Below are 72089 nucleotides of genomic sequence, written 5' to 3' on the forward strand. Positions count from 1 at the left end.
CATATAAGCATATATATCACAAAATCTCCACAAAGTATTTATCTGGGGTATACACTTATAGAAAAGAGTGGAAAGAAAAAAAACAAGCAAAAGGAAAGAACTATGTACAAGTAGGGAGTGATCTTTTTTTATAACAGATTCATTGATTTGTGAGAATAAAATCAGGCCTATGAGGCATTATGTAGTGAAACTATTTTTCCCAGTATGAATCAAATTGTTCTAGCCAATGATTAACAGATGCTGTTATCTTCTCCATTCTGTAAATGTTCATTGTAATTTCCATCCATGCATTTAAAGTTGGGCTCTCCTGTGATAACCATTTCCTAGTAAGAGTCTTTTTACCAGCCACCAACAGTATATTCATTAAATATTTATCTCTTTTCAACCATTCTTGAGGTATATATCCAAAATATATGGTCTTACTCTCCAAGGGTATTTCACATTTAAAGTTGTCTTGTAGGGCATTGTGTATCCCCCTCCAATAGTATTTGATAACAGGGCAGTCCCAAAAAATATGATAATGATTTGCATTTTGATTTCCACAATTTTTAAGCGTCTTATTAACATATTATCGCATCAGTAAATACTGATAAAAATCTTGTTTTTCTAATAAGTGTTCCTCTTTAAGCATTTCAAAACTGAACAGTGTTCCTTCTTTCGTTATGTTGCAAAGAACTGTTATTCCTTTAGCTGTCCAGTTCTTAAATCTAGCATCCAATTTATTTGGTGTAAAATCAGAGTCATATGCACACCATTTAAGAATTGCAATATCTCCCTCTAGATTATATTCTTTTATAGTAGTTTTCCATATTTTAAGAGTCAATTTCACCCATGGGTTATCAATAGTATTTATGTACCTTTGCAGGTTGTTATCAGCCAAAATTGCTTGTATAGGGATGGGAAGTACCCGCTCCTCAATGTTTTTCCATTGAGCGTCATATGATGGGTTGCACCAACATATCACAGCTCTCAACTGTGCTGCAAAATAATAATCTCTAAGAGAAGGCAAGCCCCATCCCCCCCCCTTTTCCTTTGCTAATTGCAAAGTTTTGAGACGAACTCTAGGCCTTTTACCCTGCCAAATATACCTTGATAGCATCTTGTTCCATTCATTGAATTGATTTTGATTAATTTCTATTGGTAGGGTCTGAAAGATATATAACAGTCTGGGCAGTATATTCATTTTAATAGACTCAATCCTTGAACTGAGACTGAAAAAAAGAATCAGGCTCCATCTTGCCACATCTTCCTTAATATTTTTATATAAAGGCTGAAAATTACATTCTGATAATTTTGCCAAATCTTTTGGCATAATGATGTCCAAATATTTGAAAGACTCTGTGTGCCATGCCCAGGAGTATCTACTTTCAATTTCTCTTGGTGGGCTATAGTAATATGAAAGTAATTGGGTTTTATCTACGGTATGTTGATCTTGTATCCTGCTAATTCACCACATTGTTCAAAGGATTGCATTAATTTAGGTAAAGAGTATGTTGGTTGCCCTAGATAGATCAAAATGTCATCTGCATAACAAGCTCTGTCCCTTTAATAGTAATTCCCTGGATATCTTCAATTTGTCTGATGCATTGAGCTAATGGTTCCAGATATAACGCGGAGAGTAGTGGTGACCATGCAGAACCCTGTCTTGTGCCCCTTTCTAGGGTAAGACTATTTGATAAATATCTATTGATTTTAGTCCTAGCAGTAGGATTGTCATATAGTTGTCTGTATAGTTTTAGTAATTGTGTCTTGGAAACCAAATCTATGTAAAACTCTGTAAAGAAAATTCCAATTAACCGAATCAAATGCTTTTTCAGCATCCACGCTTATAACTATTGTTTTGATTTTATTTTTTTGTATATGATCCATAATGTGCAGTGTCCTTCATATATTGTCTTGAGTCTGGCGTTGTCGTATAAAACCTGTCTGATCATTACGTATCAGTATGGGTAGAAACTCCTCTAATCGTTTGGCCATGATGGAGGTAAATAACCTATCATCTACATTAAGAATGGATATTGGTCTAAATGACCCACAGTCCATTTTATCCTTGCCTTCTTTCGGTACAGCTGAGATTATCACTTCCTTCCAACTGGGTGGCATTTGTGCCTTTTTTAGAGCCCAGTTCAGTGTGGAGAGTAAAACAGGAATTAACTCATTTTTAAATTCTTTGTAACACTCTGCCATATACCCATCTGATCCTGGTGACTTGCTTAATTTAAGCCTACTAATTGCAGCTTTTAATTCAACTTCAGTTATGTCAGCAGTCATCCTTCTATTTTGTTCTTCACTTAAAGTGGGTAACTCTAGAGAATTCAAGAAGGTGTCAATTTGGGTTATGCTGCCCCCCTGGAACTTTGGAATATAGCATTTTGTAAAACACTTCAAAAGCTTCTTGCATTTCACTTAGCTTATTTTTTATCATTTTCTTTCTTGGGTCCCTAATTCTATGAATTGTATTTTCTGCCATCTTTTTTTTCAGTTTCCACGCCAGTATTTTCATAGATTTCGATCCACTTTCATAATGTCTCTGTCTCAGAAACATTAAGTTTTTCCTGATTTCTTGCGTAGCCAAATTATTTATTTCATTCCTAATTCTTTTAATTTCCCCTAATGTATCCTGTGCCAAATTCAATTTGTGTTTTTTCTCTAGTTCCTTCAGCCTATTTTGTAATTCCTCTAATGTTTTATTCCTTAATTTTTTCTTATATGAAGATGTCGCTATAATTTTCCCTCTTAAGACCGCCTTCAGAGTATCCCATAAAATGGGAGGTGAAACCTCTCCATTATCATTAAATTCTAAGTAGAGACCAATTTCTTTTTTAATTTGTTCCTTAAAGTACGGATCATTGAGTAGACCTGAATTTAGTTTCCAAATAGTATTCTCTGGTTGTAGGTCAAAATCAACAGATAAATATATAGGTGCATGGTCACTTACATCTATTGTCCCAATTCCACAGGTGTTTATTTTGTCTTTGTCTTTTCCAAATGTTATGAAATAGTCTATTCTTGTATATATAAAATGTGGAGCAGAATAATGAGTGTAATCCCTTCTGTCAGGGAAAAGGTCCCTCCATATATCAATTAAACCAACATCCTCAAAAAGTGTATTAACTTTCTTATGTAAGGATTTTGTTTCATAGGTTTTTCTATTGGAAGAGTCTAAGTTTGGTTGTAATTGTAAATTTAAGTCTCCTCCACATATCAGGAGATCTTCTGTTTCTGTTACCATAATATCAGTAATGTTCTGAAAGAAACCAATATCACTTCCCAGGGGTGCATATATATTCAATAGAGTAACTGAATTGCCATCTATATTCCCCCTTACCAGAATATATCTGCCTTCTTTATCTCCCATTTCAAATATTTTTTCAAAATTTAGCTTACTTGAGATAAGAATAACAACTCCTCTCCTATGTCCTGATTTATATGAGAAAAACAGATTAGTGAAGCCCATTCTCTTTAGTTTTTTATGCTCATTATCACTTAAATGAGTTTCCTATAGATATACTACATGGGCTTGTTCTTTTTTCATTTTGGATAAAATTCCCTTGCGTTTGATTGATTTAATAGCCCATTTACATTAAAAGAAATGAATTTTACCTTGTCCTTAGCCATCTGTATTTACCTGTCAATGTATCATTGAAATTAGAATAAAACTTAATCAATCTACTCCCTGAACAATTAAGAACCAAGAAACTCAAATAATAACAAAAATGGCAACAAACGTGTGATTCCCAGGCTGAGGTCTCTAGTAAATGACCCTGCGTTGAGCTAGAGGAAATGGCTAGCTGTGGGGGATAACCCCTCCTATTTGTGAGTTGAGGGCCCCCATTGCAGTATTCATAAAAGTCAGTGAACAAATCCATAACACAGAAAATATTTCCCTGTGTACTCCTCCTATATATATATACACACACACAATATATATATATATGCATACATACATACACACATATATACACACACATACACACACAAACGCGCATATATATACATATATACACACACACACACACATATATATTCTAATTTTGGTGGGGAAAAAGGAGTAAGTGCACGAATAAAGAATAACAACTAAGTAATATAAAATTCACATTATAATAAGTATTTCTCGAGATAGGTATATCACCATGTACTTTTGTTTCTGTTTAGCTTCTCAACATTTTAAAAGTTAGACAAACCTTATGGCTCTTCTGAAAGGGGTGAAGACTGTCTTTGGGAAACTCCCGGTCTCTTCCTGATATGTTTCTCTCGGCTCCTCCCGTCTCCTGCCTTCTCATTTCTCGCACTATTTCCCAAGCCGAGTGGGACAATTCCTCAGCCAGGCTTTCTTTTGTTTTGGTCATGCTGACGGGCAACCCTCTGGCCTTCATGTCTGTAGTCACCTCTTCCACTATCTGGTACAACTGCGTCCCGTTGTCATAAAACACTCGAAGTTTAGCAGGGTACGGAGTTTGAAATCTAATCTTATTTTGCTTTAATACTTGCTTTACTTCGGAGTATTCTTTGTGTTTCTGGGGGGTAATCTTGGTCAAAATATATTAATTTATCCTCTAAAAGCACTCTCTTCTTACCCCAGGCCTTTCGTAGAATCTCCGCCTTGGTGCTATACTGAAGGAATTTTATTATAATTGAGCGTGGCTTTCTATCCTAGGTAGGTAGACTAACGCGCGGTGCACTCTTTCGACTTCCAGCTTCATAGCCGGGGGAAGATCCAGCGCGTCCCGTAGTAACTTTCCGACAAACTCTGTCATAGACGAGCCCTCCGCTCCTTCGGGAACGTTGTAGATTCTGATATTTTTCCGCCGTGATCTTCCCTCCGGGTCAAGCAGTTTACCTTCTTAGTGATGTATTATTTTTATCGTCTTACTCAGTATCCGTTCCACATTTTGAACGCGATCTTCCACCTTCTCAATTCGAGTCTCTGCCACCACTATTTTTTGATTGACGCTGGCGAGCTCTGACTTAATATCATGGAGTTGCTGCTTTATATTTTTCTGGATCTCCATTATTTCTTTCAGGATTTGGAAGACATTCGCTGCTTCGCCTGAACGTGGCCCAGCAGCCACCTCGCTAGCACGCGGTTGGGTAGGAGAGCCACTCACTGCACTCCTCTCGGACGCAGGCTCCGCAGTGTTGCTTTTTTTATTTCCGTTCTTTTTCCCCATTCTTGCCCCTCTTTTTGGTTCAAATATTTTTTGAAAAATATTATATTTGACGGGTTAATTGGGCTTAATACACATTTTTCTGGAGGAGCTAGTGACTTAAGCTGCCATTCTCGACAATGACATCACCGGAAAAAAAACCCAATATCAATTATTTTAAATTCCCAAAGAACATAACAGTATTTTCTTTGCCATTTCCTCTTCCTTTTTAATTCAAACAAATTAAAGTACAAGCTCCACACAAAATATAAGACAAAAAGTAAAAGAGACTGTCCGTACCAGAGGGTGGTGCATTTGTCAGCTGTCTAGATGGATTATTTCGAGGGGAGTTTGCACTCTACCAACCTTGGAATGTTTACTTCACCAAAGGACTGTACATAGCCCTTGGTGTAATACCAGGGTAGGTGTAACATCTTTTTGTGTAACATCCTACCCTATGTCCATAATCCTGCAAAATTCTTCTTTTTCAAGTCCTTGTGCAGCTGCTCTTTCAGTACGTATGCCTCTACCACTACCCCAGTCATGCATTCCACACCACATTGGAAATCAAATCCTCAAGTCATTTTTGCAAATCACCCTTCTGTTCCATCGTTCTACCAATGGGAACAGGTTCTATCTACACCTGACATACCCTTCAATTTGCTCCTTTCATCCTGCTCTGTTCAGAAGAAAACAATCCTAGCTTTTCCAGTCATTCCACATCAGGAAAAATTCCTTATGTCGCTACACATTCCAGCGCCAACATAGCATGCCCACAGTGCTCAGCAGAACAACAGAGAACACAACAAGCACCAAAATAACAGCAGCAAAACAAGCCCCATTCCTTGCATTCACCCACACATACCAACAGTCCTTCCACTCCTGGGGTGGCCTCTGGGCCTCCTGTCTCCAGTCTTCAGGCTTTGACCATTGAGCGTTGACTTCTGAGCTTCCGATCAACCTTTGGGCTTTGATTTTCAGTATCAACCCTCAGACTAGATGATGTCCTTGGTCCTCAAGCATGGTACAAAAGCCTGACCTCTAACTCTTCCACACCCATGTACCTAAAACCTAGCCTAACTCCTAACTCCCCTATTTGTCCCCAAGAACAATCCCTACAAACTTTAAAAAAGAATGATGTCTTGAAGGAGACTGCAGCTCGACCAAATACTTCCAAACCCCTGGAATTATTTAGGTAAATCTCTCCAGCCTCTCCAAATCCTTCATGTATGCTGCCCACTATGGGACAGCTGTGCATGAACCAGTGTTTAAGAAGCACCAAGTCTTACCTTTCATAAGAAACATTAACAGATCTATCAGTTTTTATGTGAAGCTGACTGCAAGCAGCCACCAGGTTGACTTTCACCGATTGAATTGGGTAGGATCAGTTCCTTTCTCCCTAATTACATTTTCAAGGTTCAAAGTAAATTTCAATGCATTAAAGTATATATATGCACTTGAATGGAAAAGCCTACAAGAAGTAATGGATATAGCCAGTCCATCATGGGTAAAGGCCACCTCACCATTGAGCACATCTACACAGAGTGTTGTTGCAGTAAAGTAGGATCCATCATCAAAGTTCTCCATCATCCAGGCCATGCTCTCTTCTGACTGCTCCCATCAGGAAGGACATATAGGAGCTTCAGGACCCACACTACCAGGTTCAGGAATGGTTATTACCCCCAAGTACCCTGACACCTCATCCTTAACAAAACCACAAAATCTCCCCATCCACTGAAGTCAGACTAACTGCCCTATAGTTTCCTTTCTTCAGTGTCTTTCCCTTCTTGAAGACAAAAGTGACATTTGCAATTTTTCAGTCTTCCAGAACCACACCAGAATCTAGTGATTCTTGAAAGATCATTACTAATGCCTTCACGATCTCTTCAGCAACCTCTTTCAGATCTCTGGGGTATACACTATCTGTTCCAGGTGACTTATCTACCTTCAGACCTTTCAGCTTCCCAAGAATCTTCATTTTAGTTATGGTAACTTCACACACTCCATGACCCCTGACACGTGGAACTACCTGCTAATGTCTTCCACAATGAAGACTGACACAAAATACTTAATTTGTTTCATATACTATTTCCTTGTCCCCCATTACCACCTCTCCAGCATAGTTTTCCAATGGTCTGATATCCACAAGACATAGGAGCAGATTTAGGCCATCTGGCCCATTGAGTCTACTCCGCCATTCAATCATAGCTGATCCTTTTTTAAATTCTTCTCCTCAACCCCAGTTCCTGGCCTTCTCCCCGTAACCTTTGATGTCATGTCCAATCAAGATATCCACTCTGTCCTCTTTTTTATACTTTATATATCTGAAGAAACTTTTGGTATCCTTTTTATTATTACTGGCTGGCTTACTTTTGTATTCCATCTTTACTTTTTTTAAATGGCTTTAAGTTGCCTTCTCTTGGTTTTTAAAAGCTTCCCAATCTACTAACTTCTGACTAATTTTTGCTCTATTATATGCCCTCCCTTTGGCTTTTATGTTGGCATTGACTTCTCTTGTTAGCCATGGCTGTGTCACCTTTCCTTTAGAATACTTCTTCCTCTTTGGGATGTATATATCCTGTGCCTTCTGAATTGCTTCTAGAAATTCCAGTCATCGCTTCTCTGCCATCATCCCTGCCAGAGCTCTTTTCCAATCAATTCTGGCCAACTCCGCTCTCATGCCTCTGTAATTCCCTTTACTCCACTGTAATATTGATGCATCTGACTTTAGCTTCTGCTTCTCAAATTTCAGGGTGAATTTGATCATATTATGATCACTTATCTCCAAGGGTTCTTTTACCTTAAGCTCACTAATCAATTCTGGTTCATTGCACAAAACCCAATCCAGAATAGCTGATCCTCTAGTGAGCTCAACCACAAGCAGCTCTAAAAAGCCATCTCTTAGGCCCTCTAGAAACTTCCCCTCCTGGAATCCAGCACCAACCTGATTTTCTCAATCTACCTGGATATTGAAGTCCGTGACTATTTTAACATTGCCCATTTGGTATGTATTTTCTACCTCACATTGTAATTTGTAGGCCATATCCTTACTACTGTTTGGGGGTCTGTAAACAACTCCCATCAGGGTCTTTTTACCCCTACAGTTCCTTAGCTCTATCGAAGATGATTCAACAGCTTCTTACTCTATGTCACCTCTTTCTAATGATTTGATGTCATTTTTTAACCAACAGAGCCACTCTCCTGCCTGTCCTGTAATCTTCTTTCAGCCATAATTCAGTGATGCTTACATACCTGCCAATCTGCAACTGTGCTGCAAGTTCATCTACCTTAACTTAGAGGTAATGATGCAGCTCCATAAAACTCTGGTTAGGCCACACTTGGAGTACTGTGTCCAATTCTGGTCGCCTCACTATAGGAAGGATGTGGAAGCATTGGAAAGAGTACAGAAGAGATTTACCAGGATGCTGCCTGGTTTAGAGAGTATGCATTATGATCAGAGATTAAGGGTGCTAGGGCTTTACTCCTTGGAGAGAAGGAGGATGAGAGGAGACATGATAGAGGCATACAAGATATTAAGAGGTATAGATAGAGTGGACAGCCAGTGCCTTTTCCCCAGGGCACCACTGCACCACTGAGGACATGGCTTTAAGGTAAGGGGTGGGAAGTTCAATGGGGATATTGGAGGTTTTTTGCTCAGAGAGTGGTCGGTGCGTGGAATGCACTGCCTGAGTCAGTGGTGGAGGCAGATACACTAGTGAAATTTAAGAGACTACTAGACAGGTATATGGAGGAATTTAAGGTGGGGGGTTATATGGGAGGCAGGGTTTAAGGGTCAGCACAACATTGTAGGCCAAAGGGCCTGTACTGTGCTGTACTATTCTATGTTCTATGTTATTCCATATACTGCACGCATTCAAATATAACAGGCCTCCAGTCTGGTAATCACCCATTTCGATTTTGTCTGCCTTTTATGTTGCATTCATCCTGCTGACTGCAATTTTGCAGTATCAACAGCTTCTCCTACTACACGTTGCCTGTATTTGTGTGTACCTACCTACCTCCCCAGCAGGTCAGGAAGCATCCATGCAGAATACACAGTCAATGTTTCTGGCTGAGTCCCTTCGTCAGGACTGGAGAGTAAGGGGGAAGAAGCCAGAATAAGATGGTGGGGGCAGGGAAGGAGTACAACCAGGCAGGTGATAGATGAGAGGAAGGTGAGGAAACTGGGAGGGGAAAGGATGGTAAAGGACTGAAGAAGCAGAAATCTGATAGGAGAGGAGATTGGACTAAGAGAAAGGAGGAGGCATGGCAGAGGGAGGTAATGGCAGGTGAGAAGGGGCGAGATGGTCACCAAAATGGGAAATGTAAAAAGAGGGAGGTGGAAAAATTACAAGTTAGAGGCATGAATCTATTTTCATACCATCAGGAATTATGAGGTATTGCTCCTCCAACCTAAATGTGGCCTCATCATAACAGTAGATGAGATTTCCATAAGATCTAGATATGCCAAGATATTTATAAGCAAATGGTACAAAATTTCATCTCAGTGTAATATTGTTATAAATTTTACTATCTCAGAAGCAGTGCCCCACTGATCAGGAGCACGTAGCAAGGGGAACTGACATGATGTTTCAAAAAAGGATTAAAACATTATTGAGGTTCAGGAGGGATGGAAATAGGAAATGCACTTGGACATTACCCAAGGTTTAATTAATAAGTCTGAATTCTAATTTTAATCTTTACTTAAGCAGAGTAGAAGACTTCCATTATTTGTAATTAGCATTTGGTGCATTGTCAGGTGAACATCTTTATAAGGAAAGAAATCATAACTCATGATGAGCACACCTTTAACACAGGGGAAAAAATCCTATTTCCAAAACAGTCTTCAACAAATTATAAAGATTTTATTCAAAACTTGTCCAACTTTGGAATTACTAACAGAATAACTAAACATATCAAAGAAATGTAGGCTGTGAAAAATTACTGCTATGTTCACAATTATTTACACTTTTAATACAGCACACAAATTTCAGATTGAGGGTATGATTAAAGGGTTGCAAAGTTGTCCATTTGTCACAAGTCAGTCTCTTTTTAAAAAAGGATTTGAAGAAATAGAGAAGAAAATTGAGTATTTGATCATCAGCACAGGAGTGCAGCGTTTTAGTCATCCAAGGAAACCAGTTGACTGGAAAGCAATTTGACAGAGTGGCACAGCCCATAGAACTGCTGCTTCACAGAATTCAGACCCTGGTTCAATCCTGGCTTCAGCTGTTGCCTGTGCAGATACCCTGGTCTCATACATCCCAAGTACTAACTAGCAGGCTAATTGGCCACTGTAAATTTTCCTTGGTGTAATCTAGGGAGAGTCAATAGGAATCAGGGGAGAATTTAAAAAAGAAAAAAAACATGGGATTAATGTAGTTTTGGTATAGAAACCTAGAAAACCTACAGCACAATACAGGCCCTTCAGCCCACAAAGCTGTGCCAAACATATCCCTACCTTAGAAATTACTAGGCTTCCCCATAGCTATTTTTCTAAGCTCCATGTACCTATCCAAAAGTATCTTAAAAGACCCTATTGTATCCGCCTCCACCACCGTTGCCAGCAGCCCATTCCATGCATTCACCATTCTCTGAGTAAAAAACTTACCCCTGGCAACCCCTCTGTACCTGCTCCCCAGCACCTTAAACCTGTGTCCTCTTGTGGCAACCATTTCTGCCCTGGGAAAAAGCCTCTGACTATCCACATGATCAATGCTTCTCATCATATTATGCACAATGTAAAAATGTCTGGTTGATAGTTGCTGGTGAAGTGCTCTATCTCCGTAGGAGGATGAACCCTCTGTACCCAAGTGGCATCTAGTGGTACCAAACATTACTACAACTCTCCATTCAAAACAAGTACTGTACACGAATTTAAGGAAAATACAGGGCCAATTGCAGAGGGAGTAGGGAAAATCAATATCTAAAGATTTTTGTTAACTACAGATTTTTACTTTCTAACCCCTCCCCACACATATAGATTCTTCAAGATGGCGGCGCGACGCAGCACGCAGCGGCCACTCCAGGAATGAATATCTGTTATCTAAGTAGGCACCGTGTACAATCCTGATTTGATGGAGACGGACGTGTGAAGCACGGAGGAACATCTGGTGAAACTTTTCAAATGCCTGTTTCGCTGCCGCTGCTACTGTGCAATTGGAGAAATCTCCGGGAGGAAGGCCCCGAATCCTCGGCTTTGCCTGTTGCTTGGCAGCCGATGCCGGGGTCGAAGAGCTCGGCAGAGATGGTGCTTGGTGCTCGGTATCGGAGGGCTGGTCGGAGGCTCGAAGTTTTCAGACGGACTCAGAGTTGGCTGTGGTCGGAGCTCCCAAAGTGCTGTATCGGCAAGCTGCAGTGCTGGAGGTTCATGGCAGGAAGAGTTTTTCTTTTTTCTACCGTCTGCGTGAGATGATGGGCTGTCGGAACTTTGAGACTTGCTTTTGAACTGTGCATGGACTGCTCTGTATCAGATTACGGTATTGCTTTGCACTGTTGAAACTATGTGTTATAATTATGTGGTCTTTGTCAGTTAGTCTTTTATCAATTCTGGTATTGTCTGCACTGTTGAGACTATATGTTAACTATATGTAACTATGTGGTTTTGTGTATGTCTTGTAGCTTTAGGTTTGTAGTTCCTTTCCGGGGAATGTGCTAAGATGGTAGCACGATATCGATACGCAGCAGCCTCTCCGGACTCTGGATTGGGGATTACCAAACATTATGTGGTTTTTCTTGTGTGGTCTGTTTTGTGCTTTTTCGTGATATCATTCCAGAGAACTTTGTCTCATTTTTTAACTGCATTGTATTTGTGGTTTATAAATGACAATAAACTGAATCTGAATCTGAATGACATTACCCTTCCCCATAACAGTTAGCTTCTGACAGTGGGAACCATCATTGCTCTTTATCTAATGATGTTCCTTGCTACCGATAGCAGACACAAACCTGGTTTTGTTTGTCTCCAAAACAGACAGGAGAGCCATTAAATGATTAAATAAAGAGCTATGTTTCACAAACTACCCATTGAACCCACCCATAATAGTCAGATCAAATGGTAACTGCAAATCAAACTCTGGGTCCATTAGCTGGTATTATTCTTGGCTCTCCTAAAAATAAGATTACATTGCCATCAATTATTTTCTGAAATACAATTTGAGTAAGTAATTAGTTGTCAAAATGGTTTCACAGGAACAGAATCATTAAAATCCCAATTCTAGTACTTCCAAATATTACCCAAATGTAATCGGATAAAGCAAACCCGCTTGAACTTGACATTTCCTTCTGATATAGGTCTAGGAGAGGAGATAGGATATAGGAGAGGGTCATCATTGTTGGGGAAAGGGGAACGGAGAGAAGAGGGAGCAAGAAGCACCCAAGAGACATGCTGTAATGATCAACAAACCAATTGTTTAGAATCAAATGACCTTGCCCAGTGTCTCAGGACAGGGTGTGTCTGCAACCCCACCTCTAGCACTCCTTTGTCACCAGTCCCACACACCTCCCACAGTGCTCACCATTCCCAACATCCATTACTCCTGCCAGATTTACAAACTCACTCTGCTCCATGTTGACAAATACAGTACTGTGCAACAATCCTAGGCATCCTAGTTATATACATGTGCCCAAGACTTTTGCACCAGTACTGTATGGCTTGATTTCCAATAAGGTACTTTTCGTCACAAGGTGCCTGCAGCTCTGAGGACGAGGGCAGCAACGAATGATTAGGTATATATCTAGATAAAATATACAATGCAAGTTGGAGATGGCTTTTCTGTGGAAATCAATTGACTGGATTTTTTTTTAAGAAAAGGAGTAATTCATTGAGGATAAACACGTTTTGAACAATAATAAAAGAATGAAGCACTTCATCAATAACAGAGAGACTTCCCCGTACCATCAGCCATAATCAGCGCTATATAAACAGTGCACCAAAGGTCAAGTCGCTTCATGGGTGGTCCGCAAATGGGCATTAAGTGGATTACAATTACACGCTTGCATTACAAGTTCACAAGGTAAAAGGTGAACAGTTGTGCTTCACAAATGGTCTTAGAGAATCTTTCGACAGCATTATGCATCCATTATTTAGAATGTAACAAGGGTGGTAAATATTAAAATTTCCAAGGCTCTACATGACCATTTTTTTTATCATTTCCAACTGTGATTCAGTAAACAAGATACTTTATTTCAGAATAAATAAGGGGAAAGATAACCAAGCAGGCACGATAGACAATAAGAGCACCCTTCAACAGGGCGCGTGGTTTCAGGTACCAAGGTTCTTCCTTGAATGAGAAATATATAGCATAGAATGCAACTGCGAAGAAATGTCCAATCAGAGTCATTGGTTCAGGAGAAAGCCTAAGAAAAGAAAGTCAACAGTCAGACACATGCAGAAAATTTAAAAGGCAAATCTCCTCTCCAGCATGACACTAAGTCAATACTCATCTATTGTTGACCTGCACTACACTTTTTCAGTAACTGCTAACATCAGATTCTATAATTTATTACTGCTTTCTCCTTTATATTACCTTGATGTATTTAATTTGTCTGGATGAAACAAAGAAAATCAATTACCAAATTGCAGAATTATATCCATAGTTTTACACCACTGAATCACATTTCTTCTCACAAAACTTCATCCCAGGAGGCTGTAAATTGTACTACTGTTCCTTCACCATTGCTGGATCAGATTCTTGCAACCCCAATCCATTGTGGGTTTACCCTCTTGTACCTCAAGGACTGCAGTGGGCAACTAGGAATAGGCAATTAAATTAAGGTTCAACCCATATCCCTGGATATGCAGATTAAAGATTGGCTTTATTTGTCACATGTACATCGATGTACACATGTAGCTTACATCAACTCAAATCAGCAAGGATTGTGCAGGGCAGCCCGAAAGTGTCTCCACATTTCCAGCACCAACATAGCATACCCACAACTCACTAACCTGAAACCAGACAAAATGTGGGAAGAAACGAGAGCACCAGAGAAAACCCACAGAATCATAGGAAGAAATACAAACTCCTTACAGAGACTAGTGGAAATTGAACCCTGATCTTACAGGCTGGTAATATTAATAGCATTACACTAACCACCATGACTGTGCCACCCCAGTAATCACATCTAGTGACTACTAGTTTGAGTTAAAGCTCTGATTTTCAGCAAGGTACTCATTTGGCTTTCTGGTAGTTGGAAATCCAAACACAGGGATGCAGGGATGACTGGATGGTAGATCTTTGGGAGATTTGGGCATTTTGAAGAAAATTCTAACTTGACTAGAATCTCCCTCTTCACCCAGAGGCAGCTTTCATCAGTTTGAGTAACAGTGACCCACACCACTTCCCTACAACTCTGCTGCCATTAACACTGCCTTTCACAGCCACAATTCAGAGGAAACAATCCCCTACCCACCAGAAATGGATGTGTTATATTAGAACTTACACAGAGAGCAGACCCACTGGACCTGCGACACACTGCCCTCCCAATTTGAAGTAATGAAAACAGGCCTTCCGCAGCTGATGTAATGAATCTGAAATAAAATAAAGAAATATATCAGATTCAGATTATTGTCATTTAGAAACCACAAATGCAATACAGTTAAAAATGAGACAACGTTCCTCCAGAATGATATCACAAAAGCATATGACAAAACAGACTACACTAGAAAATCCACATAACGTTTGGCAATCCCCAATCCAGAGTCCGGAGAGGCTGCTGCGTATTAATATCGCGCTACTATCTTAGTGCATTCCCCGGAAAGGAGCTCCAAATAAATTCCATAAAGATATTGGTAAGGTGTAGCATAGAACAGAACAGTACAGTGGAGACCCTTCAGCCCACAATGTTGTGCTGACCTTTTAACCTACTCCAGATCAATCTCACCCTTCCTACTCACATAACCCCACTTTTCCATCATCCATATGTCTACCTAAAGTCTCTTATATGTCCCTGATGTATTTGCCTCTATCACCATACCTGGCACCTCTCACTCTGTAAAAAAAAAACACACCTCTAACATCCCCCTTACACTTTCCCTAATCACCTTAAAATTATGCCCCTTCGTATTAGCCATTTCCACCCAGGGAGAAAGTTTCTGGCTGTCCACTCAATTTATGCCTCTTATCTCTATCAAGACTTGTCTTGTACTATTTATAAAAACATTTTATGAAAGAATCACATTTGATGTCCATGAAGAGGATGTAAATAAGCATCTAAACAAGTAGTTTAGTGGCATGTGAAAATCACATCAACCAAATTCATGATAATTTAATTTATGAATTTATAGTCAAATTAAATAGCTTTGTCATTTGTTCAATGGTACAGTAATTTGATTTGAGTTTATGTGGCCTATTTAAAAATAGGATCAATGAGGGAATGCATGTCACTGTAAAATCAAATGCTGTTACTGGATGGAAAATTGAACAACGACAGAAAGTATATGTAAACTGTAGAAGCATAGGAAAACCTACAACTCAATGATCCACGACGCTGTGCCGAATATGTACTTACTTTATGTTACGCCTGTAGCCCCCTCCTTTTTGAGAATCGCAAGATCGCTATTAATTCAGGTCAGGAGACCCAGGAAATGAGAGAGAGACGTTTGGAATGTTTAGCCCTGTGGCGATACAAAGCTACGGGAAACGGCCATTGTCTCTTGGAGACGGAATTGTGTATTAAAATACTGTGCTTTGTGGAAGCCCTCAGGCAAAGTGGGCTGGTTGGGGGATGGCATCATTCCACCCTGATTGACATCTGAGTGGGGATAAAAGAGGGTCTGTGGGAACAGCCCCTCAGATGCACCAGAAGAAACGCTAGAAATCCTGTAACAGCGAAATAGCGAAAGCCGGTGGACAGTCCACGTGCGTCCTTTTCCATTTGCCTCGGAATTGGTGGGCCTTGCCACGGAAGAACGGCTTTAGCTAACACAAAAGGAGAATTCAGCCCCAACGACTCTCGAAGGATCGACATCATAAAAGGAATGGGCAAGTTTAAACTCCGTCTCTCTCTCCAACCAAAAGCTGCAGCTTGAATGAACTTGAGTGACTTTTATATTTCCATCGGACAATACATTATCCCCTAGACAACGATAGAGCTATTTCTTATTGATTATCATTGTACAATGTCCTGTGTATGTTACTAAAAAGGGCTTCTTTGGTTTGTTACAAGTAGGAATGCTTCTTTGTCTGTTAAAAGTTTCTCTTGCCGTTGTTTCGCTTTAGAATGGCTGATATGGTAATTGTATTCATTTGTTAATCAATGGGGAATGTTATTGTGTTTTGTGAGGCTGGGAACTTGGGGGAGGGGTTGCGCGGCCTTGGGGTGTGAGGGGAGTCCGGAGGGAGACGCCGAGGAAGGAGGACGTGCGCTCGGACGACCACCGGGGAGTCCGAAGTGGGAGTTTCGGGAGGACATCCACCGAGGATGTCGAATGGTTCGCTGGATGAGCTCCACCGATGTGCACTAAACTGACTGAACTTTGATAAGTTGGCGCCTTTTGTTTTTTTCTTGTATATATATATATATATATATATATGTATATATATAGTGTATTGCCTAATACTCTTTTAATTTTAGTAAACTCTTTAAAGTGTATTTCATACCGGTATTTGTTGTGGGTTTGATACTGTTGGCGGGCGCGAGGCATAAACGCGATTCTCACAGCACCTGCGTGTACGGGAGGTGGGTTGGTGTGTGGCTGGATCTCCTTTTCCCCTAGACATATACCAGCCTGTTGGGTAAGTGTTACATTTGTGGGGTGCTGGTCCGGGGATTGGATTGTCAGGGGGCTGTGGAATCGCGCAGGTAGTGAGCGAAGATGGAGAGAGAGAAAATTGTTCACTGGTGCGGATTTGAAGGTGTACCGGTACAGTACACATTCGTAGTGAGCGGAGTGGATTTTCGAGTTTCGGGAGACGCGGTAGTGCGGGGGTTAAGTTTGGTGAAGGGTATGGGGCAGGTAGAATTGGTAGCTAGATGGTGTGGTAAAGAGATGGAGTCTAGCTGGGTGTTGGTTAGTACGAGTGCTGACGTCAGGACGTTGGAACTGCCGGCGACGGTCAGTGTACCGGGGGAGGAGGGGTTGTGGGGACTCCACACTCTCTCCGAGGATGAGGCTGAGGAGAAGCTAGAGCTAGAGGTAAACCCCGGAGAGGTGGCAGGCACTAGCAAAGGGAGGAGGGAGGAGGGAGTCGTGACTAGGCCCCGCCCCCCAGGTAGGGTGGAAGCCTCCGAGCTGGCAGCCGCACTTAACTCCCTGGTAGGAGTGGCCGAGAGGCCACAGCTGAAGCTGGGGGTGTTCTCCAGAGCCAAGCCTACTCCGGACGGGGAGGTGGACTATGAGACCTGGATCGAGCATACGTCCTTGATGTTAGAGGAGTGGCCAGGCTCGGAGGAGGAGAAGCGGCAGCGATTGGTGGGAAGTTTGAGGGGTTTAGCAGCCAAAACAGTTCGGGAGTGGAAAGCTGAAAAGTCTGGGGCCTCAGTGGAGGAATGTATAGAAGTTTTGGAGGGAGCGTTTGGGTTGTCAGGGGAACCCTGGCTGCTTTTAGCAGAGTTCCAACGCCTGGAACAATGGAGAGGGGAAAAGCTCTCTGAGTACATATTTAGGATGGAGGGGATGCTCTCGGGGCTGCGGCGCCGGGGGGTAGTGAAGGCGCCTGACGTGGCTAGCGTGAGGATGAGTCAGTTATTCAGTGGCTCTCTGGAGGAGGACAAGGTGGTGTGGACTATTAGGCAGGCTTATAGGAAAGGACACCCTCCATCGTTCGGGCAACTGATTAGAGAGGTGCGGGAGGAAGAGAGAGCATTGGGGCGGAAAAGGGGCGCGGGCCTACGGGAGCGATCCTCAGCGATATAGGAAGTGGTGGCTGGGTGGAGGAATGACAACCCACCGAGGGGTAGAGAATCCTCTCTGGAGGGGAGGGACAGGGGAGGTACCCACTCTCAGGGGCGACCAGTGCCGTGGGTTGGGAGTGGGAGTCGTCCTGGGAGAGGAGGGGCGGCAGGCAGCGTGTGCTTTAACTGTGGGAAAGAGGGGCATTTCAGACGGGACTGTGGGCGGCCGAGGGTGTGCTATAGCTGTGGAGAGGAGGGACACTTTAGGTGGGATTGTGAGAGACAAGAAGTTCCGTGGAGGACAAGCCCCCCTGCGACTAAGAAGGGGGAGGTGTCGGGAAACTTAGGAGAGGCTTAGTGAGGGAATGGACTGGAGCCTCTGGAGGAACACGTTCCCAGAGATCAGCCAGGGGACCACCGGGTGCCCACGCCTCTATTCCAGATGGGCTGGTAGGACCCCGTGCCAGTGTGGGTCTACGGATAGAGGGAGTTTACGCAAAAGCCGTTCTGGATACGGGATCGCAGGTGACCTTATTGTACCGGTCTTTCTACAACCAATATCTAAAGCATTTGCCCGTAACCCCATTTGACGCCCTGCAGATTTGGGGTGTGAGCGAGGGTGACTACCCGTACGATGGGTACCTATCGGTAAGATTGGAGTTCTCGGAGGGCGATGTGGGAGTGTCCGAAGCTATTGAGACGTTGGTGTTGGTGTGTCCTGATCCGGTGGAAACTGGTGGTGCTGCCCTCCTGGTGGGGACTAATTCCCCCGTTGTGCGACGGCTCCTGGGAGCTTGTAAGGAGAAAGCGGGGGAAGACTTTCTGGAGACCCTCTCGGTGCATCCAGTGTTTCGAGCAGTGTTCGAAGAAGGGGTTGCCTCACTAGGACTGGACCCAGAGTGTAAACGCGGGACGGTGTGGTGTACGCAGGCGAGGCCCAAGGTGATCCGACCCGGGGAGGTAGCACTAGTGATGGGGACCCCCAGATTCCCAGGAGTGCCGACGGGCGAAGCCCTGTTAGTAAACGCCCCGGACGATCTTGAAGGGGAGACACGATTTCCGGCGGGGGGCGCTGGTGAGGCCCGAAGTGCAGAGACCAGGGGTGGTACATGCGAGGCGTATAGCTATAAGTGTCAGGAACACCACGGCAAGAGAAATCACCTTTAAGAGGGGAATGCCGCTGGCACATCTGTTCCCGGTGACGGTAATGTCTAGCGCACCAGTGAGGACCCCTAACGGGGAGGGATCGGAGCATCGAAGGGAGCTGACTGCTGAAGTCTTTAACTTCGGGGATTCCCCTGTGTCGCCGGAGTGGAAACACAGGCTAGTGGAGAAGATGCTGAAGATGGAAGCTGTTTTTCTCGGGGCGAGTTTGATGTTGGCTGCTCCAAAAGCACTTGCCACACCATCCGGGTGATGGAGGACACCCCGTTCCAAGAGAGATCCCAGCGGCTGGCTCCGGCAGATGTTGAGGACGTGCGGCAGCACCTGCGCAAGTTGAAGGAGGCCGGAATCATAGCTGAGTCCCGAAGTCCTTATGCGTCCCCATTAGTGGTGGCACGGAAGAAGAATGGGCGAGTGCGCATGTGTGTTGACTACAGGACGTTGAATCGGCGAACTGTCCCTGATCAATATACTGTCCCAAGAGTTGAGGATGCGCTGGCCTGCCTGAGCGGTGCGAAGTGGTTCAGTGTGCTGGATTTAAGAAGTGGGTATTACCAGATCCCAATGAGTGCGGACGATAAAGAGAAGACCGCTTTTATCTGCCCGCTGGGATTCTTTCAGTTCGAACGAATGCCCCAAGGCATATCGGGAGCCCCAGCCACCTTCCAGAGGCTCATGGAGAGAACTGTGGGGGATATGAATCTGTTAGAGGTGCTGGTGTACCTGGACGATTTGATAGTGTTTGGATCGACTTTGGAGGAACATGAGGAGAGGCTGTTGAAGGTGTTGGGCCGGCTTAATGAAGAAGGGTTGAAGCTTTCCCTGGACAAATGCCAGTTCTGCAAGTCGTCGGTTAGCTACATTGGTCATATCATTTCGCGAGAGGGAGTGGCTACTGATCCAACCAAGATAGAGGCCGTGACCACCTGGCCGAGACCCCAGAAAGTGGGCACTCTGCGCTCATTTTTGGGGTTCTGTGGGTATTACCGGCGATTTGTGAAAGGATACGCCAAAGTGTGTCACCCGTTGACTCAGCTGTTGTGTGGCTATCCCCCGGTGGGAAAGAAAAGGACGGAGGACCAGAGGCAGGACGCTGGAGGATACTGGAACCCGGCAGAACCTTTTGGCTCGAGATGGGATGATCAATGTGAAGAGGCGTTCCGATCTTTGAAAAGGGCACTGACCCAGGCCCCGGTGTTGGCTTTTGCCGATCCCCAGAAGCCATATGTGCTGCACACGGATGCCAGTCGAGAGGGTCTCGGGGCTGTTCTGTACCAGGAGCATGGCAAAGCATTGAGGCCGGTAGCCTTTGTTAGCCGAAGCTTGTCGCCATCGGAGAGAAACTATCCCACTCACAAGTTGGAGTTCCTGGCGCTGAAGTGGGCGGTGGTGGACAAGTTGGGCGATTACCTGTACGGAGCCAAGTTTGAGGTGCGAACGGATAACAATCCGCTTACTTATATTTTGACTTCGGCAAAGCTGGATGCCACAGGACATCGGTGGCTGGCGGCCTTGTCGGTATATGATTTCAGCCTGAGGTACCGGCCCGGAAGCAAGAATGTCGATGCGGATGCTTTGTCTCGTCGGGAGCTGGGGGAACAGGAGAGGGATGAGGAGTGGGAGAGTGTCCCTGCCCCTGGAGTAAAGGCAATGTGTCAGTTTGCTATCACCGTGAAGGCCGAGGGAAGAGGGAGGCTGGAACGAGCCGTGGACCATTTGGGGGGTTTTGACAACGCCATACCCCTAGCTTACTGTGACCTGACCGCACTGCGGACTAAACAGTTGCCGCAACTGAGTCCGGGGGAAGTGGCAGCTGCTCAGCAAAATGACCCGGGCATTGGCACAGTGTGGAGAGCGGTCGAGAGGGGGGATGGGGCGTTGGCTGAGAAGGCGAAACACCCATTCGTGCCCCTGTTGTTGAAGGAGTGGTCTCGGTTGAAGTTAAAGAAGAAAATCTTGTACCGGGTAATGGCGCCTCCGGACCAACCCCACTGTTGGCAACTGGTCCTGCCGGAGGAGTATCGGCAGGCTGTACTCCAGGCCCTACATGATGATTCTGGACACTTGGGGGTGGAAAAGACCTATAGATTACTCAAAGACCGGTTCTACTGGCCCCGGATGAGGGGGGAAGTCGAAGAATACTGTAGGGGCTGCAGTCGTTGCATCCGGAGGAAGACCCTGCCCGCGTTGGCGGCTCCACTGTCGCACTTGCAGAGTGCGGGACCTCTGGACCTGGTATGTATGGATTTTCTGTCGATTGAGCCTGATACCAGCAACACCGCGAATGTCTTAGTCATCACCGATCATTACACTCGCTATGCTCAGGCATTTCCCACTAAGGATCAGAGGGCGACGACAGTGGCGAAGGTGTTATGGGAGAAGTATTTTGTTCATTACAGCCTTCCCAGGCGAATCCATAGCGATCAGGGGCGGGACTTTGAGAGCCACCTTATCCATGAATTACTGACTATGCTTGGGGTTGAGAAATCCAGGACTACCCCGTATCACCCACAGGGAGATCCGCAGCCAGAGAGGTTCAACCGGACCCTGTTGGATATGCTCGGGACGCCAGAGATTGGGCAGAAAAGCAGGTGGAGTCGTCATATTGGACAATTGGTTCACTGTTACAATTGTACTCGCAATGATGCTACCGGATATTCGCCCTATTATCTGATGTTCCGGCGGGAAGCAAGGTTGCCCATTGACTTGTGTTTTGGGGGTGAAGTGGGTGAATTACCCGGGAAGTCCCATCTAAAGTATGTGTCCGACATGAAGAGGGAGTTACAGCGGGCGTACGAGTTGGCCGAGGCGGCGGCTACCAAACAAAATCAGAGGAATAAGATGCGGTATGATCGAAAGGTGAAGTTTGTTCAATTATTGCCGGGCGACCGGGTCCTTTTACGGAATTTGGGACTCCCTGGTAAGCACAAGTTGGCAGATCGATGGGCAGCCAGCCCCTATGTAATAGAGAGACAGATGCCGAACCTGCCAGTTTACCAGGTGAAACCTGAGGATGGGAAAGGGCCTATCAAGGTACTCCATCGGAATCACCTGCTGCCGCTGGGTCAAGCGGTGCAGGTGGATACGGAGCCAGAGTGGGAGGTTACGCCTAGTACAAGGACTCTGCGAGGGCGCAGAGAAAGGGAAGAGCCCGCTGCTGAAGAGCGGGGCGGGTCCCTTGCCCGGAAATGGCTACTGATTCGGAAGAGGACGACTCAGATGAGTGGCCCCTGTTCCCATTCGCTGGTGCTTCAGTACCAGGAGAGGAGGCTCCTGGCCCTTCCCATACTGAATTGGGTGAGAGGAGGGAAAGTCTTGAGGGTCAGATGGAGAGGCAGCCAACAGTGGTGGGAGAGAGGGTGGAGCCCGAGCGTGAGCCGGAGAGATCTCAGGTGAGGGAGGACCCCCGTGAGGAAGGGGGTGAGGGTCTGTCAGGAAGACCTGGGGTGTCCGAGACAGTGGGTTCGCAGGTGGAGAGGGAGCCCAGGGGGACAGAAGGGGTATGGAGATCTCAGAGGATTAGGCGCCCCCCAGAGCGGTTGACATATGTGGTACCCGGAGAACCGAGTGTGATTTCTACTGCTCTGGGTAGTTATGTCACTGCTTTCTGCACCTGGGTTGGGTTTTGGGTGTTGCAAGAAGCTTTGGGGAACTCTAGTAATGCCATGAGGGCATGACATTTGCTGGTGGGGAGAGAATGTACAATGTCCTGTGTATGTTACTAAAAAGGGCTTCTTTGGTTTGTTATGAGTAGGAATGCTTCTTTGTCTGTTAAAAGTTTTTCTTGCCGTTGTTTCGCTTTAGAATGGCTGATATGGTAATTGTATTCATTTGTTAATCAATGGGGAATGTTATTGTGTTTTGTGAGGCTGGGAACTTGGGGGAGGGGTTGCGCGGCCTTGGGGTGTGAGGGGAGTCCGGAGGGAGACGCCGAGGAAGGAGGACGTGCGCTCGGACGACCACCGGGGAGTCCGAAGTGGGAGTTTCGGGAGGACGACCACCGAGGAGTCGAATGGTTCGCTGGATGAGCTCCACGGATGTGCACTAAACTGACTGAACTTTGATAAGTTGGCGCCTTTTGTTTTTTTCTTGTATATATATATATATAGTGTATTGTCTAATACTCTTTTAATTTTAGTAAACTCTTTAAAGTGTATTTCATACCGGTATTTGTTGTGGGTTTGATACTGTTGGCGGGCGCGAGGCATAAACGCGATTCTCACAGCACCTGCGTGTACGGGAGGTGGGTTGGTGTGTGGCTGGATCTCTTTTTCCCCTAGACATATACCAGCCTGTTGGGTAAGTGTTACATCATTATACCCGCGCTTTTAGATTTAGTATTGACGACGTATATTATCTGTATGGTTGTATTGATATTATTTTTGTGTATTTTTATCAATAAATACTGTTGAGAATAGTACCATCAGACTTCAACGGACCTCTCTATCTTTGCTGGTAAGTGACCCAGTTACGGGGTACGTAACACTTTATAAATTACCTCGGGTTACCCATAGTCCTCTATTTTTCTAAGCTCCATGTACCTATCCAGGAGTCTCTTAAAAGACCTTATCATATCCGCCTCCTCCACCATTGCCGGCAGCCCATTCCACACACTCACCACTCTCTGCGTAAAAAAACTTACCCCTAACATCTCCTCTGTACCTGCTTCCAAGCACCTTAAAACTGTGTCCTTCTGTGTTAGTCATTTCAGCCCTGGGAAAAAGCCTCTGACTATCCACGCAATCAATGTCTCTCAACATCTTATACACTGCCACCAGGTCACTTCTCATCCTCCATCACTCCAAGGAGAAAGGCCAGGTTCACTCTTGCGTTAAACTGTAGAACCAGGGGGGTCACAATTTATTTAAAAGGGAACTGCTCAAGACAGACAAGGCAATTATTTTTCCCCCCCAAAAGCTCAGGAGTCTTTGGGAACTTTATCCTCTGGCTGTTCGAGATGATTTACTGTGGCATAGAAGAACAATCCCATCAGAACAATCCCATCAGCTCAGCAACCTCTTTCATTGACTCAAATTCCCTTTGACTTTTCTGCCTCTTCCTAACACTGAAAGGTAAACTTGCAGTTGCCAAATTCACCTACAAGTATATCTTTGGCAAGTGGGAGAAAACCAGGGCACAGGGAGAGCAGGCAAACTACACACATCTAACACCTGTAGTCAGGATCAAACCTGGGTTCTAAAGGCTGTGGAAGAGAATCTCGAATTGTTAAGTCGTTCTTACCATCAGTAGCAGCAAAAAGTTCATACAGAGCTTGGGCCAGAACGTTCACCACAAAAGAGTGGGATTTTTTCCTTGCCCAGTGAAACTTCTTCTTGGCCTAGAAGAGTAAAATAAAATAGATAGTATAAATTGTCTTTCCTAAAACATGCACTCATTGCAGTCAATATCCAAACACTGCTCACCAATTGTACATTTGAACATGCAAGTCACACTGGCCAAACCTTGTGCTCAAATTCTTCAGTTTTAACAGATAGAAGTTGACAAAAAGCATCTCAGTCCTTTCTAGCAATTGTTTTTGTTTCTCTTATAAAACCTTGTTTTGTTGATAAATGTTAACCATGTAGGATTTATACTTTCATTCATTTGGGTTAAGAATAAAAGATGCAGCTTTCAAAATGCTCTGATTGTCTCCTGGCCACTCTTATTTGAGGTGGGATGTGCAAGTCAATGAACTGATCACAAAAGTAAAAAGTTCAGATGAAGGCAAGGCACAAAACTAAAGGGGCTCACCATTACAAGTAAAAGGGAAAAGATTTAGTTTGCAGTTACTGATACTAATGTCAATTGGGTTAAAAACAGAATATGTTAGCACAGTACAGATCATTCATCCCACGATGTTGTGCTGAACTTCTAACCTTTCCACAGTCGATCTTAACCCTCCCCTCCTACATAGTCCTCCTTTTTCTCTTTCATCCATATACCTATCCAAGAGTTGATTAAATGTCCCTACCTCTACCTCTGGCAGAACATTCCATGCATTTGCCACTCAGGGCAAAAAAAAACGACCTCTGACATCCCTCCTACACTTTCTTCCAATCACCTTAAAATTATGTCTCCTCCTATTCACTATTTCTACTCTTGGACAAAGGTGCAGGCTGTCCACGTCCTATGCCTCTTATACACCTCTATCAAGTCACCCCTCATCCATTCTTGCTCCAAAGAGAAAAATCCTAGCTCACTCAGCTTCATAAGACATACTCTCTAATCCAGGCAGCATTCTGGTAAATCTCCTTTGCACCCCCTTTAAAGCTTTCACATCCTTTTATAATGAGGAAAGCAGAAATGAACACAATATTCAATCATTTTCTCTTGAAAGAGACCAAAAGAAGAATCCTGTGTGAAGAATCTTGGAGAACCTACACCTGGGTAGTGTGCGCAGTTTTGGACTCTTTACTTATGAAAGGAATTTATTTGCCAGAGAGTGCAACAAAGACTAGAAGGCGGAGTTTAGAGGATGATGGCACCCATCGGCAACTCCTTTGCTTGCATCTTCAGAAACAGCTCTATTTCTATCTTTAATATCTCTTTTTCCCTTTCAAGGTTCTTTTGAAGACTCTGACCTGGAATAACACACTGACTTTGGTTCTTTGCGGAAATGGGACCTGATCTAGGGGCCTCACGACAGGCCACTTTTCGATATGCCAAGGACACGGCCTGGAAGACTAGCGTGCGTTTGGTGCCGGATTTTTGTGACTCTGGAGGTGGGTGGATTCAAGGCAGCTGCCACTGCCTGATGCGTCATGGGAGATGGAAGATCATAAGCAATAAGCTGGCTGTTGGCTGTGTGCCCAGAGACCCGAAGTTTTTTGGGCACAGAGCTCAGAAAAAGTGATGCAACAGACTTTTATCACCATAGATCAGCGAGTTGCTTTGTTAGATCTCCCCTCTCACCTGTGAAACTGGGACACATCTTTTTCCCTTCTTAGGGAGAGCCTGTGGTATGTCAAATTACCGGGTGAACGAGTAGTCTTTGGGGTACTGCAAGTCTGTGTCTTTATGGATGCTTTGCTGCACACTTGAGAGCTTGGTGAAGGGTGCCATTGCTCTTTTGCTGCTGGTGGGGAAGGAGGGGTCATTGCTTTGCTGCTGCGTGGGAGTGGGGAGTTGGGGGGGCTTTGGGGTTCTAACATTTAACTACCATTCATTCTTTGGGGCACTCCTGTTTTTGTGGATGTTTGCGAAGGAAAAGAATTTCAGGATGTATATTGTATACATTTCTCTGACATGAAATATACCTTTTGAAACCTATTGAGACTGACTCCTGAGATGGCAAGGCTAGACTTTAACCAAGTGGAAGGAATCTCCTTTAAATGTATTAAAGTCTTACAGAGAGCTGAACAGAATGGACATGGTAAGGTTGGCGTGGGGGTAGGTCGGATTAGACCAAGGGGTATGGGATCAGGATAGAACTATGGCAATATCACTCAGGGAATGTCTATCTCTCGTAGTCTCTACCACAGAAGATTATGAAGATAAATATGCCAAATGTATACAAGGAGGAAGTAAAGAGAAGTCAAGATACAAAAGGCATCAGGTGGAATGGGAATTGTGCCAGAGGATCAGCCATGAATAGGTCAAAGGCCAAGAGGCTGACCACTTACCTCCATTTTCCAAGGCTTTTCTGATTGGAGGTAAACAGCAATTTTGCCTAACACGGAGGTGGGAAAACACAAATTACTAAAGCCTACAGTAAGCTGTAGAATGGAGAAGATGATGCAGGAAAGAACACCACCACAGAAGTGAAGAATCACATGCTCCTATGGACAGCAATACACCCAGAAATCAGCAATAAATACATCAACCACAATTTGCCAGCTGCACTGCACCCCTCCCCACCCCCACCCTTCAAACAGTTCTCTATACTGGGGCATATGTAACATCCACCTGAACTTAATTGCCCAGTACAGGAGGAAGCTGTCAAGTACACTTTGGATTTGCATAGAGCAAGCAGGCTCTTAATGCACAGAATGATTCATTCTGTCCTGAGAGTTGTGTGAAGTGAGCAATGGAGACTATTTCTTGTTACAGGATTAGGGAATGGGTGACAAATATTGAACCCTGTGTGATCCAAGAAAGCAAAATATAAAAATGTTGCATTATTGCTCAAAAGTGGTCACAGATCAGAGTCAGAGTTTTACAGCAAAAATACAGGCTTTTCCATATTGATGTGTTTTTTATTTAGAGATATTGCATGGAACAGGCCCTTCTGGCCCTCTGTGCTACACTGCCCAGCAACCCCAAATTTAATCCAAGCCTAATCACAGCACAGTTTACAATGACCAATTAACCTACTAACTAGTGGGTCTTTGGACAATGGGAGCTAACTGGAGGACCAGGAGAAAACCCACACATTCCATGGAGGGAAGGGGGGCAGAGGAAAACATACAGACTCCTTACAGATGACGTTGGAATTGAACTTCAACACCACGAGCTGTAATAGGATCACACTGACTGCTACACTACAATAACACCCACCCCCTAGAAAAATTGTTCTTCAGTACCTGTTTCAATCTTTCCCCTCTCACCTTAAGCCAATGACCTCTATTTTAAATCCCTTACTCTGGGATTTGACTGCTTTGTTCACAAAATAAGCATTGCCTTATTGCACTCGAGATTCCACGAATGTAACGTTTACAGAAAGTGGTGGGCACAGCCCAGTCAATCACAGGAAAAGCTCTCCCCACCACTGAGCATATTTACAAGGAGCACTGCCACAAGAAAGTAGTATCCATCATCAAGGACCACCACAAACCAGGTCATGTTCTTTTCTCACTAGTACCATCAGGAAGGAGGTATAGGAGATCCCACTCCAGTAGGTTCAGGAACAGTTTTTGCCTTGCAACAATCAGGTTCCTGAACCATCATGAATAACTCATGGCAGAATATAGTATTAATGGTAAGACTCTTGGCAGTGTGGAGGATCAGAGGGATCTTGGGGTACAAGTCCATAGGACATTCAAAGCAGCTGCACAGGTTGACTCTGTGGTTAAGAAGGCATACAGTGTATTGGCCTTCATCAATCGTGGAACTGAGTTTAGGAGCTGAGAGGTAATGTTGCAGCTATATAGGACCCTGGTCAGACCCCACCTGGAGTACTGTGCTCAGTTCTGGTCACCTCACTACAGGAAGGGTGTGGAAGCCATAGAAAGGGTGCAGAGGAGATTTACAAGGATGTTGCCTGGATTGGGGAGCATGCCTTATGAGAATAGGTTGAATGAACTCAGCCTTTTCTCCTTGGAGCGATGGAGGATGAGAGGTGACCTGATAGAGGTGTATAAGATGATGAGAGGCATTGATCGTGTGGATAGTCTGAGGCTTTTATCCCCCCAGGGAAAAGTTGCCACAAGAGGACACAGGTTTAAGGTGCTGGGGAGTAGGTACAGAGGAGATGTCAGGGGTAAGTTTTTCACTCAGAGAGTGGTAAGGACGTGGAATGAGCTGCCAGCAATGGTGGTGGAGGCGGATACAATAGGGTCTTTTAAGAGACTTTTAAGATACGTACATGGAGCTTAGTAAAATAGAGGGCTATAGGTAAGCCTAGTAATTTCTAAGGTAGGGACATGTTCGGCACAATTTTGTGGGCCAAAGGGCCTGTATTGTGCTGTAGGTTTTCTATGTTTCTATTAACTCCACACACCTAATCTCAACTGATTCCACAACCTATAGACTCACTTTCAAGTATTCTACAACTAACGTCCTTTGTATTGTTTGTTTATTTATTATTTGTGGGGCTTTTTTGTATTTGCAATTTGTCTTATTTTCCACATTGGTTGTTTGTTCGCTGTGTAGTTTCTCATTGATTCTATTATATTTCTTTGTTTTACTGCAAATGTCTTCTAGAAAATGAATCTCAGGGTAGTATATGCTGACATATATATACTTCAATAATAAATTTATTTCGAACTTTAGACTTGATTTAAAATTTTGGTCTTTCAGAAATACCAGATATAAGAACTAAAGTTAGACTGTAGCTTAGGCCTCCACAATACTCAAACAATATTTGAATAAGGTACCTCAAACTGATGAATCCTAGAACTTTTCCTCACTTACAATGTGTCAGGTGTACAGAACAAAATTAAGGCCTTATTCCTTTGTTTGCTTATAAACAAGACTTAATTACTTCCACACAATGTGACAGCAGCTACAAAATAGATTACGCATTTGACTAATCAGTAAAAGAGTTCAGATATGTTTGGGAATAAAAGGAATTTTCAATTGGCAGCATTATGCAAGAATCATGGAAATGAAAATCATTATTACCTACAAAAGTAATCAATAGAGACAGGAACTCTTATCTTCTTATAAGTCATAGAGCTCTACGTCACAGAAACATGCCCTTTGGCCCACCTAGTCCACACCGAAATATTAATCTGCATCATCCTGCAGCCAGACTACAGTCCTCCATTCCCCTCCCATCTCAGTACTTACCCAAATTGCTCTTGAAACTAACCTGCACTTCTTCTTGCAGCTCATTCACACTGTCACCACCCTCTGAATTAAAAAGTTCCCCCTCAAGTTCCCTTAATTATTTCACCTTTCACCCTTCACCTATGACCCAAACTCAGTGGAAAAAGCCTGCAATTTATACCCATCATAAATTTTAAATACCTCTATCAAATTTCTCCTCATTCTCCTACACTCGGGTAAAAAGTCCTAATCTATTCAACTTTTCCATGTAGCTCAAGTTTTCAAGTCCTGACGACATTCTTGGCACCAATATAGCAGGCCCATAACTTACTAACCCTAACCTGCATATCTCTGCAATGTGGGAAGAAACCGGACCATCTGGAGGAAACCCACACGGTCATGGGGAGAATGTACAAATTCCTTAAAGACAGTGGCAGGAATCGAACCCTGATCTTGGGTTAGGCAAAATTAAATCTCCTACTAAAGTCATAATGAACTGAAAAATCCATATATCACAAATTGCTGAATTAAACATCTCACCTGCAGCATGGCATCATTATCGTGGAGGTCAGGGATGCTCTGCAGCAGACAATTCCATATCCTCACATCATTGAGTACAACACTCATCCCACCTCCTGTCAGAGGGTGACGCATATTGTACGCATCTCCCAAAAGCAGCACACCTGGATAAAGACACAACTCTTCAGTAGAACAAATAAAGGAGTAGACTATTTTCTAAACAGGGAAACAATTCCGAAATCTGAAGTGCAAAGGGATTTGGAAGCCCTCGTGCAGGATTCCCCAAAGGTCAACTTGCAGGTTAAGTCAGTGATAAGGAAAGCAAATGCAATGTTAACATTCATTTCAGAGGACTAGGACTAGAATATTTATTTATTTAATTGAAATGCAGCATAGGCCCTTCCAGCCAAAACCACACAGCAGACCCCCATTTTAACCACAGCTTAATCATGGGACAATTGACAATGATCAATTAACCTAACAATTGATATGTCTTTGGACTGTGGAAGGAGACTGGAGCACCTGGAGGAAACATACGTGGTCACGGGTAGAATGTACAAATTCCTTATGGACGGTGGTAGGAAAGGAAGCCAGATTGCTGGTACTGTATATCATTGTGCTAACCACTACGCTACAATGCCACCCTAATATAAAAGCAAAGATGTAATGCTGAGAACTGTGAACAGTTTTGGGCCCCCAATCTAAGAAAAGATGTGCTGGCATTAGAGGGGGTATGGAAGAGGTTAATGGGAGGATTCTGGGAATGAAAGGGTTAATTTATGAGGAGTGTTTGATGACTCTGGGCCTGTATTCACTGGGATTAAGAAGAATGAGGGAGGATCTTATTGAAACCTATTGAATACTGAAAGGACCTGGAGAGGACGTTCCCTACAGTGGGAGAGTCTAGGACCAGACGGCACAGCCTCAGAACACAAGGATGTCCCTTTAGAACCTACATGAGACTGAGAGAGAGAGACACCCCCCCCCCCCCCCCCGTAGAAATGAATAAACAGTTCATATTTCAGGCCAAGACTCCTGATGAACGGTCTCGGCCCAAAACATCGACTGTTTATTCATTTCCACTGATGCTGCCTAACTTGCTGAGCTCCTTCAGCATTTTATCTATTGCTATGTCTTCATATAGATGTCACTAATATAGATATTAATTCCACTCCTCCAGAAACTAGACTAGGACATTGAAGATTGGTTGCTTTCGTTGGTCAAAAAGAGGTTTGAATTCAGTGAATAAAAACACAAAATGCTGGCAGAACAGGAGTCACCCCTGATGAAGGGTTTCGGCCCAAAACGTCGTCACTACCTCCTCCCATAGATGCTGTCTGGCCTGCTGAGTTCTGCCAGCATTTTGTGTTTTTATTTATTTCCAGCATCTGCAGATTTACTCGTGTTGCCTTTGGATTCAGTGAACATTACTTAGCATGTATCCTGAGTAAATTTAGCAATGTTTTTCCAAGAAGTCAAGACAAATTTTACAGCGCAAACCAGCAACTCATAAGATCTGCTCGGAGGCTCACTCTGCCCAACTAGAAATGAAAATGGACGGTCTAATTAGGACACAATCATCATGCAGTAGTGATCCCTCCCATACTTCACTTAAAACTTTCCACAGAACAAATTCAGAGTGACCTTCAACAAATGACTGATATTTGTATAAGTGGCTGAATATTATTATTGCATTTGCAATCATACTTACTGTAGTTCTATCTTATACAAAACAAGGACTTCATATCATGCTAAATATTAGACTGAAATTGTATCTTGTCATTTGAGATAGATTAGCTTTATTTATTACATGTACATCAAAACATACAGAGAAATGCTTCGTTTATATCAACAGGAGTCTGAGGATTGTGTTGGGGCAGCCTCCAAGTGTCATCACACTTCCAGTGCCAACATAGCATGCCCACAACTCATTAACTCAAATCTGTTAAGACTTTGGAACTCCAGATGAAATCTGAGCACCTGGATAAAATCCATGTGGTCATAGTGAAAACGTACATATTCCCTATAAACAGTGCTGGGAATCGAACCCTGAACAGTGATTGCTGGTGCTCCAAAGCATTGCACTAACCGATATGTTGCTATGCTGCTCCTAAGCACAAGCTCTTGGCAGTTTCTTTTATTGAACAACACATTAAAAAGCAAAGGTGGCAAGTGAGAAGCAAAATATTTACCATGATCTGTTTAAAATACATTTCTATTTTACATATAAAGCAGCTTAAAACTAAATAATTCCCAACCAATTTACATGTACATGATCCAGAATGAGCATAGACAGGGAAAGCCAATGGGTGTGACTAGACACCTAATTTTCCTTCTGTTTAAATGAAGGAAAGCAAAACACTGTGACTTCTTTGCTTATTTATAACTGTACCTGGCTTGTTTACTGGTGATGGAGGGAGAAAGCTTGCAGGCATGGTCCGTAGACGATCATTCTGAACTGCATGTAGGAATGGTTCTTTTATATGCTCTGTTAAAGAGTAATCAGGATCCAATTTAGTGCTTACAAACAATTTCAGCAGCATAGATTAAATTCCACTCTCAACGCAGTTTTGTGACGATGAGCACAACCTCACTACTTTGTTTTCTATTTGCACTATTTAACTTAAATTTTATATACAGTCGATTCTGGTTAATTGGGTGGCAGATGATTTGGGACAATTCTTAAAGAAGAAATACTAATCAAGAAAATATCCAGGATCCCTTAGTTTATTTGGGACTATGTCACATAATTGGGGCAGGAGATTGTTGCTGAGCAGTTTCTAACTAGCACCAGATGCATGTACTTTTGTGACCACTGTGCTTAGAGCAAATGCTTTTTAAATAGTGTCAGTGTGTGCACTTGTGTTTAAAAAGCAGTGATTTTTGTCACTAAAAGTTGGCTAGAAAGAAGATTTCTAAAACATGAAGATTTGGAGAATGCAATCATTGATAGCATTGTCTGAAGATGCTCATTATCTACCTTAGGTGTCTACACTGATTTAGTTCATTTAGTCAATCAAAATAATACGGCAGCGTACACTGAAACTATTCACTATCAATAAATATTAAGAACTCATACAAAGTTTTATAGTACTCTAGTAGTATTGATTGTGTTCTGATTTGTTCTGCATTTTATTACTCAGTTAAGCAGTAGCTCTTTTTAAAAAAAAAAATACCTTTTTTTGTGAAACTTTGGCTAATTGGAGTTGCCACTTAATTGCCAAAATGTACTGATCCTGATTTGTCCCAATTAACCAGAATATTTCTAAATTGTAATTTTAGTTTGTTTCTATACAAGGTACTGTATTGCTGCCACAAAACAGCAAACTTCATGACACATGTCAGTGACATTAAACTTAGTTCTGATTCTGACAGATACTGTGATTAAGGCCAATTGTTACATACCCTGTGGGTATCTTGTGACTGCCTTATGACCATGATGTAATTGTCTTGTGATGGCGGGGTGATGTAATTTTCCCGCCAGTGTGAGGTCACATGATGTAATGTTCCAACAGGTATATAAGGGGAAACCCCTGTTGTGATGCGGGTTAGTTCGATAGTCAGCTCGCTAGCTAGTTTTGCTGCATAATCATCTCATGACGTAGTTTCATTTTTAAAGTGGAGTTTTCACTTTCTATTGTAAGGAGCAAAAACCGTTGTGCCAGCAGTTTCGCCAATCGCTTCCAGTTCTGGTTTGTTGCATCTTTGATTTACCTTTACAGTCGAGTTGGAGAGCAAAGATTTTACTGAAGTACGGGAACCCGAAGGATTGAGTAAAGTTGGTGTCATTCGACGGTTTTATAAAGGATCGACCCTATTGAATCTTCGTTCAGGAATAGTGGCCTGCATCTGAGATAACTGCTGCAAGATCAGGAAGGTTTGTGCAGTGATCACCTTCCAGCAGCAAAAGGTCAGTTCCTTTAAGCCGTTTCATTTCCTTCATCGTGAATCCTTTGAACAAGGCATCTCTCGACTCTAATCAGCAGATTCGTCATTTTCTTCAGAGAAATTGTTGTTGCAGTAAAGTCTCTCCTCACTGACTGTATAAATCACTTGGACTTTCAAATTTACCACTTTAAGTCTGTGTTCGAATTTACCACTTTAAGAACTATTCCAGAGTGGCTGTTTGTTAAATTGCTGTACAGCAGTTAACTTCCGATTAGGTTAGTCGTTTGTTTACTTCTCACTTTTGTTGAGCAGAGTTTAATAAATGTTTGTTTGTTTATAAAACCTGACTCAATTCTATATTCATTGTTGCCGGCCACATAACACAATGTACATTATGGACTTCATACCAACAGATTCACAAGAGTATACAGGGTGCTGCAACATATCTTGTGGGCAAGGTACAGAAGTTATATAAATGCAAGTACTTGGTACACTTACTCATATTATACTGTACATGTATTTCTTTTGTGAATATACAATTGCGATTGTGCAACCCAGTTTGTTTTCCCAGCAGCTGGTTTTGCTGTTAAAAGTGAGGTTTTATAAAATGAGTATATTCTGAATTGAGAAATTTAAATGAACACGAGGCATATAGATAACAAGGTCAAAAGAGTGTTGAAAGAATCTGGGAAGGAGTCACAAACCCATATCCAAAAATTGGCAGATGTACAGGCTCAGCAGATCAATCCAACAAAGGGAAAATTAATTTCAACTCAGTTTAAAAACCAAAGTATTCTGCTATACCTGGAAGCTGTGGATAGATTTTCTCAATCATGTAATCTTTAAGATGTCTTGGCATTTCCCCTCTGATGTCCACAAGCACTCGTGTTTCATTGGATGAAATTTGGTAGACAAGAATAGGGCTAGGATCAGCAAGGACAAGTTCCGCGTGGTTAGGTTTGAATTGTGGCATGTCCTATAAACATAAAGTACAGATGGTAAGCTTTAGTGCCATACTTCATTCTATTTCAGTAAAATTTCTTAAAAACTGTTTGATCTTAAAATTATGGTTCTAACAGTTTGCAGCATATACAGCCAAGAGGTGGTACAGTAGTGCAGAGCCACTTTACAGTGCCAGTGATATTGAGTTTAATTTCCATCACTGTCTATAACGAGTTTATACATTCTCCCTGTGACCCTGTGGGTACCCCCATTTCTTCCTCAATTCCAATGATGTATAAGTTAGGGTAAGCAAGTTTTGGGCACACTACATTGGCACTGGAAGCATGGCAAGACTTGTGGGCTATCCCAGTACAATCCTTCGAATGTGCTTATTGTTGACATAAATGATGCATTTCACTGTGTATTTCAACATAAATGTCACAATTAAAGATAATCTTTAAGACCTGTTTAATGCATCCATTTACAACAGTATATGTTATTGACCCAATGAGGAGGACTTCCAGTGGCTGTAATGGAGTAGGTTGCAGTAGCTACGTGCTTTGAAATTATTTGCTTACCTTGCTGTTTAAACCTATCTCGGTGAGAGCACCATGAGTAGAAAACACTCTAGAAAAGAGCTTACTTTAGAGACTTTGGCTGAAATGTCTCAACAAATGTCAGAGAGACTCGAAAAACTGGATAAACTGGATGACTTGGAATCCAAGTTTGACTTGTTACAGAATTCCTTCGACCTGGTTAAATCTGAACTGAAAAAGCTTAAACGGAAACTTGGAAGCATACAGCAGACTGTGAATGACCATGAAATTCGTATTAAGCTACACGAAGAATCTCTGCCGGTGTTGCAGAAGGATATCGAAGGTTTCAAGAAAATTTCGAAGGAACAACTTAAAAAATACAACGCGTTACTGAAGAAACTTACAGATTTGGAGACCAGGAACCGAAGGTGCAATATCAGAATTCTTGGGCTTCCTGAAAAACTGGAGGGTAATCAACCTATCGATTTTTGTGCTCAAATGCTGAAAGATTTATTCCCTGATATATTATCGGAACTACCAAAATTTGAGCACGTTCACCGAGTTACCCCGCCTAATTGGGATCCTGCCAACCCTCGCTCTATTATCATTCGCTTTTATGACTATCAGATTAAAGAACAGATCCTTCGTGAATCAAGGAAGAAACGCATATTACAATTTCATGATCAACAGTTTCGGATCGTTCAAGATTATCCACCGGAAGTTTTAAGAGCTAGACAGACTTTTAAAGAGGTCATGTCTGATCTTTTGAAGCTTGGCTGTCGCCTTTCTCTCAGAGATCCATGTAAACTCAAGGTTACTACTTCTGATAATAAGGTTTCTTGGTTTACGAAGCCTGAAGAAGCTAAGAAATTTTTACATAGTCTCCATGCTTAAATTTAACCTTGAGTTGCTTTATGCTAAATGTTTTAATTTCAGGTGTTCAATCAAGTAATTGGCACTTTGTTGATAACAAGGTTTCTTGGTTTTACGAAGTTTTAATCATTTGTTTGATTAAGTAACTGGCGCCTTGTTATCTTTCAAACTATGCAAAATATGCGGGCAGACTGCAACCATTTTCTCTTTTATTGTTTTCCACTTTTATATGGGTCCTCTAATGTTACTTTCTCGCAGCTCTTTTTAAACAAAACGTTATATTCTCTCAGTGTTATTTTTATTTTTACCTTCCTTTTAGTAATTTGACTTAAAGTAATTATGTAGGGTATACATGTAGTAATTACTGAGGAATGAAACTATAGGGTGTTTTGTTTTACTTTAAATTCATTCAGATTTTTCCTGTCTTTTGATTATTTATACACTTTTCAGTCTTTTACTGTATTTCAATAGTATACAATATTCTATTGCTGGTTTTTGGTTTTTTCATTATTTTACATTTTGTCATTTTGTTTTTTTTCTCCCTTGAATGCCTTAAACTACCGTAGATTCCGGACTACAGAGCGCACCTGATTAAAAGCCGCAGGCTCTAATTTTAGAAATAAAATAAATTTTTTAATTGTAAAGGCCGCACCGGATTTTAGGCCGCACCGCTACTTTTAAATATACATACGTATCGGTAACACAAATTACGTTGCATATACTTTTTTACTGAACAGCACGAACAACATTCCAATATCTCCTAGCGACTGGTAAAAATATATATACTGCAGCCTACCAGGAAAAGTTATTGATCGACTTTAACTTAAAAGCAGCGTTTTTGCTCGGGTCTAATCGGGTCTGACGCGCTTGCGCAACGCGATCGGGTCTAATCGGGTCTGACGCGCTTGCGCATTGCGATCGGGTCTAATCGGGTCTGACGCGCTTGCGCAATGCGATCGGGTCTAATTGGGTCTGACGCGCTCGGGTCTTGCTTTTCTTCGAGTATTTTCCATGTTGATGAGGGTGAGTACAAATGACTGATTTACAATAATTTAATTGTGAAAGTGCGCTTGATTTATTGTACAATTTCATTGGACCTCTGTGAACTACTCATCAATTTTATTGGTCTACTGTTACGAGGCAAAATGTTTACGAGGCGGCATGAAAAAAAACCATGTATTAGCCGCTCTGGATTATAGGCCGCAGAGTTCAAAGCTGTTCAAAATGTGGGAAAAAAGTAGCGGCTTATAATCCGGAATCTACGGTAGTCATGTAGGAAGTTATCTAAACCGCCTCCCTTTCTAATTATTTTCTATTTGTTTCTTTACTCCTTTTCTTTGCACCCACAAGTATATATTGTTTTACTTATTGATTTTCCTTATTTGTCTTTCCTTTTTACCGAGATTAATACATATTTTCCCATGTTTTTTTCTCGTAAATAGCGAACTTATTTACTTTGATATTTTGTTTTTGTATACATATATTTACAATTGTTTATTCAGCTCAGCTATACATATATATTTTTTGGAGCCACCGGAGTTTTGGGTTGGGAATGTTAGAATTAGTCTTCAGCCTCCCTTAGCTGATTTCTCTCTTGGGGGGGGGAAGGGGGAAATGGGTTCTTCCAGAAAGCTGATTGGAGGTTTTTACTGTTTTATTTATTTGCTATCTACACGTCTGTGATTACCTTTTATACATTACTAAAGGATACTTGATGGATTCTTTTATTAATATACTCAGCTTTAATGTGAAAGGTCTAAATAACCCTGTTAGACAAAATAAGATTTTCTCTTATATCAGGAAACTTAAAACTCATAATCTTTCTCCAAGAAACCTATATTCGTAAAGATGATATTTCACGCTTTTTCAAAGGATGGAAGGGTATACATTTTCACTCACTCTCTCAATCTAGATCGAGAGGCGTCTCTATCCTATTTGATCAGAATGCATCCTTTATTCAACATAATGTAATTTCTGATACAAATGGGCACTTTGTTATTGTTTCGGGTAGTCTTGAGAATAAACTAATCATATTTGTGAATGTATACGCTCCAAATACAGATGACTCCTTGTTCTTTGAACGTCTTTTCTCTTTTCTGCCTGATTTGAATTGGTATTCCTTAGTGATGGGTGGAGATTTTAATTTTTGGCTTGACCCTATTAGATCACTCTTCAAGTAAAATCCCTGTCACTAATAAATCAGTCCTACTTTTTAAATCTTTTCTATTTCAATGTGGTATTCTCGACGTGTGGCATTTTTTACACCCCCAAGAAAAGGAATATTCATATTTCTCTCAGGTTCATCATATGTACTCTCGGATTGATTTTTTTTTAATAGATAGAAACTTGCTTCCACTGGTTCGATCCTGTGATTATAAGGAGATTGCTTTGTCTGATCATGCACCTGTGCTTCTGGCTTTAAGATTACCTGTTTACTCTGTACCAAATAGAAGGTGGCACGTTTTAACTTATCATTGTTATCTGATAAAAATTTTCTAAAGTTTTTGGAAAACCATATTACTTTTTTCTTTAAAGAAAATTTTAAAGGAGATACTGCTGGTACTATAATCTGGGATACTTTTAAAGCATATATTCGTGGAGAAATGATCTTACTCTACCTATATAAAGAAAAAAGCTGATAAAGAAAGGTCTGACCTAGCAGCGATATTAAAAGATCTTGATCGAAAGTATGCCCTATCTCCAGATCCAACTATATATAATAAGCGTATTGAAATCCAATCCAAGTATAATCTTCTGCTGACTTACCCAATTGAATGACAGCTGTTGAGAGATAAAACTCAATTTTACATTCACGGGGATAGAACAGGTAGTTTATTAGCCAATCGCTTAAAATCTTTTACAGTTAATCGTCAAATCACAGAAATTTTAAAAGATAATGGTACTAAGATATCGGACCATTCTGAAATTAACAACGTATTTAAAGACTTTTACCTTAAGTTGTATCAGTCTGACTCTTCTTTAGATGATACCTATATGAATGCTTTTTTCAGTAATACCAACATTCCTACCGTAGATTCCGGATTTTAAGCCGCTACTTTTTTCCCACATTTTGAACAGCTTTGAACTCTGCGGCCTTTAATACGGAGCGGCTAATGCATGTTTTTTTTTCATGCCGCCAAAAACATTTTGCCTCGTAACAGTAGACCAATAAAATTGATGAGTAGTTCACAGAGGTCCAATGAAATTGTACGATAAATCAAGCGCACTTTCACAATTAAATTATTGTAAATCAGTCATTTGTACTCACCCTCATCAACATGGAAAACACTCGAAGAAAAGCATTGTGCTGCCTTTATGGCAGTTATTTAGTTTATAATATTTTCGCTTAGTAATTCATTTTCTAGTTAAAGTTAGAAGAGTTTTAACTATATTTGTTTTCTGTACTACATCGCGGGATGCTATGACGTCACTCCCGGTTTCGCCGCGTCTTGTGGGAAAATGCCGGTTTGCGATAAACGGGACGGTGGGGGTGAGCGGCGGAGCCAAAACGCTGCTTTTAAGTTAAAGGCGATCAATAACTTTTCCTGGTAGGCTGCAGTATATACATTTTTTACCAGTCGTTAGGAGATATTGGAATGTTGTTCAGTAAAAAAGTATACGCAACGTATATTTAAAAGTAGCCGCGTTACAGGCACGGTTCGAAAAAAAGCATTTGCAATATGTATTTGTTTATGTTACCATATGGATTTAATTAAAAGTTAAAAAATCCTCACATGTAATATCTTTTAACGTGGGACACAACGTGGGACACCTGAGGCCGAAAATCCGGTGCGGCCTAAAATCCGGTGCGGCCTGTACAAGTAAAAAATTGATTTTCTTTCTAAAATTAGAGCCAGCGGCTTTTAATCAGGTGCGCTCTGTAGTCCGGAATCTACGGTACATTGTCTGCTGATAGCCTAACACAGTTAGATCAGCCTATTTCCAATGAAGAAGTGGCCGAGGCTATATGTGCTTTACATTCTGGTAAGACCCCAGGACCTGATGGCTTTCCTGGGGAGTTTTATAAAACTTTCACTACGTTACTTACACCTTATTTATCCTTTGTTTTATCAGAGTCCTTTAAATCAGGTAAACTCCCTCAATCTTTTTACGAAGCTTTTATTTCTCTTATTCTTAAAAAAAATAAAAATCCAGCTGAATGTTCTTCATACAGACCGATCTCTTTATTAAATGTTGATGCAAAAATCTTATCCAAAATCTTAGCTCGAAGACTTGAAAATACTTTACCATCTATTATATCACATGACCAGACAGGATTTATTAAAAATCGTTACTCACATTTTAATATACGTCAGTTATTGAATGTGATATATTCACCATCCAAAAAAAATCAATGTATATTATCCGTAGATGCAGAAAAAGCCTTTGATAGGATTGAGTGAAATTATCTTTTTAAGACCCTAGAAAAGTTTAATTTTGGGCCTAATTTTATTCGTTGAGTTAAATTAATTTACTTGTCTCCTACCGCTCAGGTTATTACTAACTCTCAAATTTCTAAGCCCTTTAAATTACAGTGGGGAACTAGACAAGGTTGCCCTCTTAGTCCTTTACTTTTTGCTTTAGCTATAGAACTCTTAGCAATAGCATTTCGAGAATCTAAGGACATTTCTGGTATACTAAGGGAAGGTATGACGCATAAAATTTCATTATACGCTGATGATATTTTACTTTTTATCTCTAACACTGAAACTTCTTTACCTTCAGTTCTTTCTTTAATTTCCCAGTTTAGTTCTTTTTCAGGATATAAGCTGAACTTACATAAAAGTGAGCTATTTTCTTTAAATGACCTAATGACATCAAATGCCAAATTTCCATTCCAAGTTGTCACAAGTCAATTTACATATCTAGGTATAACAATTACTAAAAACTTCAAGAATGTATTTAAAGAAAACTTAAACCCCTTATTGATTTATGTGAAAAAGACTCTTTCTAAATGGTCTCCTCTTTCTTTATCCCTAATTGGCCGAATTAATTTGATTAAAATTAAGATTATCCCTAAATTTTTATATCTTTTTCAGGCCTTACCTATTTTTATTCTTAAGACCTACTTTGATTCTTTAGATTCAATTTTAACATCTTATATTTGGAATAATAAGCAAGCTCGTTTAAGTAAAGTTTACCTACAAAGAAATAAATAGATGGGTGGATTAGCCCTACCCAATTTTAGGTTTTACTATTGGGCTGCCAATATAAGGAATATTACTTTCTGGTCTCATTATATTTATTGTAAAGATTGCCCATCATGGGTCTCCTTAGAAGTTAATTCTGTAAAAAATTCCTCTATTGTCTCTCTTCTTGGATCATATTCTTCTTTTTCAGCAAATAAAATAACAGATAACATAATTGTTAAGCAAACTTTAAGGATTTGGTCTCAATTTAGGAAATTTTTTTGGTTTAGCGAATGTTTCATTATCATCTCCCATTCTCCTTAATTATTTTTTTATCCCTTCCATGACTGACAAAGTCTTTAAGGACTGGGATGAACTAGGTATTAAGTGTTTTTGGGACCTGTTTATCTCAGGATCTCTCGCTTCATTTGACCAATTGTCAACTAAATTTGCACTCCCAAAAACACATTTTTACAGATACCTTCAAATTAGAGATTTCTTACGTTTCCAATTAACTACTTTTCCTATAGGTCCTGATAAAAATTTACTAGACGATCTTTTAAATTTAAAACCTTTTGTTAATGGTTCTATTACCGCTATCTATAACTTGTTGTTTGAATCTAGACAAGACTTTTTAGATAAAATAAAAAAAGCTTGGGAGGATGACCTAAATTGTCAGATTTCTGATGATAGATGGAATAAAATTCTTAAACGGGATAATAAATCATCTTTCTGGGCTCGTCATTCTCTTCTACAATTTAAAGTGGTTCATAGAGCTTACATTTCTAAACAGAAGCTGTCCAGTTTTTAGCCGAATGTTTCTCCACTTTGTAATAAATGCAACTCTGCTGATGCCTCTTTAATTCATATATTTTGGTTTTGCCCTAAAATTGAAAAGTTTTGGCGGGAAGTATTCCATTCCTTCTCACAACTTTTTAGGGTCCAATTTGACCCAAATCCCCTTACTGCCTTGTTTGGTATTATTGCAGATGAAGATATAACTTTAAATACTTCTAACCTACAGATTTTAGTTTTTACCTCTTTTAGCAAGGAGAGCAATCTTGCTTAAATGGGAGTTTACCCCTCCTACACATCTTCAATGGCTACGTGATATTATGTCTTATTTAAATTTAGAAAAGATCTGCTGCTCAGTCTTAAATTCGAAACAATCTTTTTATGATATCTGGGAACCTTTCCTAAATTACTTTTCCAATTTATAAAGTTTAACAGTGCACAGACTTTTATGTATATTTTTATCTTCTCTTCTTAAGCGAATATGTTTTCTTTTCTAATTTATCCATTATCATCCATCAGCTTTTTTCTTTGGTAGTTGGTAGGGGGTTGACATTTTTTTTTATATAAAAAATTTATTTTATGATGTATGACCTATCTTTAAATTTTTGATTACAGAGTGGTATACCTTTATGTGTTATGCTATAACATTTTGATCAATTTTATCACAATATATGAATGTACACAAGTTATGTTGAGATGTATCTATGTGTTGCACTCTGTAAATCTTGTTTTTTTTCTTCTGAATAAAAATATTGTAAGAAAAGACCCAATGATCCAAGATTCTAGGCAACTCTCTAAAAGAATAGTGCCTTGTGCGAAGAAATTTATCAGCAGATCAGTAAACGTCGTACAAGGTCACTAATCTCCGTACAGTAGAATGTTAACTAATTAGGGTTAGAGTACAGTGTTCTCGATATCATCCTAGTATCTTGACACTTTCTCCAAGAGATGGTCTCAGTTTCCACTGACGTTACAGTAGTCATTGAGCAGCAGCTTTTGGATTACTTTTCTTATTATAGTGCTTCTAAACAGGGAAAATATACTGACTCCCATTTAAAATTGACTCATTGCTACTTTGATTCCCTTTGTACAATTCTGACCCTGTAAATGAACTGTAGAAAACATAGGTTGATGAGAAATTTATTTTTCTCTACTGCATTAATATCACTAATTGGCAACCCCCCCCCCCGAGAACTGCATTTATCTCATATTTGCAACTACTATATTTCCATATCCAAGTGCCATTTGAATTGTAAACATTTTGCTTAAGTACCATAACTAGATGCAATGAGCAAAACATTGCAAAGCAAATTTAAGCAATCTTACCTTCATTATACAGCCAACAAAATGAGATGAAACACTGATTTTGGTCTTCACCAGATTTTTCCTGAATTTAGAGAAATGGCCATCAGCAACCACAGTCAAAGGGGAGCACAGTTCCTGGAATTTTAATGGCTTTTGGTTAGTTGTGTATCAATATGTGAAGTTGCAGTGATGGTGAAGTGCCCAACCTCAAGGATACAGAAATAATCTCACTACTTCTTGTGATTTCAAGAGTGAAGAATCACTTGAAAAAAAAAGGTCCAAATGCAAGGTCTATCATTATCACATAATCACTGATCCTTTGAGTGAGTTCAGGATATGCACGGAGTGTTTGCTGAGCTGTTGGGGAGGGTTTAAACTAAGTTGGCATGGGGATAGGAACCAGAGTGATAGGGCTGAGGATGAGACCGTTGGTATACAAGTTAATGCATTGTGTAATGAAACTGGACAGGCAAATGATCAGGTAAAATTGCACTCAGTAGAAGTTGTTGAAATGTAACAGGAGGACAAAATTGAAAAGGGTGATGAATACAGGACTGAAGATGTTATATTTGAATGTACACAATATACGGAATAATGTAAGTGATCTTGTAGCACAGTTAAAGATTGGCAGGTATGATATCATGGACATCACAGAGTCATAGCTGAAAGAAGATCAAAGTTGGGAACTAACTTTATCAAAAGAAAAGGCAGGTCGGCAAAGGGAAGAGGTGTGGCTCTGCTGGTAAAAATGAAATCAAATCCTTAAAAAGAGGTGACATAGAATCGGAAGGCGTAGAATCCTCATGGGTAGAGTTAAGAAACTGCAAGGGTAAAAAGTCCCTGGTGGGAGCTATACAAACCCTCAAAGAATAGCCAGGATGTGAGATACAAATTTCAACAAGAAATAGAAGTCATGTTACGATTTCAATATGCGGGTAGATTGGCAAATTCAGTTTGGTTCTGGATCACAAGAGAGGGAATTTGTAGAATGCCTACAGATGGCTTTTCAGAGGAACTTGTGATTGAGCCTATGAGGGGAAAGAAAATTCTGGATTGGGTTTTGTGTGATGAACTAGATTTGATTAGGGAGCTCAAGGTGAAGAAACTCTTAGGAGGCAGTGATCATAACATGATAGAATTCACCCTGCAGTTTGAGAGGGAGATGATAAATCAGATGTTATCAGTGTTGCAGCGGAGTAAAGGGAATTGCAGAACCATGAGTGGGGAGCTGACTACAATTGATTGGAAGGGGACACTAGCAGGGATGATGGCAGAACAGCAATGGTTGGAACTTCTGGGGGCAATTCAGAAGGTGCAGGATAGATATCTCAAAGATGAAAAGGTATTCTAAAGGGAGGATGAGGTAACCATGGGTGATAAGGGAAGCAAGTCAAAGGAAGTATAAAAAGGACAAGAGGGCATATAATATAGCAAAAATAAGTGTAAAGTTAGAGTATTGGGAAGCTATTAAAATAAACAGAAGGCAACTAAAAAACATAATGAGTAAAAAGATTAAGTGTGAAGGTAAGCGAGCCAATAATATCAAAGAGGATACCAGAAGTTTTCTCAGATATATAGAGTTAAAGAGATGCTAGTGTATATATTAGACCACTCGAAAAATGACACTGGGAGTAATGAGGACAAAGAAATGGTGGACGAACTTAAGAAGTATTTTGCGTCAATCTTCACTATGGAAAACACTAGCAGAATGCTAGAAATTTGAAAGTAGGGGAGGCCAGAAGTGAGCGTAACTACTATCACTAAGGAAAAGGTGCCTGGGAAACTGAAAAGTCTGAAGCTAGATAAGTCACCTGGACCAGATGGACTACACCCCAGGGAACTAATGTTTCCACTGAACCCATGTCCTCATACCTCAACTTTATTCTATCCCCCTTACTTCAGTCGCTTGCCAATTACATCCACAACACTTCACATGCTTTCAATCCCTTCATAACTTACAATATCCTAACCCCAACCATTTCATTTCCACCTTGTTCTGTCACTATACAGGTCTATTCCCCTATCAAAAAGGCCTTAAAGCTCTCCACTTCTTTCTCAATAAAAGTTTCCCTCCACTACCACCCTCCTCCATCTGCCAGAACTAATCTTCACCCTCAACAATTTCTAATTTGGCTCCTCCCATTTTCTCCAGACTTAAGGGGTAGCCATGTGCCCCAGCTATGCCCACTTTTTAAAAAAAAATTGGCTATGTAGAACAGTCCATGTTCCAAGCTTTCACCCCGTAATGCTCCCCAACTCTTTCTTCGCTACATTGACAATTGCATTGGTGCTGCTTCATGCACCTATACTGAGCTGATCAATTTCACCAACTTTGGCCCCTACCCTTAAATTCATGGTCCATTTCTGAACCTCCCTCCCCTTTCTCAAATGTGTTTCCATCTCTGAAGCCAAACTGTCAACTGACATCTTTTATAAACCTACCGATTTCCACGGCTACCCTGACTATACCTCTTCATATCCTGTCTCCTGTAAAGATGCTATTCCCTTTCCTTAGTACCTTCATCTCCGCTGCATCTGTTCCCAGGACAAGGCTTACCTCCCCAGAGGTGTCCTCCTTCAAAGAACAGGATTTCCTTCCTCCACCATTGATGCTGCCCTCACCTGCATCTCCATTTCCTTGTCATCCTCGCTCACGCCATCTCCTGTCATCTTAACAGTGATAGAGTTCCTGAGCCTCCACATCCATCACATCATTCTCCACAACTTCTACCATCTTCGATGGGATCCTACTACCAAACATATTTTTAAGCTGCCCCTCTGCCTGCTTTTGGCAGGGATCACTCCCTCTATGGTTCCCTTGTCCATTTGATCCTCCCACAAATTGCTATCCGGCACTTCTCCCCACAAGCAGCCGAAGTGCTACACCTGCCCATCCACCTCCTCCCACACATTCATTTAGAGCCCCAAACAGTCCTTCCAGATGAGGCAACACTTCACCTGCAAATCTGCCTGGGGTTGTATATTGTGTCTGATGCTGTCGGGGTCTGGTCCGGTCCAGAACCCGCGTTCCAGGTCTTGATCCGGTCCGCAGACTCCGGGTCTTGCAGCTGTCCCTCCCGTCACCCTTGAGCCAGTTAGGATCCTCCTGGTTTTAGGAGGCACACCTGTGGCCAATTCAGCTGCAGGTGTTTATAAGGGGCCTTGGGCCTGAGACCAGGCGGGTGGTCGTTTGTTCCGTATCCTGCTCTCTGCCGGCTCCGTACTTTGCTCCGTATCCTGTTTACCCTGCCCAGGTTCTGTCCATGTTAGTCTTGTTCCCCTGCTTTTTGACGCATGCACTGGTCCTGCTGCTCAGCCCGTTTTGCCTTGCTCGTGCTGTCTGCCTGCCTCTCCCAAGTTACCTGAGGATCATGGCTGTCGTGCTGGTCACCCTGGACCTAGTCCCCGTTCTACCCCTTTGCCTCCATTGGGCAAGTCCAGCCGGACTGCCGCTGCCTGGCGGGGTGTTCTGCCCTTTCCTATCCGTTGCCTCCATCGGGCAGGTCCAACCAGCCTGCCGCTGCCCGGTGGGGTTTTCTGCCCCTTCCCCCCCTCCCCCCCGCTTCCGATGGGTTGTGCCCCGCACCTGCCTAGGAGTCCTGCCCAGGCCTGGGAGGCGGCCCTACCCGGGTGAGGGGGGGGGGGGGGGGGCTTTCCTCCAGCCAAACCATGTACCTCAAGACCCCACCTTCTGCCCGAACTCTGGGTTTCTGCTCTGCCTGCCCAACTAAGACTCTCTGTCTGCCTGAACCCCAGCATTACCCCTTGCATGCCATGGCATCCCCCTCCTGTCCTACCCCTAGTACTTCAGTGCCTGCGTCCTGCACTTGGGTTCATTCCTGTCCCCGTTCCTGACAGATGCTCCTGTTGCAGCCTGCTCTACCTGACATAAATAAACTGGGGGACTGCTTTGTCAAGCACCTTCAACCCATCGTCCACAAGTGGAACTTCCCGGTAGCAAAATATTTTAACTCTGATTCCCATTCCCTTTACATCATGTTGCTCTGTGGCCTCCTTTTGTGCCACGATGAGGTCACCCTTAGGGTGGAGGAGTAACACCTTATAGTCTGCCTTGGCAATCTCCAACCTAATGGCATGAATATGTGAGATATGTGAATATGAAGAGATTGTGGAGGACTTGGTCATGATTTTACAAGAATCTTGAGATTTTGGAATAATGCTTAAAGAAGGGAGAGTGGCAAAAGACAGGAAATTATAGGCCATTTAGACTGAACAGTGGTTGGGAAGATGGTGGAGTCCATTATTAATGATGTTTCAGGATACGTGGAGGCACATCGTCAACGAGGCCAATATCATTTTCCTTTAGTGGGAATCTTGCCTGACAAATCTGTTAGAATTCTTTGAGGAAATACCAGGCAGGATAGACAAAGGAGAGTCAGTAGACGTTTACTTAAATTTTCATAAGGCCTTTGACAACGTGCCGCACGCAAGGCTGCTTAACAAGGATCCATGGTAATACAGGAAAAATACTAACATGGATACAAGACTGGGGGACTGCTAGGAGGCAAAGAGTTGGAATAAACAGTGTCTTTCTGGTTGGCTGCTGGTGACTAGTGATGTTAGACCATGTGGTGAACTACATATACTAGTGTGGTTTGCTCCCAACAGACCCCTGCTGACTGCTCCTGTGGCTCCTCCCACAAACCCCTGTATAAAGGCGAATGAGGCCTGAGGCCGGCCCTCATTCTCCAGGATGTTGTGTTGTTCATTCTTCCAGTCAATAAAAGCCGATATCTCACTTCTTACATCTCAGAGTGAGTTATTGATGGTGCATCACACCATAAGACATAGAAGCAGAATTAGGCCATCTGGCCCATCGAGTCTGCTTCGCCATTTAATCATGCTTGATCTTTTTTTTTTCTCCTCCTCAACCCCAATTCCTGGCCTTCTACCAGTAACCTTTGATGCCATGTCCAATCAAGAACCAGAGGGGTTAGTATTGGAACTTCTTTTCACATTATGTGTCAATGATTTGATGATGCTTTGTGGCCAAGTTTACAGATGATACAGAGACAGGTGAAGGGACAGGTAGTATTGAGGAAGCAGTGAGCTTACAGAAGGACTTGAACAGATTGAGACAATGGGCAAAGTTGCTGATGGAATATAGTGTAGGGAAGTGTATGGTCTTGCAGTCACTTTGGTAGAAGGAATAAAGGTGTAGACTATTTCCTAAACAGAGAGAAAATTCAAAAGTCAGAAGTGCAAAGGGACTTGAGTATGTAGGGTTCCCCAAAGGTTAAATTGCAAGTTGAGTCATGATAAGGTGGCAAATACAATGTTAGCATTGGTTTCGAGAAGACTAGAATAGATGAACAAGGTTGTAATGCTAAGCCTTTATAAGGCATGGTCAGACTGCACTTGGAGTATTGGAAGTAGTTTTTGGCCTCTTATCTAAGGACAGCTGTGTTGACATTGGAGAGGTTCAGGAGAATGATTCCGGGAATGAAAGGCTTAATGTACGAGGAGCATTTTATGGCTCTGGGCCTGTACTTACTGGATTTTAGAAATTGAGGGGGAATCTCATTGAAACCTATTTGAGTATTGAAAGCCTAGATAGAGTGGATGTGGAGCAGACGTTTCCTAAAGCAGAGGAGTCGCGGACCACAGGACACAGCCTCAGAATAGAGTGATGTCCTTCCAGAACAATTGAGAAGGAATTTTTTTAGCCAGAGGGCGATGAGTCTGTGGAATTAATTGCCTTGGACAGCTGGAGGCTAAGTCACTGAGCACATTTAAAGTGAATGTTGATAGGTTCATGGTTAGTCAGGGTGTCAAAGGTTACATGAAGACGACAGAATAAGATTGAGGGGGAAATAAATCAGCTATGATAGAATGGTGGAACACACCTGATGAGCTGGATCACCTATAACATGAATTAAATCGGGGGCCTCCCTAGCCTGACTTACTATTAAATCATTATGTTTATTTTGTGACGAGATCCTAAGGTTTATTCATTATGGACTGTGCCTTTAAAAAGAGAGTGTGTGTGTGTATACTGATTCAGAAAGTGAGAGCAGCTCGTGAGTTGCTATGGTGACGGAAGGGTGGAGCTATATGATGGACAGCTGGTGTTCCACATGTTTGGGATATATACAAGGTCAGCTGGCTTTTCAGACAGACACAGATACACGGAAGACAGAAATACAGAAGAAATAGACACTGGATGAGCTTTGAGTGCCCACGAAAAGGGTGGATCTTGCTCACAGTGTGGAAAAGGGTGACTAGTGGAAAGCTATTGATGTGTTTAACCCTTGCCTGGGTTGATAGCTTTACCACATGAAGATGGTACCTTTTTTTGAGTGGTCACAGTCGGTGACTTTAACAGGACTTTGAAGGACAACGGAAAGATCGACGGCATCGGCTTTCTTGGAAAGCAAATCACCTCTCTCTCTCTCCTCAGTTCTACTCAACTCAATATCACGAACTGAACTGACCTCATTCCTATACCATCGTAAGACTGTATCATTTACCACCTAAGCTCGAAGAAGTTTGGGGTTTTATACTTACACACTCATAAACTCTGCTAACCTGTTTGATTTATCTGGTTTTTAATATTACTAAATTATGTAGATACTAATAAACTAGTGTTTTGTTTATAGCAAAACCAGACTCCAGGTGTGCTCCATTTCTGCTGGTTCTTTGAACCCATTACGGGGTACATAACAATTTATTCAGAGAAATAAAAGGGAAGTTAATTAACTTAGATTCAGATTTATCGCATGTAGTTTGGAACATACAGCAAAATGTGCCATTGTGTCGACAACCAACACAACCCAAGGATGTGTTAGGAGACAGCCTAAGGTAAGTATCACTGCACATCCTGATGCTAACACAGCATGCCCTCATGTTCAGCAGAACATAATAAAACAGACACAACCAAGCCCATTTCCTCCATCCCTACCTGCCTCCCCCACATACACAAACACAAACTTCCAGCTCCAGTACAGGTCAATGCTAAGGCCTAAGACTTTACGACCAGGCTTCTGATTTACCTTATGGGTTTGATCTTCAATATCAACCCCCAATGATGGGACTCCAAACTCCAGGCTTGAACACCAACTGACTGGCCCTTTTGACTGACTAACCTGTGACTTTTCCTTACATGGATATCCAATCCCAGGACTAACGTGGGACAGCCCGACATTAAGGATGTCCTTCGTAATTTGTCCACATCACTGACCTATGGACACATTGCTGAGGCCTAGTCTCTGGATTCATTCAAATTAGGAATCAGCATTTTCTGTTCAGCTTTCAGAAGAAAATATATACTAGTATGATAGCTAGTGATTCAGTGCTTTGTGGTGTTTATTCTGAAACACACAAATTATAGCACATGTAGAATGTTAACAAGTAGCAGCCCCTGAGAAAATTTTAATTTATCAGGGAATAGATCATATGCAGAAGATACTTCATTGATGTGTTCAATGCAAACAGGAACAGATCCATTCTAAAGTCAACACACTGACCAGTCAACCTTTAGAAATGGGAAAGGTTTGTGTACATAATTTCTATCATGGCTCTGCACCTCCATACTGCGGGGGTAACCTTTTCCAATGAAAACCATACAAACCTTTACATCTCCACTTCCTTTTTCTCTGTACTGTACGCCAGTAACTCTACCATCTTCTTCCAGTAAATGCGTCACTGTTCCTTCAATGAACCTTACGCTGCAATAGAGCCATCAAGAAATTATTTCTATTTTAACCCAATCATTAGAAATTGACACATTATTACATTAGCAACTGCTCAGATTCTAGCATCTGTGGTCTCTAATGTGTACAAAATTATTTGCTTATTGATTCTTCTAGATTTTTAAACGCTGCTGAACATTGCATCTGATTAAAAGACCATAAGATACACTCAGTGGCCACTTTATTAGGTACACATTAACACCAGCTCATTAATGCAAATATCTAATCAGCCAATCATGTGGCAGCAACTCAATGCACAAAAATCATACAGACATGGTCAAGAGGTTCAGTCCTGTTCAGACCAAACATCAGAATGGGGAAGAAACGTGATCCAAGTGACTTGATTTTTGGTGCCAGACGGGGCACCTTGTGCATCTCAGAAATTGTTGGTCTCCTGGGATGTTCATGCAAAACAGTCTCTAAAGTTTAGAGAGAATGGTGTGAAAAACAAAACAAAAAAAACACCCAGTGAGTGGCAGCTCTGTGAGCAAATTCAGCTTGTTAATGAGAGATGTCAGAGGAGAATGGCCAGACTGGTTCAAGACGACAGGAAGACAACAATTAACCATGTTTTACAACAATGGTGTGCAGAAGAATACCGCTGAATGCACAACACATAGAAACATAGACAAAGAAACATAGAAAACCTACAGCACAATACAGGCCATTCGGCCCACAATGCTGTGCCGAACATGTACTTACTTTAGAAATCACCTAGGGTTACCCATAGCCCTCTGTTTTTCTAAGCTTAAAAGACCCTATTGTATCCGCCTCCACCACCGTTGCCGGCACCCCATTCCATGCACTCATCACTTTGCATAAAAAAACTTAGCCCTGACATCTCCTCTGTACCTTCTTCCAAGCACCTTAAGACTGTGCCCACTCGTGTTAGCCACTTCAGTCCTGGGAAAAAGCCTTTCACTATCCTGACGATCAATGCCTCTCATCATCTTATACACGTCTATCAGGTCACCTCTCATCCTCCGCCACACCAAGGAGAAAAGGCTGAGTTCACTCAACCTATTCTCATAAGGAATGCTCCCCAATCCAGGCAACGTCCTTGTAAATCTCCTCTGCACCCTTTCTATGGTTTCCACATCCTTCCTATAGTGAGGCAACCAGAGCTGAGCACAGTTCTCCAAGTGGGGTCTGACTAAGGTCCTATAAAGCTGCAACATTACCTCTCGGCTCCTAAACTCAATCCCACAGTTGATGAAGGCCAATGCACTGCATGCCTTCTTAACATAAGGTTCCTGAACCTTACCATCCTTTCCCTGTCTCATTGGAACGTACCTATGCAGAACACCAAGCAAATATCCCCTAAACATTTGCCACATTTCTTCTGTACATTTCCCTGAGAACGTCTGTTCCCAATTTCTGCTTCCAAGTTCCTGCCTGATAGATTCACATTCCTCCTTACTCCAATTAAATGCTTTACTAACTTGTCTGTTCCTATCCCTTTCCAAGGCTATGGGAAAGGAGATAGATTTGTGATCACTGTCTCCAAAATGCTCTCCCACTGAGAGACCTGATACCTGACCAGGTTCATTTCCCAATACCAGATCAAGTAAACTCTTGTAGGTTTATCTACATATTGTGTCAAGAAACCTTCCTGAACACACCTAACAAACTCCACCCCATCTAAACCCCTAACTCTAGGGACCTACCAATCGACATTTGGGAAATTAAAATCTCCCACCACGACAACCCTGTTACTATTTAATCTTTCCAGAATCTGTCTCCCTATCTGCTCCTTGATGTCCCTGTTACTATTGGGTGCTGTATAAAAAAAAAACACCCAGTAGAGTTATTGAGCCCTTCCTGTTCCTAACTTCCACCCGCAGAGATTCAGTAGACAATCCCTCTATGTCTTCCTCCTTTTCTGCAGCTGTGACACTACCTCTGATCAGCAGTGCCACGCCCCCACCTCTTTTGCCTCCCTCCCTGTCCTTTGTGAAACATCTGAAACCCAGCACTCGAAATAACCATTCCTGCCCCCGAGCCATCAAAGTCTCTGTAATGGCTACAACATCATAGCTCCAAGTACTGATCCAGGCTCTAAGCTCATCCACTTTGTTCATGATGCTTCTTGCATTAAAAAAAGACACATCTCAAACCATCGATCGGAGTGTGTCCCTTCCCTATCACCTGCTTATCCTCCCTTTCACACTGTCTCCAAGCTTTCTCTGTTTGTGAGAATACGGTGAACCTTGAAGTGGATGGGCTACAGCAGCAAAAGACCACGAGCATACATTCTGTGACCACGCTACAAGAGGTAACCAATGAAGTGGCCACTGAGGTTACAATAAGAATTATGACATTCAGCATATCAGCTCTGATATGCCATTTGATCATGGTGAAGTTTTAATACATTCAATACATAATGTATTTCAAAATACATTTTAATACATTTTTATCTTGAAACTTGCACTTGCTTTCTCAGGTTTCAGTCATTGAACGATGTGTGGATATTCTGAGCTAATTGTGGTCTATAAGTAATGCTTACTTAGGTTCTGCCCTTGCTAGCTTCCTTAGACCCATTATGAAACGGCCATGGTGAAATGCAGTGCCACACTTCACCCGACCATCCTCATCCACAGGGTAAGGGATTTCCACCTTTGCCCGACTCTCCAGGTCATGGATGATATAACCATTTACGGCACATGCATCAAGACCTTCAACAGCAGCTGGTGGGAGAACAAAAACAGAAAAGATTTGAGCATTTACAGAATAACATTTTTATCTAAAAGAAAATTATCCACTGCAAGCTAATGAATTGGAAACATGATTCAGGTTTTTAAGCAATGTAGGCAATATGTATTTCTACATCATTTAAAATCCTGACATTGTCCAGAGGGGATTTCAGGACCAAGATTCAAAATGATCACAATCAGGTTCATTATCACTGACATATGTCGTGAAATTTGTCGCTTCGTGGCAGCACTATACAGTGCAATAAATTACAAGAAATAAATATTTCCTTGTTATAGCCAGGGGTGGTAATGAGGACAAGCTCCCACTACCTATTAAATGCTCCCTCTGGCATTCGCCTCAAATAGCTTCTGACAACCAAGTCCAGCTCCTGGCCTTCACATGTAGTTTATCTACCAAACCCAGATGAACTGTTCCTACTGAAGGAGAAAAGGCAAAAGCTCAGAAATGTTGGTCATATACTTTAAGTGCAGCCCACCTTTCTACCTCAAACACAGCAGGGTAACACCTCTGCAGAGTCAAAACCTTTAAAACACTGAGGGGGATCGCATTGAACCCTACATTGGATGAGTCTAGCACCAAAGAAGGAAGTACCTTAGAACAGAGGTGAGCCAGGTGGTGAATCTGTAGAATTCATTGCCACACACGGCTATGGAGGCCTAGTCATTGGACAGATTTAAAGCAGAGGTTGATAGGTTCATGATCAATAAGGTTGTTAAAGGTTACAGGGAGAAGGAAGGAGAATTGGCTTGAGAGGGATAATAAATCAGCCATGATTATCACCATCCTTATCACCAGCGATTGTTTTGGTTACTTTTATTATGATCACAAGACCCTGTTGGGCATTGGTAATGTAGAATACTGCATGACTGCTTCACTGCTTCATTGGCAAGAAAGATGGCGAGGGAACTGTCTTGGTTGTCACGCAGACCTCATGCTGAGTGTCGTCAAGGCCGTGTGGAAAAGAGTAGAAGCCTCTGTTAGCATGTTGGAATTTGTACTGAGTTGGGGGCTAGCACCTCCCATCGGTGCTGCCTTCCAGTGTTCACCCAGTGAAAGACAAGCTGGACCAGGACAACGTCCTATGCCCATGCACCATCAGTCTACAGGGCATGCCACTTGGACTTGGTCTATATTATTTTGTTTGTGACTGTTTTTCTGCTATAATACAGCAACTGTGCTGTGTGCTGTTGGTACTGTGTTTTGCATCTTGGTCCTGGACAAACACTGTTTCATTGGGCTGTATTCATGTATGGTTGAATGACAATTAAAATTGAACCTGAATGACAGAGGCCAAGTGACCTAATTCTGAACTATGTTATATGGAAGCCAAAAACTGCTAAAGTCTTGGCTCTGTCACTAACGTTCATCATATTCATCATTAGAAGGAACTATTCTTTTGTTAAGACAAAGAACAAGAGGATATGATTAATTTCTTAAGTTATACAAGAAGCTGATTGTGATGGAGCACACTGGTATTTGAACTGGATGCGGTGAATACTTCATGTTCCTTTCAGAATGTCCGCGTCACAATGAAATACTTTTGAAGTATCAGTCCTCTGTGTGTGGGAAGGACAGCAACCAATTTGTACACAAACAGGCTGATAATGTTAATACTTAGAAATAATTCACCAGTGAATTAAATATCTCTGCCAGTTCTCTGGAAAAACTTAACGATTAATTCACTGATCAGTATCCTGGGTGAAATCAAAGTTGGAGTCTAACAGTTGGGAATAAGGATTGGAGGGCTGGAGACAGCCTGTCTGGGTGTGGGGGGGATGGGAAAGGATTTTGTTTTGCTGTTTGTCTTGTTGTTGTTATTGCTTGTATTGTGATACTTGCAGGCTGCCCCCAGAACATAGTTGGATGTGTTTGTTGGTTTGCATTTCTTTCATCACAATGTCCAAAGTAAAAGGGCACCAAATTCATTCTTTGTTGTACTTTGAATTCCTGCAATTTCAGGGTAGTATATGGTGACATATAGCACTTTTAATAATAAATTTACTTTGAATTTTGAAACACTAAGCAATTGCAAATTAGAGCTGCTGAGGTTCAACACCTATTTTATAATTTATTTGCATTTAGTCTTGACTTTTGCAAATAAGTACAAACTGTTTTAACTGAATTTGTTCAAATGTCTATTGTTTTGGTTTAATTATTTCCACTTTAGCTAAAATGCAAATATTTAGAGCTTTCAAGTGCCAATGTCGTTGGTACCTTCAAGACCGAGTGCTCTCAAGGCCCGATATCCACCGGGCTGTAACAACTCTCCAACAATCCTGTCCGGTTCCTTCAGGTCTCTCTCAATCACCGTCACATTCCTCCCGGCCCTTGCAAGTACAGAGGCCATGGCAGAACCAAGTACCCCAGACCCCACAATGATGACGTCAGGATCACATTGGGAAGTCGTCCTGATGTTCGTAGCAGACTCAGGGGAAGTGATATTTGTTTTCTTGTGCTGCATCAGGACAGAAGGAATGAGAGATCTTCAGGTTTCTTACTTATGACTTAAAATATACACTTAAATGTTCTCAGAGTACTACAGCACAGAAACATGGACCGTTACTCTGCCTAGTCCCATCGACAGGTTAACAGGATGATGAAGAATTAGAGCAAATGGGTAGGTAGTTGATAGGCAGTGGGCTAGATGTTTCTAGGGAATTGTTCTACTGCTTTAGTTCTGATTATGTGTTATCTCTACAGCTCTTGTTCAAAACCTTGCCACATCAATTTGAAGGGCCCATACAATTCCTTAGTTTAATGCCAGAGCTAAACAGCAAGTACAGCTGCAGCTTCCTGGTGTCAGAGACCCAGGGTGGCACATTAGCATAGCAGTTAGTGCAATCACTTTATCATGCCAGCAATCAGTGATCAGGGTTTGATTCCACCACCGTCTGTAAAGTGTATATAATTTTCCCCATGACTGGGAGAGGTTCCTCAGGGTGCTCTGGTTTCCTCCCATTCCAAAGACTTACAGTTAGGGTGCAAGTTGTGAGAATGCTATATTGATGCCGGAATAGATGTTGCCAGGACTTGAGGACCTGAATTACAAGACCATAAAATAGAGGAACAGAATTAAACCATTTGGTGCATTGGGCCTGCTCTGCTATTTCATCGTGACTGATCCATTTCAGCCTCAATCTCCTTCCTCTCCCCAGATGCCTCAATCGAGAACCTATCAACCTCTGCCTTAAATATACAGAAAGACTTGGCCTCCACAGCCACCCGTGGCAAAGAATTCCACAGATTCACCACTCTCAGTTCCTCTTCATCTCTGTTTTAAAAGGATGCCCCTCTGTCCCCTCTGGTCCTAGACTCACGATTGGAAACATCTCTCCACATCCACTCTGTCAAGGCCTTTCAATAGGTTTCAATGAGATCACCCCTCATTCTTCTGAATTATAGTGAATACAGGCCCAAAGCCATCAAACACTCTTCACGTGACAAGCTATTCAATGTTGGAATCATTTTTGCAAACCTCCTTTGAACCCTCTCCAGTGTCAGTTTGTCCTTTATAAAATATGGGTTCCAAAATTGCTCACAATACTCTAAGTGAGGCCTCACCTGAGCTTTATAAAGGCAAATATTGGTTATAGGGAAAGATTGAATAGATTAAAACTTTATTCCTGGAGTGTAGGAGAATGAGGGAAGATTTGATAGAGGTATACAAAATTATGGGAGGTAAATGCAAGCAGGCTTTTTCTACGGAGACTAGAATGAGAGGTCATGGGTGAAGGGTGAAATACTCAGAGGGTGGTGTGAGTGATGAACGAGCTGCAAGCAGAAGTGGTGGATGCAGGTTTGATTTCAATATTTAGGAGATGTACAGTACATGGTTGGGAGGTGTATGGAGACGATCAACAGGGAGTAGGTTGATGGAACTAGGCAGAACAATAGCTTGACACAGACTAAATGGGCTAAATTTCTATGCTGTAATGCTCTATAACTCCATGAAATGATTCTAAGATGTCTCTTAAATGCTGTAACTCTTCCTGCCTCTGCCTCCTCTGGTGATATGAACTACTCTTTGTGCGAAAAATTCACCCTTCAGATCCCCTTTCACTTTAAACTTATGCTCCCTATTATTTTTGAATATTACACACCCACACCACAGGAAACAGACACTGGCCAACAACAGCATGCTTCTCTGTTTTGAAAAAAAACTTACCTCTCAGTCTCCTTCTGTCCAGGCAACATCCTTATGAATCTTTTCTGCACTCTCTCTAACTTAATCACATGCTTCTCATCATGCAGGAACTAGAACAGCACACAACCCTCCAAGTGTCCCTTCTTATACTGCATGGGTGTTTGCTCTAGATGGTCCATTTCCTCCCCTATGCCAAAGATGTAGGCTATTTTGCCTCTGTAAATTGTCCCAAGAGTATGGATTAATGGTAGAGAGTTGATGCGAACGCAGCCTTTTTGAATGGATTAATGCAGAGGTGAGTGCAGATAGATGGATGGATGGTGTGGGCTTGTCCCTGTATTGCATCACCTCACGTCATTACTACACAGGGCATCAGCCTGAATCCATCGTTAGACTGGAACCCATACCCTTCCAATTCAGGTAAAATTGCTACACATAACCACAGTGGAAAACCTGCCGGCTTTCGTTGTTTAATGGGTGAGATAACTTAACATATGAATATCACAATCTGCTGAAGTCACCCCAAATCTTGAGGGAAACATTCACTTGCCCCTCCCCATTCAGCTGAACTGTCTTTGGAGTGATGATTTCACAACTGGGAACTCCAAATGGCAATTAATAGTATATGCCTCAATAGTTTAAATAACACATTCCAAATCTATTTTACAGAATGAAATCTAATTTGCTGATACAAAGTCTCAATTACACATCTGTATTTTTAAACAAAACACCAGTACTTCAAAATATTCAGGAAACTAATCCAAGAATATTATCCATTTATCCATTCCCACAGTTTTTAATTCAAGATTATTGAATGTCATTTCCAGTACAAATGTGTAAAAGAGAACAAAATAACTGTATTCTGAATTGGATGCAGCTCAAAATACACAAGATAATAAATATCCGGTATGTCAAATGTTACTTCTAATTTTCTTACAATTGCTATCATTCTTCTTTAAGCCGAGTTTCTTATAGAACAGTTGTGGGGGGGGGGGGGGGAAGAGAGATGAGGTAAGGCCAAACAAATGAATTGCCCAACAATAATGCATACCTCAAGACACACTCATAAATATCATTGACTAATAGTTACTTCTAAAGAGATTTTAAAGTGTTTTACAGCATCAACAAACATATTATTATTGTAATTTAGTTTTAAATTCATTATCTGCTTTACAAATCTAGTCGGGAATCTACTATGACATCAAGGCAGAAAATAAATAACAAGCGATTATATTGCATGTTGCCTGTAAGTAGACCTTTGCTTATCTCCTTACCTGCCTGGCTTGGTCCTGCTCCGTGCTGTCAGAGTCTGCAGACCCATTGAAGGAGCTTGCCAGGGGCAGGAATGAGAGAAGCTGGTAGAGGAAGCCCAGGTTGGAAGGCTGTTTTTGACCCTTCCTTTGTCTATATCGACAACGACAGGACAGCAGTAACCCTAAGGAGAAAAATAGCAGCAAAGCCCCCAGCACCTCCTTGTTCGCGTAGCTCGCGTCCAACAAGTCGTCGCACTTCTTATACACATAAGTAAAAGTAGCAATTCCTAGGAAAATCCACATTTTTGTCCTTTTCTTTCAACTTTGTCCCTTAAATGTAATTCCACCTCAGTAAATTCCGAACATTCATATAAATCAATGTTTAACCATTTATCGCTAGATCCCTTCGTACAATCACGGCTTGGGTCTTTTTCCTCAATCTTCAATTAGTTCATCTTCCACTGTGTCCAAGAAATAAAAATAACGAGAAAAAGAAATTAAAAATAGAGATGCAATTTCTTGCCCAGCCAATATGATTTCTTTACCTTTTTCGTGACAGATGCATGATGCCATTGCTTAAAATTCCATAACTTAATATAAAGGTTTCTACTCTCTTTTAGGGACTTTTTCGTTAACTTTAAATATAATTCTGGATTTAATATTACCAACAAAATGATGCACCAGAGGAAGAGACCGTTCGGGCCATCGCACCTGTGCCAAGATACGGAAAGTAGTCCTTTGGAACAGAAACCATTAACCTGCTCATTCTTTCATGGGTGCCCTCACCCCAAGTTGAGGAGGGTGCAGTCTGGCGACCCCAGTCACGTTAACACCCCTAACCCGAAGCGATACTGCCAATTAGTCTCCGTCGCCCCGCAGCCGACTGTCACCGTCTATTTAATGAGATGCTGATGAGCCGGGTGAGTGACAGTTGCAGAGCGCCGGCTGGTTCCCGCCTCTCGCTGCGCATTCAGCCAATGGCGGCGCGGCGTATCGATGAGCAGAGCTCACGCTATCTCGGGGTTGGCCAATCAGAACGGACGGAAGGGAAAACGGCTTCTCCCGTCTCCTAGCATGATTTGATGTCACGAAGGGGATGCGGTGCGTCATCAGCCGCTCACCTATTCATTCAACCCGGTCGGTTGCTAGGGAGGGGGGCACACTGCCAGAGGTTGTGGGGGTGGGTAGGCAATTGCGGGTGGTGGAGGGGGGGGGGGAGGGGGCAGGATTACACAGATGTAGAGAACAGAAAGGCATAAGGTTCGCGACCAGAGATGCATTGATGCTGAGACCAGGAAGGCATCTGGCTCGCGGGTAGGAATGCGCTGTTGCAGACGAGAAAGGCAGAAATGCAGAAGGTTCAGGAGCTGGAATTCGCAGTGGACAAGAAGGCAGAATCAATTACGACATTTACTTGCAGCAGAATCAAAGCAACACAGCATTCACAAGACAACCCGAACGAACACGAATCATGCAAAATCATTAAAGAAGGAACATAATTAGAAAGTAAGATGCGTTGTTGTCGTGCAATACGACCACAATGCTTCTTCACTAAGGGAGTGATCAGAGTTGTGCAGATTAGTTCTGAAACCAAATGGTTAAAGAAGTAGCTGGGCCTGAATCCGAGTCAGAACCAAAGTAAGGCTTAATATTGAGATGCAGTGAAAGCTGTTGATTTGCGGCAGCAATACAGTGCAATACATAAAAAGTACAAATTATAAGAGTACTGTATTAGAAAAAAAATTAGCGCAAAAAAGAGGAAAAATAGAGAGGGTTGATGGGCTCATGGCAGCGGGGAAGGGGCAGTCCTAAAATGTTGAGCCTGTGCCAACAGTGGATGAACATTTTACAACAAAGGGTGAGATAAACTTCGCACACAGTGTGAGATTACCACAATCAGGTAATGTGGGACACATTGTTCGCAGAGGGGAGATCACAGTCAATTGGACACATTGTACACAGAGGGGAGATCACCACAGTGAGAGGGACACATTTTACACAGAGGGGAGATCACCACAGTGAGAGGGACACATTTTACACAGACAGGAGATCACCACAGTGAGTGGGACACATTTTACACAGAGGGGAGATAACCACAGTGAGTGGGACACATTTTACATAGAGAGTAGATCACCACAGTGAGTGGGACACATTGTACACAGAGGGGAGATCACCACAGTGACTGGGACACATTGTACACGGAGGGGAGATCACAATGAGTGGGACACATTGCTCGCAGAGAGGAGATCACCACAGTGAGTGGGACACATTTTACACGGAGAGGAGGTCACAGTGAGTGAGACACATTGTTTGCAGAGTGGAGATCACCACAGTGAGTGGGACACATTTTACACAGAGAGGAGATCACCACAGTGAGTGAGACACAGTGTACACAGAGGGGAGATCATGATCACCATAGTGAGTGAGACATATTGTACACAGAGGGGAGTTCACCACAGTGAGTGAGACACATTGTACACAGAGAAGAGATCACCACAGTGAGTGGGACACATTGTACACGGAGGGGAGATGACCACCGTCAGTGGGAAAAATTGTACACAGAAGGGAGATCACCACAGTGAGTGAGACAAATTGTTCGCAGAGGGTAGATCACAGTGAGCTGGACACATTGTACACAGAGGGGAGTTCACCACAGTGAGTGGGACACATTTTACACAGAGGGGAGATCACCACAATCAGTGGGACACATTGTACAGAGAGGGGAGATCACCACAGTGAGAGGGTCACATTTTACACAGAGGGGAGATCACCACAATCAGTGGGACACATTGTACAGAGAGGGGAGATCACCACAGTGAGAGGGTCACATTTTATACAGAGGCGATATCACCACAGGGAGTTGGACACATTGTACACAGAGGGGAGCTCACCACAGTGAGTGAGACTCATTGTTCGCAGAGGGGAGATCACCAAGGTGAGTGAGACACATGTTAAACAGAGAGAAGATCACTACAGTGAGTGGAACATTTTACACAGAGAGGAGATCACCACAGTGAGTGAGACTCATTGTTCGCAGAGGGGAGATCACCACAGTGAGTGAGACACAGGTTAAACAGAGAGGAGATCACTACAGTGAGTGGAACATTTTACACAGAGAGGAGATCACCACAGTGAGTCAGACACATTGTACACAGAGGGGAGATCACAGTGAGCTGGACACATTGTACACAGAGGGGAGTTCACCACAGTGAGTGAGACACATTTTACACAGAGGGGAGATCACAGTGAGTAGGACACATTGTACACAGAGGGGAGATCACCACAGTGAGTGGGACACATTTTACACAGAGGGGAGATCACCACAATGAGTGGGACACATTTTATACAGAGGGGAGATTACTTCAATGAGTGGGATACATTATACACAGAGGGGAGATCACCACAGTGAGTGGGACACATTTTACATAGAGAGGAGATCACCACAGTGAGTGGGACACATTGTACAGAGAGGGGAGATCACCACAGTGAGTGGGACACATTATAAACAGAGCGGAGATCACCACAGTGAATGAGACACATGCTACACAGAGAGGAGATTTCTACAGTGAGTGGAACATTTTACACAGAGAGGAGATCACCACAGTGAGTCAGACACATTGTACACAGAGGGGAGATCACAGTGAGCTGGACACATTGTACACAGAGGGGAGTTCACCACAGTGAGTGGGACACATTTTACACAGAGGGGAGATCACAGCGAGTTGGACATACTGTACACAGAGGGGAGATCACCACAGTGAGTGGGACACATTTTACACAGAGGGGAGATCACAGCGAGTTGGACATACTGTATACAGAGGGGAGATCACCACTGTGAGTGCGAGACATTTTACACAGAGGGGAGATCACCACAATGAGTGGGACACATTTTACACAGAGGGGAGATTACTTCAATGAGTGGGATACATTATACACAGAGGGGAGATCACCACAGTGAGAGGGACACATTTTACACAGAGGGGAGATAACCACAGTGAGTTAGACACCTTGTTCTCAGAGGGGAGATCACCACAGTGAGTGAGACAAATTGTTCGCAGATGGGAAATTACAGTGAATTGGACACATTCTACACAGAGGGGAGATCACCACAGTGAATGGGACACATTTTACACAGAGGGGAGATCACAGTGAGTTGGACACATTGTACACAGAGGGGAGATCACCACAGTGAGAGGGACACTTTTTACACAAATGGGAGATCACCTCAGTGAGTGAGACACATTGTTCGCAGAGAGGAGATCACCACAGTGAGTGGGACATATTTTACACAGAGAGGATATCATCACAGTGAGTGGGACACATTTTACACAGAGGGGAGATCACAGCGAGTTGGACATATTGTATACAGAGGGGAGATCACCACTGTGAGTGCGAGACATTGTACACAGAGGGGAGATCACCACAGTGAGTGGGACACATTTTACACAGAGGGGAGATCACCACAATGAGTAGGACACATTTTACACAGAGGGGAGATCACCACAGTGAGTGAGACTCATTGTACACAGAGGGGAGATCTCCACAGTGAGTGAGACTCATTGTTCGCAGAGGGGAGATCACCACACTGAGTGGGACACATTTTACACAGAGGGGAGATCACCACAGTGAGTTGGACACACTGAACACAGAGGGGAGATCACCACAGTGAGTTGGACACTTTGAACACAGAGGGGAGATCACCACAGTGAGTGGGACAAATTGTACACTGAGGGGAGATTATCACAATGAGTGGGAAACATTTTACACAGAGGGGAGATCACCACAGTGAGTTGGACACATTGTTCGAAGAGCGGAGATTATCACAGTGAGTGGGACACATTGTACACAGAGGGGAGATCACAGTGAGAGGGACACATTGCTCGCAGAGAGGAGATCACCACAGTGAGTGAGACAAATTCTTCGCAGAGGGGAGATCACAGTGAGTTGGACACTTTGTACACCGAGGGGAGATCACCACAGTGAGTGGGACACATTATACACAGAGGGGAGATCACAGTGAGTGGGACACATGGTAGACAGATGGGAGATTATCACAATGAGTGGGAAACATTTTACACAGAGGGGATATCACCATAGGGAGTAGGACACATTGGACACAGAGGGAAGATCACCACAGTGAGTGAAACACATTGTACACATAGCAGAGATTATCACAGTGAGTGAGACACATTGTTCGCAGAAGAGAGATCACCACAGTGAGTGGGATACATTTTAACCAGAGGGGAGATCACCGCAGTTCGTGGGACACATTGTACACAGAGGGCAGATCACCACAGTGAGTAAGACACATTGTTCGCAGAAGAAAGATCACCACAGTGAGTGAGACACATTGTACAGAGAGCGGAGATCACCACAGTGAGTGGATACATTGTACACAGAGGGCAGATCACCACAGTGAGTGGGACACATTGCTCGCAGAGGGGAGATCACCACGGTGAGTGGGACAACTTCTAAACAGAGGGGAGATCACCACAGTGAGTGGATACATTGTACACAGAGGGCAGATCAATACAGTGAGTGGGACACATTGCTCGCAGAGGGGAGATCACCACGGTCAGTGGGACAACTTGTACACAGAGGGGAGATTATCACAGTGAGTGGGACACATTGTACACGGTGGTGAGATCACCACAGTGAGTGAGACACATTGCTCGCAGAGAGGAGATCACCACAGTGAGTGGGACATATTTTACACAGAGGGGAGATCATCACAGTGAGTGGGACACATTTTACACAGAGGGGAGATTACCACAGTGAGTGAGACACATTGTTCGCAGAGGGGAGATCACCACAGTCAGTGAGACACATTGTTCGCAGAGGGGAGATCAGCTCAGTGAGTGGGACACATTTTATACAGAGGGGAGATCAGCACAGTGAGTGGGACACATTTCACACAGAGGGGAGATCACCATAGTGAGTTGGACACTTTGAACACAGAGGGGAGATCACCACAGTGAGTGGGACACATTTTACACAAAGGGGATGGCACCACAGTGAGAAAGATACATTGTTCGCAGAGGGGAGATCACCAGAGTGAGTGCGACACATTGTACACAGAGGTGAGATCAGCACAGTGAATGGGACACATTTTACACAGAGGGGAGATCACCAAAGTGAGTGGGACAAATTGTACACAGAGGGGAGATCACCACAGTGAGTGGGACACATTGTTCAGAGAGGGGAGATCATAGTGAGTTGGACACATTGTACACAGAGGGGAGATCACCAAAGTGAGTGGGACACATTGTACACAGAGGGGAGATCACAGTGAGTTGGACACCTTGTACACAGAGGGGAGATCACCACAGTGAGTTAGACACCTTGTTCTCAGAGGGGAGATCACCACAGTGAGTGAGACAAATTGTTCACAGATGGGAAATTACAGTGAATTGGACACATTCTACACAGAGGGGAGATCACCACAGTGAATGGGACACATTTTACACAGAGGGGAGATCACAGTGAGTTGGACACATTGTACACAGAGGGGAGATCACCACAGTGAGAGGGACACATTGTTCGCAGAGAGGAGATCACCACAGTGAGTGGGACATATTTTACACAGAGAGGATATCATCACAGTGAGTGGGACACATTTTACACAGAGGGGAGATCACCACAGTGAGTGGGCACATTGAACACAGAGGGGAGATCACCACAGTGAGTGAGACACATTGTTCGCAGAGGGGAGATCACCACAGTCCTTGAGACACATTTTTCGCAGAGGGGAGATCAGCACAGTGAGTGGGACACATTTCACACAGAGGGGAGATCACCACAGTGAGTTGGACACTTTGAACACAGAGGGGAGATCACCACAGTGAGTGGGACACATTTTACACAGACTGGAGAGCACTACAGTGAGTGGGACACATTTTACACAGAGGGGATATCACCACAGTGAGAAAGATACATTGTTCGCATAGGGGAGATCACCACAGAGAGTGAGACACATTGTTCGCAGAGGGGAGATAACCACAGTGAGTGCGACACATTTTACACAGAGGGGAGATCACCAGAGTGAGTGGGCACATTGAACACAGAGGGGAGATCACCACAGTGAGTGAGACACATTGTTCGCAGAGGGGAGATCACCACAGTTATTGAGACACATTTTTCGCAGAGGGGAGATCAGCACAGTGAGTGGGACACATTTCACACAGAGGGGAGATCACCACAGTGAGTTGGACACTTTGAACACAGAGGGGAGATCACCACAGTGAGTGGGACAAATTGTACACTGAGGGGAGATTATCACAATGAGTGGGAAACATTTTACACAGAGGGGATATCACCATAGGGAGTAGGACACATTGGACACAGAGGGGAGATCACCACAGTGAGTGAAACACATTGTACACATAGCAGAGATTATCACAGTGAGTGAGACACATTGTTCGCAGAAGAGAGATCACCACAGTGAGTGGGATACATTTTAACCAGAGGGGAGATCACCGCAGTTCGTGGGACACATTGTACACAGAGGGCAGATCACCACAGTGAGTAAGACACATTGTTCGCAGAAGAAAGATCACCACAGTGAGTGAGACACATTGTACAGAGAGCGGAGATCACCACAGTGAGTGGATACATTGCTCGCAGAGGGGAGATCACCACGGTGAGTGGGACAACTTCTAAACAGAGGGGAGATCACCACAGTGAGTGGATACATTGTACACAGAGGGCAGATCAATACAGTGAGTGGGACACATTGCTCGCAGAGGGGAGATCACCACGGTCAGTGGGACAACTTGTACACAGAGGGGAGATTATCACAGTGAGTGGGACACATTGTACACGGTGGTGAGATCACCACAGTGAGTGAGACACATTGCTCGCAGAGAGGAGATCACCACAGTGAGTGGGACATATTTTACACAGAGGGGAGATCATCACAGTGAGTGGGACACATTTTACACAGAGGGGAGATTACCACAGTGAGTGAGACACATTGTTCGCAGAGGGGAGATCACCACAGTCAGTGAGACACATTGTTCGCAGAGGGGAGATCAGCTCAGTGAGTGGGACACATTTTATACAGAGGGGAGATCAGCACAGTGAGTGGGACACATTTCACACAGAGGGGAGATCACCATAGTGAGTTGGACACTTTGAACACAGAGGGGAGATCACCACAGTGAGTGGGACACATTTTACACAGAGGGGATGGCACCACAGTGAGAAAGATACATTGTTCGCAGAGGGGAGATCACCAGAGTGAGTGCGACACATTGTACACAGAGGTGAGATCAGCACAGTGAATGGGACACATTTTACACAGAGGGGAGATCACCAAAGTGAGTGGGACAAATTGTACACAGAGGGGAGATCACCACAGTGAGTGGGACACATTGTTCAGAGAGGGGAGATCATAGTGAGTTGGACACATTGTACACAGAGGGGAGATCACCAAAGTGAGTGGGACACATTGTACACAGAGGGGAGATCACAGTGAGTTGGACACCTTGTACACAGAGGGGAGATCACCACAGTGAGTTAGACACCTTGTTCTCAGAGGGGAGATCACCACAGTGAGTGAGACAAATTGTTCACAGATGGGAAATTACAGTGAATTGGACACATTCTACACAGAGGGGAGATCACCACAGTGAATGGGACACATTTTACACAGAGGGGAGATCACAGTGAGTTGGACACATTGTACACAGAGGGGAGATCACCACAGTGAGAGGGACACTTTTTACACAAATGGGAGATCACCACAGTGAGTGAGACACATTGTTCGCAGAGAGGAGATCACCACAGTGAGTGGGACATATTTTACACAGAGAGGATATCATCACAGTGAGTGGGACACATTTTACACAGAGGGGAGATCACCACAGTGAGTGGGCACATTGAACACAGAGGGGAGATCACCACAGTGAGTGAGACACATTGTTCGCAGAGGGGAGATCACCACAGTCCTTGAGACACATTTTTCGCAGAGGGGAGATCAGCACAGTGAGTGGGACACATTTCACACAGAGGGGAGATCACCACAGTGAGTTGGATACTTTGAACACAGAGGGGAGATCACCACAGTGAGTGGGACACATTTTACACAGACTGGAGAGCACTACAGTGAGTGGGACACATTTTACACAGAGGGGATATCACCACAGTGAGAAAGATACATTGTTCGCATAGGGGAGATCACCACAGAGAGTGAGACACATTGTTCGCAGAGGGGAGATAACCACAGTGAGTGCGACACATTTTACACAGAGGGGAGATCACCAGAGTGAGTGCGACACATTGTACACAGAGGGGAGATCACAGTGAGTTGGACACATTCTACACAGCGGGGAGTCAACACAGTGAGTGGGACAAATTGTTCGCAGAGGGGAGATCACAGTGAGTTGGACACATTGTACACAGCGGGGAGTCAACACAGTGAGTGGGACAAATTGTACACAGAGGGGAGATTATCACAATGAGTGGGAAACATTTTACACAGAGGGGAGATCACCACAGTGAGTGGGCACATTGAACACAGAGGGGAGATCACCACAGTGAGTGAGACACATTGTTCGCAGAGGGGAGATCACCACAGTTATTGAGACACATTTTTCGCAGAGGGGAGATCAGCACAGTGAGTGGGACACATTTCACACAGAGGGGAGATCACCACAGTGAGTTGGACACTTTGAACACAGAGGGGAGATCACCACAGTGAGTGGGACAAATTGTACACTGAGGGGAGATTATCACAATGAGTGGGAAACATTTTACACAGAGGGGAGATCACCACAGTGAGTTGGACACATTGTTCGCAGAGGGGAGATTATCACAGTGAGTGGGACACATTGTACACAGAGGGGAGATCACAGTGAGAGGGACACATTGCTCGCAGAGAGGAGATCACCACAGTGAGTGAGACAAATTCTTCGCAGAGGGGAGATCACAGTGAGTTGGACACTTTGTACACCGAGGGGAGATCACCACAGTGAGTGGGACACATTATACACAGAGGGGAGATCACAGTGAGTGGGACACATGGTAGACAGATGGGAGATTATCACAATGAGTGGGAAACATTTTACACAGAGGGGATATCACCATAGGGAGTAGGACACATTGGACACAGAGGGGAGATCACCACAGTGAGTGAAACACATTGTACACATAGCAGAGATTATCACAGTGAGTGAGACACATTGTTCGCAGAAGAGAGATCACCACAGTGAGTGGGATACTTTTTAACCAGAGGGGAGATCACCGCAGTTCGTGGGACACATTGTACACAGAGGGCAGATCACCACAGTGAGTAAGACACATTGTTCGCAGAAGAAAGATCACCACAGTGAGTGAGACACATTGTACAGAGAGTGGAGATCACCACAGTGAGTGGATACATTGTACACAGAGGGCAGATCACCACAGTGAGTGGGACACATTACTCGCAGAGGGGAGATCACCACGGTGAGTGGGACAACTTCTAAACAGAGGGGAGATCACCACAGTGAGTGGATACATTGTACACAGAGGGCAGATCAATACAGTGAGTGGGACACATTGCTCGCAGAGGGGAGATCACCACGGTCAGTGGGACAACTTGTACACAGAGGGGAGATTATCACAGTGAGTGGGACACATTGTACACGGTGGTGAGATCACCACAGTGAGTGAGACACATTGCTCGCAGAGAGGAGATCACCACAGTGAGTGGGACATATTTTACACAGAGGGGAGATCATCACAGTGAGTGGGACACATTTTACACAGAGGGGAGATCACCACAGTGAGATGGGCACATTGAACACAGAGGGTAGATCACCACAGTGAGTTGGACACATTGTACAGAGAGCAGAGATCACCACAATTAGTGGGTACATTGTATACAGAGGGCAGATCACCACAGTGAGGGGGCCACATTTTACGCAGAGGGGAGATCACCGCAGTTCTTGGGACACATTGTACACAGAGGGGAGATCACCACAGTGAGTGAGACACATTGTACAGAGAGCGGAGATCACCACAGTGAGTGGATACATTGAATACAGAGGGCAGATCACCACAGTGAGTGGGACACATTGCTCGTAGAGGGGAGATCACCACGGTGAGTGGGAGAACGTACACAGAGGGGAGATTATCACAGTGAGTGGGACACATTGAACACGGAGGTAAGATGATCACAGTGAGTGGGACACATTTTACACAGAGGGGAGATCACCACAGCGAGTGGGCACATTGAACACAGAGGGCAGATCCCCACAGTGAGTGGGACACATTGTACAGAGAGCGGAGATCACCACAGTGAGTGGATACATTGTACACAGATGGCAGATCACCACAGTGAGTGGGACACATTTTACACAGAGGGAAGATCACAGTGAGTGGGACACATTGCTCGCAGAGAGGAGATCACCACAGTGAGTGAGACAAATAGTTCGCAGAGGGGAGATCACAGTGAGTTGGACACATTGTACACAGAGGGGAGATCACCACAGTGAGTGAGACACATTGTACACACAGGGGAGATCACCACAGTGAGTGGGACACATTTTACACAGAGGGGAGATCATCACAGTGAGTGGGACACATTGTACACAGAGGGGAGATCAACACAGTGCGTGGGTACATTGTACACACAGGGGAGATCACCACAGTGAGTGGAACATTTTACACAGAGAGGAGATCACCACAGTGAGTCAGACACATTGTACACAGAGGGGAGATCACAGTGAGCTGGACACATTGTACACAGAGGGGAGTTCACCACAGTGAGTGAGACACATTTTACACAGAGGGGAGATCACAGTGAGTAGGACACATTGTACACAGAGGGGAGATCACCACAGTGAGTGGGACACATTTTACACAGAGGGGAGATCACCACAATGAGTGGGACACATTTTATACAGAGCGGAGATTACTTCAATGAGTGGGATACATTATACACAGAGGGGAGATCACCACAGTGAGTGGGACACATTTTACATAGAGAGGAGATCACCACAGTGAGTGGGACACATTGTACAGAGAGGGGAGATCACCACAGTGAGTGGGACACATTGTACACAGAGAGGAGATTTCTACAGTGAGTCAGACACATTGTACACAGAGGGGAGATCACAGTGAGCTGGACACATTGTACACAGAGGGGAGTTCACCACAGTGAGTGGGACACATTTTACACAGAGGGGAGATCACAGCGAGTTGGACATACTGTATACAGAGGGGAGATCACCACTGTGAGTGCGAGACATTGTACACAGAGGGGAGATCACCACAGTGAGTGGGACACATTTTACACAGAGGGGAGATCACAGCGAGTTGGACATACTGTATACAGAGGGGAGATCACCACTGTGAGTGCGAGACATTTTACACAGAGGGGAGATCACCACAATGAGTGGGACACATTTTACACAGAGGGGAGATTACTTCAATGAGTGGGATACATTATACACAGAGGGGAGATCACCACAGTGAGAGGGACACATTTTACACAGAGGGGAGATAACCACAGTGAGTTAGACACCTTGTTCTCAGAGGGGAGATCACCACAGTGAGTGAGACAAATTGTTCGCAGATGGGAAATTACAGTGAATTGGACACATTCTACACAGAGGGGAGATCACCACAGTGAATGGGACACATTTTACACAGAGGGGAGATCACAGTGAGTTGGACACATTGTACACAGAGGGGAGATCACCACAGTGAGAGGGACACTTT

General features: G+C 43.0%; 1 protein-coding gene across 4 annotated transcripts; it reads right to left on the bottom strand.

Annotated features, from left to right (window-relative positions):
• Nucleotides 1-9992: 9992 nt before the first annotated feature.
• Nucleotides 9993-60291, bottom strand: sqlea (squalene epoxidase a). Of its 4 annotated transcripts, none has more exons than XM_073052805.1 (12): nucleotides 60096-60291; nucleotides 59406-59845; nucleotides 56202-56442; nucleotides 53779-53959; nucleotides 51152-51248; nucleotides 43582-43695; nucleotides 34785-34956; nucleotides 32485-32580; nucleotides 30114-30256; nucleotides 24387-24483; nucleotides 14589-14676; nucleotides 9993-13505 (listed from the first exon to the last, which is right to left on the bottom strand). In XM_073052805.1, exons 2-12 carry the CDS (start codon nucleotides 59685-59687, stop codon nucleotides 13313-13315), a joined length of 1704 nt encoding a protein of 567 aa, XP_072908906.1. In that variant the 5' UTR covers nucleotides 59688-59845; nucleotides 60096-60291; the 3' UTR covers nucleotides 9993-13312. The 4 variants fall into 4 exon arrangements, with proteins under 4 accessions (XP_072908906.1, XP_072908897.1, XP_072908914.1 ...); XM_073052796.1 differs by having other exon boundaries at nucleotides 60050-60291; XM_073052813.1 differs by having other exon boundaries at nucleotides 60143-60288.
• Nucleotides 60292-72089: the final 11798 nt, after the last annotated feature.

This window comes from Hemitrygon akajei, chromosome 1 (assembly GCF_048418815.1).
Source record: "Hemitrygon akajei chromosome 1, sHemAka1.3, whole genome shotgun sequence".
In the NCBI taxonomy this organism is placed as follows: domain Eukaryota; kingdom Metazoa; phylum Chordata; class Chondrichthyes; order Myliobatiformes; family Dasyatidae; genus Hemitrygon; species Hemitrygon akajei.

Excerpts from the sequence above, each read along its gene's own strand:
- sqlea (XM_073052805.1), bottom strand. The coding sequence starts at position 59,687 with ATGTGGATTTTCCTAGGAATTGCTACTTTTACTTATGTGTATAAGAAG. Across the intron at positions 43,696-51,151 it reads AAGGAAGTGGAGATGTAAAG|GAACTGTGCTCCCCTTTGAC; the intron begins GTTTGTATGGTT and ends TTAAAATTCCAG. Across the intron at positions 34,957-43,581 it reads TTGTTGGCTGTATAATGAAG|GACATGCCACAATTCAAACC; the intron begins GTAAGATTGCTT and ends TTATGTTTATAG.